General features: G+C 32.1%; 2 protein-coding genes and 1 long non-coding RNA gene across 3 annotated transcripts; all 3 read right to left on the bottom strand.

The window, feature by feature from the left end:
- Positions 1-11,455: 11,455 nt before the first annotated feature.
- On the bottom strand, positions 11,456-14,681 carry LOC143075368 (complement C1q tumor necrosis factor-related protein 3-like). The gene is made up of 4 exons (XM_076250760.1): positions 14,395-14,681; positions 13,798-13,910; positions 12,305-12,520; positions 11,456-11,713 (listed from the first exon to the last, which is right to left on the bottom strand). Exons 1-4 carry the CDS (start codon positions 14,642-14,644, stop codon positions 11,603-11,605), a joined length of 690 nt encoding a protein of 229 aa, XP_076106875.1. The 5' UTR covers positions 14,645-14,681; the 3' UTR covers positions 11,456-11,602.
- An 815-nt stretch (positions 14,682-15,496) lies between these two features.
- Positions 15,497-21,094, bottom strand: LOC143075367 (uncharacterized). Its single transcript, XR_012978295.1, has 4 exons — positions 20,850-21,094; positions 19,900-20,000; positions 17,177-17,389; positions 15,497-15,625 (listed from the first exon to the last, which is right to left on the bottom strand). It is a non-coding gene; the product is annotated as an uncharacterized LOC143075367 (long non-coding RNA).
- Positions 21,095-59,760: 38,666 nt separating this feature from the next.
- LOC143075366 (complement C1q tumor necrosis factor-related protein 3-like) lies at positions 59,761-64,916 on the bottom strand. Its single transcript, XM_076250758.1, has 4 exons — positions 64,683-64,916; positions 64,011-64,111; positions 60,788-61,003; positions 59,761-59,889 (listed from the first exon to the last, which is right to left on the bottom strand). The coding sequence occupies exons 1-4, from the start codon at positions 64,867-64,869 to the stop codon at positions 59,779-59,781; spliced, it is 615 nt and encodes a 204-aa protein (XP_076106873.1). The 5' UTR covers positions 64,870-64,916; the 3' UTR covers positions 59,761-59,778.
- Between the last annotated feature and the right edge of the window lie 7,173 nt (positions 64,917-72,089).

Raw genomic sequence — 72,089 nt, 5'->3', positions numbered from 1 at the left:
TTACACCACTGTCCCAGGTTAGGTGGATGGTTGTTTAACCCCACCTCATTCTGTATGTATGTGCATGTACCAAGTCAGGAGCCTGTTATTCAGTAGTTGGCGTTTGTTTATGTGTTACAAATTTGTTTCTCGTCAATTTTTTGTAAATAAATTATACCATTTTTTCATTCGTTTGAATTGTTTACAGTTGTCATTTCGGAGCTTTTTATAGCTGACTATGTGGTATGGGCTTTCAACATTGTTTAAGGCCGTATGGTAACCTGTAGTTATTAATTTCTGTGTCATTTTGGTCTCTTGTGAAGAGTTGTCTTTTTTGAAAAGTGTTCAGGACCCGAAGTTCAAAAAAAGTTTTGCGAAAAACGACTTAGGTACTATACATGTATTCATGGTGTAGAAAGTCCTTAGTATTCCCTTGCATGAATCCTTTGAAATTGCTATTGTGATTTTCTTTATAGAATGTTGCTTTTCAAAAGGAAGCTATCAAATCAAGGGTTTTAACTGAAAAGGTTAAATTAATCACTGCATTAGTTTTACGGACGACATCGTGAGTTGGTTGACGGTTATACGGAATATCCGTTTCAAACCAGGTTTTATCCAACATTTTCTACATTTGAAAATGCTTGTACCAAGTCAGGAATATGACAGTTCTTGTCCCTTCGTTTTTTATGTGTTGTGTCGTTTGAGATTGCCATGTGAATAGGGACTTACCGATTGGATTTTCCTCTGAGTTCAGTATTTTGTGATTTTGCTATATCAAAGATGATATCCGATATGTTCCGTATATCAATGCCTTCCTCCTTTTTCCGAATGTGACCTTCCGAATTAAACTTATTACCAAATGTGTACTAACTTAAGAAGCACGACGGGTGTCACCTGAAAAGCAGGATCTTCTTTTGCTTCCGGAGCACCGGATAGAACCCTCCGTAAATAACAATAGTTTTTCTACCCATTTGTAAAAATGGCTTTTCAAAACAAATCCAATTAAAGCTTTGTTCTAAAAATTGAAAAGAAATTATTACCATTACCAAAAATAATATTTCCAAATTAAAAACAAATATACTTCTTTTTAGGGGGAAGGTTTAAGGAGTATTTTGTTGAAGGAATATTTACAATTCTATGCACGACTATTGGCTGTTTTCTGACAGTTGCATATACATTGAGAACAAGAAAACAGGACAGCGTACAAGACTCTAGACAAAAAACGTCTACATTAACTAATGCAGGACTGTTCTTTTCTATAATTGGAGGTAAGATATTTTCGAAGAATAAACAGTTTAAATTTCAGTTTCAATTCAAATATATGTCTTTTTTCCCATTTACCAAACTGCAAAAAAAAAAAAAAAAAAAAAAAAACCACGTATGAGTATGTCTTTCTGCAGCTACTCTGTACTTTAATTGTCCAGTTTACAAATATAGAGGTTCTTCAGTAAGATGCAGGTACTGACCTTCAAAAGAGCAATACATTCGATGTCGAACGTATTGGTTCATACAGCTGATTTGTTCTAAATTGGTTAATGATTGTTTCATTGGCAATTATATCCCATCTCATAATTTTCATTAGAACAATTGTTCTTCTTCATATCGGAAGATAACATGAAAAATCGGCATTACTGACTTGAAAAAAGTAAGGAAAATATTGACTTATAAAAATATAAAAGGACTGCCGCTTCAATCTTTTGAAAAGCCATACACATTGACTCGTTAAGATATTGCATTTTAGTATAAGAGTAACCTAAACACCACTTAGTTCATTCATCCTTGTAGACGACAGTTTTTTTCTAGTAACCTTTTGTGCTTACTAAAATCAAACGAAAATAATGTTGCTTACTTTGTTTACTGTTGTTCCATGGCTGAATAAATCGAGACACATAATTTGTACATTCTTACAACATAAATATGAAAATCCGAAATAGCTGATAATGTATAAAAGCGATTTGCTATACATAAAATCTTATTTCTTACATTTACTTAATTGAAAACTCGATCAATTATTTCGTTAATATTGAAGTTACCCATAAAACTATTTAAATAATTGGTTTCTTATTCTAGGAGTCTGCGGATTTATTATAGCAATTGAGTTCATCTTATTAAGTGATATTTTCGAAAGTAATGAGGAAACCCTCAGTCATATGTTTGAAAGATACAACATGAGTGTGGCAAAAAGGTTTCCATACTCGTTAGTGATCATTTCTGCTGGTTTAATACTACAAGCCATATCAATCATCCGTCACATAAATTTGAGAAAAGCTCCAAATATTGGAATCATACTTCGAGCACCTTTCAGTGGACCTACTTGTAATATTGAAGAACATGAACCTATTGCCTAATCTACATCTTAGACAGTTAACTTAATATATCAATCATACGTCATATAAATTTGAGAAAAGCTCCAAATATTAGAATCGTACTTCGTGCACCTGTCAATGGACCTACTTGTAATATTGAAGAACATGAACCAATTGTCTCATCTACATCGTAGACTAAGTTGACTAACATGTGACTAACATGTGACTTTTGCCGTTCCATGATGTCATCAACAGGAATATGAACTGTAAAGAAATGTTATTCTTGTCTTTTTATCCTGCCATGTGGTTTCTATCTACACAGATACAGCCTAACATATATCGCTAAGCTGTATCTGTATACTTTACAGAAATGGCTCTAAAGCCCCGCCCACTACTGCACTACGTTTGTGTATTGCTTTTGACGAGTGTTGTATGAACCTTCGTGACCTCATAATTTGTATTGCAGTCGCATTTCAATGCCATATTTTTGACTTTATGCGAATTCAAGATTACTTTTATACGTTCTGTTTGTTTTTAAACAATTCTTGAAAGCAATAAGAATTAAACCAATTTTCTGATAACATACAAACGTGAACAGCAGTATTGTGCACGATGACAATCATCGATTTCAAAACTTGAATGTTTACATGTGTAAAAAAATCAACCATGTCAATTTCAGCATTCATGTCAAGTGAATGTCAAGTTTGTCTTTCAAAACAAAACTATATATAGAATTAATTGTAGGATAAAGACAATAACTGTTTAGTGTCTTTGAATATCAGCTGTATTTGTAATCGGCTCGAAACGGGAGTAATAGCTCGGTAAAGCACGCATTACACCTGTTTCTAAACCGCGTACAAATGCAGCTAATATCTAAAGACACCAACCAGTTATTGTCTATTGCTTTAATATATGTAATATTCTTATATATCTTAGCGTCTTGCACCTGTATATACGAATATCTATTTATTTTTATTCTATCAAATAAGACTCATCTGTCAATTTTACTGTATGCAAAATTAAAAAAATTAATGACATTCTGATAAAATTGAGAATGGAAATGGGGAATGTGCCAAAGAGACAACAACCCGACCATAGAAAAAAACAACAGCAGAAGGTCACCAACAGGTCTTCAATGTAGCGAGAAATTCCCGCACCCGGAGGCGTCCTTCAACTGGCCCCTAAACAAATATATACTAGTTCAGGGATAATGAACGCCATACTAATTTCCAAATTGTACACAAGAAACTAAAATTAAAATAATACAAGACTAACAAAGGCCAGAGGCTCCTGACTTGGGACAGGCGCAAAAATGCGGAGGGGTTAAACATGTTTGTGAGATCTCAACCCCCCCTATACCTCTAGCCAATGTAGAAAAGTAAACGCATAACAATACGCACATTAACATTCAGTTCAAGAGAAGTCCGAGTCTGATGTCAGAAGATGTAACCAAAGAAAATAAACAAAATGACAATAATACATAAATAACAACAGACTACTAGCAGTTAACTGACATGCCAGCTCCAGACTTCAATTAAACTGACTGAAAGATTATGATTTCATCATATGAACATCAGGCACAATCCTTCCCGTTAGGGGTTTAGTATCATACCATCATAACATATATGAGAAGAACATATCCCGTGTCATGCCAACAACTGGTTTTTGAATAAATGTGTTTAGTTCCGATGCAAAGACCCTATAAGTCAATCAATATTAACGCCAAAATATGCAATCTTTAATGACCTGACAACAGTATCGTAACTATATCCCTTCTTAATAAGTATATTCAAAGGTTTTGTTAGTTTTTGAGGTGAATACTGACACCTTTGTGCTTTATAAAGAATATTTCCATAAAAAATGGATGTGAAATACCTGAACGTATAAGAAGTCTGCATGTTGAGCTATATTTACGAATGATGTCCTTATACCGATGATAAAATTTAGTAAATGTTTTGACTAGTTTGTGATATCGAAAACCCTGGTGTAATAATTTTTCAGTAATACATAAATTTCTCTCGTTAAAATCTAAAACATTGTTACATACACGAGCGAATCGTACAAGTTGAGATATATAAACACCGTAAGATGGTGACAAGGGAACGTCACCATCTAAAAATGGATAATTAACGATAGGAAATGAAAAATCATCTCTTTTATCATAAATTTTAGTATTCAGCTTTCCGTTAATGATATAGATATCAAGATCAAGGAAAGGGCAGTGGTCATTGTTAGTATTAGCTTTATTTAAAGTAAGTTCAACAGGATAAATGTCTTTAATATACATACTGAAGTCGTCATTATTGAGAGCCAAAATATCATCCAAATATCTAAAAGTATTATTAAATTTGTTTATCAGATGTTGTTTCGATGGGTCTTTGCTTATTTTTGTCATAAATTGTAACTCATAGCAATACAAAAACAGGTCCGCAATAAGTGGTGCACAGTTAGTCCCCATTGGAATTCCGATAATCAGACGATATACGGAATCCCCAAAGCGAACAAAAATGTTATCTAGTAAAAATTCAAGGGCATATATAGTATCAAAGCATGTCCAATTGACATAGTTTTTTTGTTTATTGCTACTAAAAAATGACCTAAAGAGTTTGAACATATCTATTCACATTCTGACTTTTTAAATGCTCATTTAATTAGGTGTGTGAATTTTTTCTTAATGAGAATGTGAGGCAATGTGGTGTACAGGGTAGAAAAATCAAAACTTTGAACAGATTTAAAATCACCAATATGAGCATGCAATTTATCAAGTACTTCCAACGAGTTCTTGACACTCCAAAAGTAATTAATTCCCCTATTATCGAAGGCCTTATTTGAACAATTTATTATCAGGTTTTTAATTGTACCAAGTGTGCTGGTAAGAAGAATAGAGAATTTAGTAGTGAAACAATGGCTTGAAGACGAAATAAATCTATATTTGTAAGGTGTTTTGTGTAGCTTCGTTTGAGTGTAACAATTTGACACTAAATTTTACACCTATCTTAAAAAATTAGAGATAATGCAAATTGCATAAAAATAGAAAATGAAAATATTTTATGCGGTCCTTTAAATAAGTCTGTGGTGTGAATGAATTTATAGTTATAATGGATCCTTAATGCGCTTCAACCTTGGACTAGTTTGGCTTTATAAATATTTTGATATGAGCGTCACTGATGAGTCTTATGTAGACGAAACGCTCGTCTGGCGTACTTAACTATAATCCTGGTACCTTTGATAACTATAATCAACATATGGTAAAACGTACGCGTATGCATGCATTGTTGTTTTAAGAGCCTTATTTAAATGATAGATTGCAATAATGTAACACACGCTATATACTACTGTTGCGTCAAAATAAATAATAAAATATTATGGAATGTCTTTTTTGTTCTACGAACATAGGTCACGAGCATCATTTATACAGAGTGCTAGCTATGATCTTTCCATTTGTTTTTATAAAAGATTAGAGATTTTGAATCATGAACTCATATACAATATTCTTTCATTACCATCCTACTCAAACGCGTCTTAGCTTACCACAGCGAAGACATTATGTATCTGTATGGTTGCTTCCTCATCCGTAGTGACATCAAGATGAAAGAGTAACACAATTTATTATAAAAGTATATAGCACGTCATTTACGAAATTTCATGTATAAATCAACGAAATGTGCAACATAACTAATGTATTTGTAACTTGTACATTTGTAAATATAAAAACGAAGGTGTGGTATGATTACCAATGAAACGACTCTCCACAAGAGATCAACATGACACAGCAATTTACAACTATAGGTCACAGTTTGGCCTTCAACAATGAACAAAGCTCATACCGCATAGTCAGCTATAAAAGGCCCCGAAACGACAATGTAAAACAATTCAAACGAGAAAACTAGCGGCCTTATTTGTATAATTTTTTCTTTAACGAAAAACAAATATGTAACACATAAACAAACGACAATCACTGGATTGCAGGTAAAGTCTCTTACATTGATACACATATTGTTGAAAGCTGAACTACTTTGAATTTAATCATTTTGCAATGTACTTAGGAACGAAATATTTGATAATAACTGCAATATTCCCGACTTTGTACAGGACATTGTAAGAAAAAAACATTTAAGGAATGACTGTAATATTTTTTCTGTCTATGAAGAAATAACATAAAAAATTTGATGCACACTGAATAACGCGCGTAGCGGGTTATTTTACAGTGTGCATCACATTATTTATGTTATTTATGTTCTTTCTCAAATTTATATGACGTATGATTGATATATTAAGTTAACCGTCTACGATGTAGATTAGACAATAGGATAAAGACAATAACTGTTTAGTGTCTTTGAATATCAGCTGTATTTGTAATCGGCTCGAAACGGGAGTAATAGCTCGTTAAAGCTCGCATTACACCTGTTTCTAAGCCGCGTACAAATGCAGCTAATATCTAAAGACACTAAACAGTTATTGTCTTTTGCTTTAATATATGTAATATTCTTATATATCTTAGCGTCTTGCACCTGTATATACGAATATCTATTTATTTTTATTCTTTCAAATAAGACTCATCTGTCAATTTTACTGTATGCAAAATTAAAAAAATTAATGACATTCTGATATAATTGAAAAAGTTTGAGTGTAACAATTTGACACTTAATTTTACACATATCTTAAAACATTAAAGATAATGCAAATTGCATAAAGATAGAAAATGAAAATATTTCATGCGGTCCTTTGAATAAGTCTGTGGTGTGAATGAATTTATACTTATAATGGATCATTAATGCTCTTCAACTTTGTACAATTTAGGCTTTATAAATATTTTGATATGAGCGTCACTAATGAGTCTTATGTAGACGAAACGCGCGTCTGGCGTACTTAAATTTAATCCTGGTACCTTTGATAACTATAATCAACATATGGTAAAACGTACGCGTATGCATGCATTGTTGTTTTAAGAGCCTTATTTAAATGATAGATTGTAATAATGTAACACACGCTATATACTACTGTTGCGTCAAAATAAATAATAAAATATTATGGAATGTCTTTTTTGTTCTACGAACATAGGTCACGAGCATCATTTATACAGTTTGCTAGCTATGATCTTTCCATTTGTTTTTATAAAAGATTAGAGATTTTGAATCATGAACTCATATACAATATTCTTCATTACCATCCTACTCAAACGCGTCTTAGCTTACCACAGCGAAGACATTATGTATCTGTATGGTTGCTTCCTCATCCGTAGTGACATCACGATGGAAGAGTAACACAATTTATTATAAAGGTATATAGCACGTCATTTACGAAATTTCATGTATAAATCAACGAAATGTGCAACATATCTAATATATTTGTAACTTATACATTTGTAAATATAAAAAAGAAGGTGTGGTATGATTGCTAATGAAACGACTCTCCACAAGAGATCAACATGACACAGCAATTTACATCTATAGGTCACCGTTTGGCCTTCAACAATGAGCAAAGCCCATACCGCATAGTCAGCTATAAAAGGCCCCGAAATGACAATGTAAAACCATAACTAACGGCCTTATTTGTATAACATTTTTTTAACGAAAAACAAATATGTAACACATAAACAAACGACAACCACTGAATTGCAGGTAAAGTCTCTTACATTGAGACACATATTGTTGAAAGCTGAAGTACTTTGAATTTAATCATTTTGCAATGTACTTAGGAACGAAATATTTGATAATAACTGCAATATTCCCGACTTTGTACAGGACATTGTAAGAAAAAAAAACATAGTGAGATGAACCCGGCCAAAGATCGCGCTTAGTGACAATGTTACAGATACTGTTAAAAGGACAATATTACATGAGAGGAATACAGTACAAATAAATGCAAGAACACTCACATAAATACATAAATAAATGATATAATAGTACATTTCGAAATTTTTACTAGAGAAAAACAAGGAACATCTAAATCTAATTTACGACAGTTCACAAAAAACAGCATATTAGAATTGTGAGCTGTCCGTCACACGGATGTATCAACGCCTCAAATAGATACAGATATAATGCAAAGTTTACTTAAATTAACTAAAAAAACATGGATAACAATTCAAAAACTTTACTACTGGGTGTAGACTTCAAACAATTTAATGAGATATATAATCTCATCTATGTTTACAGTGATCACATCTGGTTTAAAAAAATGACCTTGTGTTTATTAGCAGATAATTGCGTTTATATAGTATTCACAATAGTCCGGAGACCCCATACAATACAGTCGGCTGTAACAGACCCCATTATAAAAAATATGAAACAACTTTTAATTACAAAGTTGTTAAATAAATCATATATTTAGAATTGTATTATTTACTAGTATGAGGCTTTACTTCATTAAATGTTGATTCCTATTAAAGTTCTTTTTGAATTGAATTGAGTTGACAACTACTAAACATCAGCTTTCTGACTTAGGACTGGTGGAAAATGCAGTGGATTTACATGTTTTAAAAGGTACCAACCTTCACCCTTATCCGAATCAAACATCACAACAACAAAGCAAGACACATGCATACTCTTGCGATCAACTAAGTACCAGAATAAAATATATATCTATGACGACCGAGACTATTTGAATTTTGAAATTATCAATTTCTCCCACAAAAGTAGCCCTATAAAAACATCACCTGCATATGGCATGTATATTCACCAGTAATTTGTAAAACGTTGCCAGCGTCTTATTAGAAAGTTGATGAACCGTGAGTTTGTCAAATAACGTTTCGTCCTCTTTTATAAATTCATCGGAAGGTACCGTGTTAGTATCATTCTAAGTACATGTTACATTACTCTTTTATTTGTCTTTTGAAATATACTTTTACAGTTTAGTCTGTTTTGGATATATCCATTTGATGTTGCTATGTACAAGACGTTGTGTTGTTGTGCTATAGTATTTTTTGGTTTTCTAGTCCTTCATTTTTGCTAATGTGCATTGCCTATGTTTAACTAAGTGTTTTTGTTACATATGACTTTGTTCTGTACTTACACGTGCCCTCGTTTGCTTTTGTGCAATGGTATTTTTTTGTATTTTTGTCTTTCATTTTTGCTAATGTGCTTTGACTATATGACGATTTGTTTTGTATACACATCGTTGTACAGAGACGTGCAAAAAAAGTATTCGGTCAAAATGGCGTCGTGTTTACGTTCTTACAGGTGACTGACTATTTAATGGCCTTGCCCAACGTCAATAACGTCACTGAATATTACTGTACTAATCTTATAGCGTTGTGCATCACATGGGCTACCGCCGGCATGTGACGTTTGTTGTCGTCTGCCATAATGGTTTTGTTAAAACAAGTCGAATAACAAGATTGGTACAAAAAGGTCAGGAACTGTCAACGGATGTCAAAATCATGATTGTAGAAATTTTCCAGAATGGATTTTCTCGGCGACAAATCGCTGACATACTTAGAATCCCCAAGTCAACAGATATTGACAACGTTCGAAAACTTATAGATACAGGTTTTGTAGAGAATAAACCAAGAAGTGGCCGACCATTGTTTGTAAAACCACGCGACTACCGCAAGCTCGAATGCATTGTAAAGACAAGTCGGAGGAGTTCTTTATGTGACGTAACAAACAATTTTAATGAGGACAATTGTGTTCCCGTGTCTAAACGTACCATTCGGCACCATTTACATTAACATGGGTATCCCAGGTGTGGAAATGAGAAAACAATCGTGATAAGGAAAGTCAATAAAAAAAGACTTGGTGCCGAGAAAAAAGGAGATGGACGATTAATAACAACTGGAAAAAGGTTATTTTCTCTGATTAGAGTAAAATTATAATTGGACATGATACACGTGTGTACGTATTGCGAAAAAGAGAAGAGGGGTGAAAACTGGACCTGGTTCAACCATGGACTTCACAAACTAAATATCAAGTCATGATTCTAGGTTGTATTTGCTGGAATGGCGCCGGTACACTTTCTCCTGTAGAAGACAATATTTATGCTGTTAAATATCAAGAAATACTTGATGAACATTTGTGGCCAGTGATAACTCGGCATTTTCCGGGAGGAAATTATTTTTTCCAGCATGACAGTGCCCCTGTCCACCGTGCACGGTCCATCCATGAGTTTGTAGCTCGGAATGGAATAAACAGTATGAGCTGGCCTGCACAGTCGCCAGACTTGAATACAATAGAACACATTTGGTTATATGTAAAAAGAAAACTTCAAACACGTACTGGGATGATTAAATCTAAAAATGAATTGTTCCAAGAAATCCATCGTTTTTGGGTCAGTTTAACATCTGACTATATTTAGTGCGGCTAGAAGTCGATTCCGAAAAGGATATTAAATGTTATCAAGCTAAATGGACACTTAAAAAAGTATTAGTATTTTTTGTTGTTGTATTTGATTGATTGATTTTTTTAAAGCGCAAGCATGAACTTTGCAACTTTCATTTTGAAACGTAATCACGCCGCCATTGTGACCGAATACTTTTTGCACGTCTCTATATATAATGGAATTTTATGCGAAAGTAATAAAAGTGAGAGGTTAGGCTAGCTCTAAAACTAGGTTTAATCCACAATTTTCTATTTAAAAAAATGCATGTTACAAGTCAGGAATAGCAAATTTGTTATCCATTCGTTTAGTGTGTTTCAGCTTTTGATTTTGTCATTTGAGAACGGCATTTCTGTTTTGAATTTTCCTCTGAGTTCAGTGTTTTTGTTATTTTACTTTTTATTAATTAATCATAGCTCGCTGGACACATTTGGGCATTTTAAAGTATGGACAATTTTAGGAGCTAAACATGTTTGTGCGGACTAAGGCATTATAACATTACATTTGGGAAAATGAACACGTGCAAGAGAGGGATACGTTTCTGAGTATAGCATATTTATAAACCACATTCAACGGTTGGTACTGTTCAATATTTTGTTTCTATTATTGTCAGACATCTAGTAACTGTTCGTATATTAAGATTGAGACTCTTTGTTGAAAAGTTGTTCGTTATTAGTTTTGATCGTTGTTTGGAAGCTATTTGGGACTCTCACACATGTTTAACATATTTGGGAGCCTTTACCGTTAGTCCTGAAGCATATCATATGGAAAATATATTAAAAAGAATTTCATCAGTGACCATTGAAGTAAGAATTTTCTTTGAATAAAACTAATTATAACAATTAACACGGCTCTTTTCTGAATATTCATATCTATAATTTTTTAATTCTGTTATTTATAACAGTTTTTAACGAGCTTAATATTTAGAAACATTCCTCTTCTATAGCAAAAAAAAAACTATCGAATGGATGCAGTGATCAATTTTTCAGTGTCAACTAGATTTATTCCAAAGGAAACAAGATCCAGCCCGAAAACGTATCATATTTGTTGCCATCCAGTTTTCCATCTCCAGTGTTTCCCGTTCTAACCAATACATGGTCACTTTGGTTCACCTGTATTTGGAAAAATTTAGTAAATTGATAGTTCAATAACTTTTCAATCTTTTTAAAGACTGTTTTTTTCTCCTTTTTTCAAATAAAAGAAAGCATTTATAGACATAATCAGATGTAAAACTAAAACAAAATCATTGTTTAATAGTATTGCATTGCTGTTTCCGTAATCATCAATTTTTTACTCTGTCTGGTGATTAGCCATACGAGAAACCTACTAAGGGCCTTAAATGCCGACCGGCATGAAGAGGATAGGTGAGGTGAGGTGAGATTGCATTGCTGTTTAATTTTGATATGGTGTTTCTGAGGACAAAATGGAGATAAGCATTTGCTTTTGCGACTTTTTGATAAATGTTTTCCTGCAGGTCAGGAACTAAGAAATTATTTATGTTTGCATTAAAGAAGATAATTAAATCATGTTGTATTATTCCCATAAACATACCAGTGCCTTAACTACGGTTTTCCGTATCATATATGACACCATAGGACTTCTCTTATGATCCCGCGAACAATGTAATGCAATAAAAGTTGTTAAATGTCAATAAAGATAATAATATTTTATAACAAGCAGTGATTAAACGTTTCTATTTATACCTTAAGAACAACAGTTTGTGTACCACTACCGTAGTCACCACTGGCCCCTGCGTCCACTAAGGTGTAGGCATAAGGAGTGCCATTAACAATCAATTCTGTAGTTTCCCAGTTTCCATTCCCTACTGATGCTGTCCAAGTAAACACATAAATACCAGTCATGGGAACAGTAAATACACCATCACCAACATTATACGAGGAAGTGGTATCCAGTATAACCTGTAAAACGTTCGTAAGATTATATGTAAAACACGTAACGTTGAGATAATTATATGTATATGTTCGGATCAGTAATGGATATAATATAAAATTAATTTCTCAATGTTTTTTTAAATTGTTTTTGAGTTTTATTTGTGGGAGGGGAGGGGTCTTCGAATCAGTCTGGTTAATCATTTCATCGCTTAGTTAAAAACAAATTATGAAAGACTATATTTAAAAGCAGCAATGAATATGAGTTATATATAAATCAGTACTTTTCCATGAAATGATATAATTTAAAGAAGACTTTTATTTATATAGATTTTCTTTATAATTATACAAACTAATTATAAGGTCCCATAATCATTAGGTATGATTGTATGTCTTTTATGAAGTGTACTTCGAGTGTACATTTATCTACTGAATAATCACGTAGTGCACATTTTTGTTAAGATGCCAGCTCAATCCTACTTCCAGTGTGGGATGTGTTTCCTGTGTTGAATACAATTAGTGGCTTCGGGATGTTTTTGGATCAACAAATGGAAGTTTTAATGACCTTGACTGGCTATACAGCCCTTGCTCTTTGGTCTCATAAACCATTTCAATCGACCGTTTGTGATGATGTCTATGTTCGTAATACATTAATTCATATAGATAACTGATGGTTGACAAGACGCGGTTTCGATCCAATGATAGTGAAAGACGTATGACACACATTATATGCTATGATCCGTTAGTAGGAAAGATATTTATGGATAAATAAAGGCCACAGTAGTATACCACTGTTGGAAATCCATAAATCGATTGAGAAAAAAAACAAGTCCGGGTTACAAACTGAAAGTAAGTGAAACACATCAAATCATGCAAATATAAGAGGAGAACTACGACATAACAGAAACACAACATTAAAATGTATCACACAGAAACGAACTATTTTATAACAATGGCTATTTTCCTGACGACTTGGTAGAGGACATTTTAAGGAAAAAAATGGTGGATTGAACCTGAATTTGAGGCATGCCAAACCTTCCGTTACCTTCACGATGTAAGATCGAAAAAAAAACACCAAAAAACATCTTATTATTTTCACTAAAGTTAGATAAAATATCGTATCTGATTTGATGCATGAAAATGCACTGACCTTTAACAAGGGGTTTCTTGCTTCTTTACACAAGAGAAAATCAACAGTTTTTATTCTATGGATGTAATTAAAACAATTTCAATTGGTTCACACATTTACGTTAATAGTTTTGAACTAATAAGGATAAAAAATATGGACCTGGTTAATATTGACTTACTTTGTCAAATATCACAGCTGCGTGATGGCCTAGTCCAGTTAAATGCTTTGTTAGTTGAGTTGAAAATGCAACTTCAGTTGGGGAATACTGTCTCTTCTGAGGTGACACATGTTCTGTGAAAAATTTAAATAAATTGCTCAAACAAACAAAATTGACAAAATGCAATAAAAAAAAGAGATTAGAATAGTATTTAAACACCAACAAAAATACAAATAATTGGTTAAACAGTTAAACACGATATTGAATTCCATTAACAAGCTATTTCTTCAGAAGAAAATAATGTTTGCATATGTTTACCGGATTTGGAAGCTGTCAATATTACACGAACCATGTCCATCTTGTTATACAATACATTGTTCACTGTTCAAGTTTTACAACTTTGTTCAAAATAAGAGTTTTGGAAATTCAAAATTTTATATAATAAAAAATTCAACATAAACAGCTAAGATTCACATGACTTCATCACCTACTCCCCGAAAGCTTTAAATTGTAGCATTTATATCTACGTTCTATAATTTATTATCGATCACGAACGGTGTGTACCACCAGTCTTAAATATCAGGAGTAAAGTAACAGTTTCATAATGTTTACACAAACCTTTTGTGGATGTACAATGGCTGATTTCTACTTTCATTCTACTTATATCAGCCTGAAGTTCTTTGATTACTGACTGTTGTTTGTCGAGTTGTATTTGTTGTTCAGCATTTACTCTGTTTTGATGAAGAATGATCTTTTCCAGTCTCTCCACACGTTTATCCATTTGTTGGCCATTTTCCAGAGACAGTACTAGAACGTTTTGCAAAAATAATATGGTTGTGAAGTAAAGCGACTTCATTATTGTCATCATTTCACAATACCATTCACGTTTACGGTTCAATCATAAATAGACTTATCTTGAATTAGATAATTTAAGTTATTATCAATACCGATAAGGTTAAGTGATATTGTAAAGACACACGTTTCATCTGATCTTAAGAAAATAGTTAAACCGGGTTGCCGCTGTCCTTTTATCACATAATAAGGTCAGCTTAAATAAGTCATTAATAAACGTACAGGTTTTCGCTTTTTTTCTTCATTTGAACGTTTTTTATTTGTAGAATTCAGATTTTTTTGTATTGAAGTTTTTGTTTCACATTGTTGTGTGCCCAATGGTGACTTCTAAAAGCTTACAATATGCTTTCTTGTAACCTTTTATTGTAGAGTCGATGCATCATTTTGTGTTTAAAAATGCATTCGCCATTATAAAGTACAAATGTAACGGGTAACAGGCTCAAATGTATACATTAAGAAATGAAAAGCCTAATATGCAGTTAATCTAAATAAAAAAAAATTAAAAAAACGACCAATACTTTTTTCACCATATTCTAAAACTATTATGCGTCAAATCATTCCCCAAATGCTAATTAATCAAAATGAAGTTGATAAAATGTCTGATGCTATATTTGAACTAAAAATCAAAGACTTTTCCCTTTTGATTAAAACTAGCACCAACTGTTTTAATACATATGTCTCCCAATTATCCATAGTATCTATAAAAGCTACTCTTTCCCATTTGAGATTTTAGACGTTTTATTATATGAAAAGCGGGACATGATTCCTACGGATTGAAAAAGTAAGATTAAATACATAACATAGTTTTGGCTCGACATCAAAACGCAACGTGCGCGGGTGATACTAATGACGTAAGAAATCAATATCATAAGTATCAAATTTCAATTTAATGATATGGAAACAAAATCCAGCCGGAAAATGTATCATATGTGTTGCCGTCTACGACTCCGTCTCCAATGGTACCCATTCTTATCAATACATGGTCACCTTGGTATACCTATGATAAAAAAGAGCATGCGATTAATATGAGAATTACTTAAACATATATTTATATGTAGAAGTTGGAAATTAAAAAGTCTGATTCCGGTCCCCCTGATGGAAGTTACGAATCAGATCTTCTCTTACATCGTTAGGTTGATTGTCTAGGCACTTTTTTTTATATATATATTGTATTAATATGTGTGCGCATGATAAATTCTAAACTAAAAATAAAAGAAAACAATTTATAATAGGGAATAAGTATAAAATAAAATTATGAAAAGTATTCGTTGATCAAATTTGCATTTAATTTTCGCCATTTTTGGGTTTTTACATGTATTCAAATTTAAAATAATTATAATATATAATCGTTTAAATTAACTTTATGTTAGGCGAAAACTTGTAGTTATTTCTTGCCTCCGAACCAATCCTTAATATTCAGGCATGACATTACACAATGTATGGACGTTTCTGGAAAGCGCATTGATTCAACGTGAAGATATTTTGTATTCTATATATAAAGGAAATACAAATGACACCAAAGAAATATTATCTAGAGTGGAGACATGTTATATATCACTAGGTAAAATGGCGGAATCTTTGATCAATAATCTGTGAAATGTTGGGTTATGTCTATGTGACAGCATCAAACATGTTCACCATTTTTCATGTCCACACAATCGGGAATGTCTCAAAGAGACGACAACGCACCTCAGACCAGAAAACAGCCGAAGGCCCCGTATAGGTCTTCAGCACAACGATAACTAGTATATCTCAAATACTAAAACAGCAATAGCAAAACTGACAATGGGGAAAATGATCAATAGATCAAGCATTGTCTGAAATATTTTTTTGAACCAAATTTAAACTAAATGTTCCTTTAATGGACTTATTTTAGCAAATGTAACAGTGGTTAGTTTATTATAAGGAATACTATTACAAAGAGAAAAGTGAATAATGAATATTTCCGTAACAATATGACCATTATATGTAGGATCTATAAAGAAGTCAACATAACCGATATCGTCAATTTACATATTAGAGAAGTTAATGCTCTAGCTTGACGATTTATATATATATATTTTTTTTTTTTTTTTTTAAACGATTAATATTTTATTGCAGAACGTTATCGAAGGTACTAGGATTATAATTTAGTACGCCAGACGCGTGTTAAGTCTACATAATACTCATCAGTAATGCTCATAAAAAATAGTTATAACGCCAAACAAGTACAAAGTTGGAGAGCATTGAGGATCCAAAATTCCAAAAAGTTGTGCCAAAAAGGGCTATGGTTATGTATTCCTGGGATAAGAAAATCCTTAGTTTTTTAAAAAATTTAAATTTTTGAAACAGAAAATTTATAAAAATGACCACATACTTGATATTGATGTCAACACCGAAGTGCTTCTTTAGATAGAGAGAAACTTTAAATCAAATATATGTTAACCACAATAAAATAACCGGTGCAATGACAAGGCAAACACACAGACATAAACATATATAAGCAATAAACAAATAGTGTATATATATAGTTATATGTAGTATATTTGATTTTCAATGATCTGATTACCTTAATGACAACAGTTTGTGTGCCACTGCCATAATCCTTTTTACCGGTGTCTACTTTAGAATAAGCATATGGAGTGCCATTAACAATCAATTCTGTAGTTTCCCAGTCTGTATCTCCTACTGACACTGTCCACGTAAATACATAAATACCAGTCATTGGAACAACAAATACACCATCGCCAGTATTGTACGAGGAAGTGGTATCCAGTATAACCTATAGAAATGTGTTCGAAAAGAATATTAAAAGTAATAATTGTATATAAGGATAAGTAGGACAGTTACAAATCAAAGAATTTAAAAAGTTCTATTTTTCATTAGATTTGTTTGGTATCATTTAGTGACTAAGATGTGCAAGAAATATTCTAGATACATTGTATTTGTATAAATATGAATTTTAAAAAGTTTACTTGCGGCACAGATTCTTTACCTGCATTTGGATTCAATTAAGATATCGTAAAAAAGCAGAGTTAATCAACGATTTCAAATTACACATCGCCCGAATTTTTTAAACATTTTTGTGACAAATAGACTGTGTGTGATCACTCAGCGCCATGATAAATGAAAAAGACTATTAAATCAACAAAAAATGCTGCCTTACGTGAGCAGGTTGTAACACCTTGTAAAAATGCATTTCAACACTAATTTATTGTAATTGATCCTTATAACGAATGCAATTCAACAAGAATGACAAAAATCCTAACCCACGAGAACAAACCAAATTTTCAAATGGTCCAATTAATAGAACGCCAAAAATCTACAAACTGATCATAGTCTGAAAAGACCACATTTTGTGCTCAACCAGTAAGGTCGAGCACAGGTCGTACTTGACAAGACTCGACATAACCTCGACAGAACTTACCTGTACTCGACATGGTCTCGACCTTGCTCACTAAGTCTTATTTAGTACATTATTATCTTCATAATGATATTTGTATTTTGTTCTCCTACATTGGCTAGAGGTATAGGGGGATTGAGATCTCACAAAACATGTTTAACTCTGCCGCATTCTGCATCTCTGGCCTTTGTTAGTCTTGTATATTTTAAAATTTCGGTTCATTTATATGTTTTAAAGTTTAGTCTGACGTTCATGTTCACAAAACTAGTACACAATTTTATTTAGGGGCCAGCTGAAGACCACCTTCGGTTGCGGGATTTTCTCGCTGCGTTGTCTCAACTGATCTGAATTAACACATCTAACGCAATTGTGTATTGATCTTTTTAAAATTCCAGGTCATTAGATAGTTTGGGTCAGCGCTGTCAAATTAAAGAATTTGATTAAAAAAATTAAAATTTTAATAATTTATTAAGATGAATAAAAGAACCACTGCGTACGGCAAAACAAAACCTGCGAATGTGTATTTCAATATAAAGTTTTTTATTTTATTTCATAAAATGTATCTCACAAATCCGTTAACACTTAAAGTCATATGAAACGAGTGACTGGTGAGAAATAATTTTTATCCAATTCTTGAATCAATGCATGCATATATCATAAACGTAGTCTGATGTGCACGATTTTATCATGTTATACGCAAACACATCGTATAATCGTCAATTTTTTTCTCTCTCTGTCTGTTATGATTTGAAAATATGGCAGTTCATTAATTGTCGTGTTTTGAAGCCGAAGTTTATCGATTGCAACCTTATAGAAAACAACCAACAAAGAAGCGTGGATATTGAGCATGTGTACAATCAGATGATAGTTTATTTCAGTGACAGATCCATGCGTATTGCAATCACCGAATTTTTACGAGCGGGTCAAGCTAAGGTCACTTGCATGCGGACAATATGTCGGGGAATTATTTAGTACATTATTATCTTCATAATGAAGCAAGCAATTAAAAAAGTAACCTTCTTCTAAATGTGGACAAATCAAAGAATTTTCTTCATAAAAAAGTATATGTTCAAAAGTTTAATAATGAAAACTATACATTTTAATTTAAAAAACATATGCATATTTTTTTTAATTTAAGGTTTCATATGACTTTAAACCAACATTTAAAATTACCAATACCTGTTGAACATAAGACATTGATACAAGAAACTTAATCAAGGTAATCTTCATAACTCAAATAATAAACAGCATTCCTTTGCTGTTTGTCGTAAACCTTTCATTTGGTATATATGTTCTTCTTATTTGGTATATATGTTCATTTTTCATTCTTTATTTTTATATGAATAAGGCCGTTAGTTTTCTTGTTTGAATAGTTTTACATTGTCATATCGGGCCCTTTTATAGCTGACTATGGGGTATGAGCTTTGCTGAAGGCTGTACGATGACCTATAGTTGTTAATGTCTGTATCATTTTGGTCACTTTGGGACAGTTGTTTCATTGGCAACTGTCCACATCTCCTTTTTTATAATTATTAATTATACATATACGCGCTTTTGCAGTGGTATTTAACACTTTTTCAATGATCGTTATATCACAATAACTTAACGGCAGTGAAAAACTTGAGCATTGATTTCTTCGAGCAGATCAAGTATTTCCGTACTAACCTTCAACTCGAACACACAAGATAAAATTATATGAATTGGTGTCTAGTGAATGTTAATGCGCTGCACGATAACCTTTACTGATATGATATTCGACATAAGATAATTTGCTATTTATAAATTGAAAGAGTAAGCTAATGTATGTAAACTTTTTTTTTATATTATCTTTCAGATCCATGGTGTATACCTTATGAAAACGTCTCAACTGTGCAAATATATTGATTTACCTTGTTGAATATAACTGCTGCATGTCTGCCTAGTCCGGTTTTGCGGTATGTTAGTTGCGTTGAAAAGGCAACTGCATTTGGAGAATACTGTCTCTTTTGAGCTGGAACATGTCATATGAAAACAAACTAAAATTTAGCTTTCACATAAACAATTTTTTTTTATATTATTCGCATGCAATTGGGTATTTCAACTAAACTGTATAAATCGAAAAATTATACAGGAAAAATGTATGAAATGATAACATGTAATATTAATGTATAAAAAAAGCAATAAACAATTTAAAAAAAACCAACGGTATAAACAACAATAATAAACAAGAGGAAAAGGTAAAAAAAGACCAAATATATAAATATAAAAACCAAATGTAAACTATTATAAAGGACAGATGAGTTTAAATGATTCTGTTTTCCTGTTAGGAGGACCGTCTTATAATATTATTGGTATCTCATTCCAGATCATATTTTACAATTTACCGTATTAGTATAAAAAATATTCTTGATATGAGTATACATTTATGGAATTTCAAATTCTATCTAAAGAAGATTTGGGTGTCTTTTTCTGTGCATCACTTCGTAACGAATAATGAAAGAGGGCATGTTGCAAACACACTTTTATGTTTAAAAATATTTTACTCATTATCATAAGATTTGAGATTAAAAAATTAAAATACCCCAAGACCCATGACCCCTTATTTGTGTTTGACATTTCGGAAGTATAAATTTTATGAAAATGTTAATGAGTTTTTAAAACCAAGACAAAATTCTGTCGTCGAGAATTAAGACACCACAGCTACCTTAAAAAAAGAACTCTTGGTACTACCAAAACATAGTTCAACACATTCCAAACAGCAGTATTTTAAGTAAAATAATAAAGTAATCACACATTTCTAAAATATCGCACTACTCGACATTTAGTAATTATAGTTCCTACTTTATAATTTAATTCAAACCTGGCGATGATCTACATTCGGTAATTTCCACATTCAGTCTACTAATATCAGTTTGAAGTTCCTTGATAACAGACTGTTGTCTGTCGAGTAGTATCTCCAGTCTCTGCAGACGTGTTTCTGTGTGTTTGGAATCTTCCTGCGACAGTACTCGACTTGTTGGCAAAAGCAATATAATCAAAAAGTAAATCGGAGGCATGTTTGTATTCATTTTACATAACCATTCACGTATGGCTCCAATCGAAATAGTCTTATCTTAAGTGAGACAATCATGTGAGGTTGTTTTATTGTCAAAATGTGAAGGTGGTCTGATTTGCCGACGCTACATTGCCATATCAATCGTAATGTGCTAAATATTTGCAAAACTAGCCTTTATCCTCTTCACAAGCTTATTTGTCTTCCTAGACAATCTTAAGTAATTTTAAAAGATTTTCACTGTGTTCATTGTAGTGTGGTTTGTTTGTAGAACTTTTATTTTTTAGCAATTTAAAACTTGTTCGTTTCCCATTGTTGTATGCCCTATGGTGACTGTTCAAAGATCATTTTACTTTTTAGTCACAATTCTTGTCTTTATGTTTCACTATTGTGCCTGGTCTGCATGTCGTTTTGTGCTTCTTTGTATTTTTAGTGATTAGATAATGGAACAATGTTGACTGCTGTATTATAGACATTTTTACCTATGATGTCTGTTTGTTTTCTTAACGCATCGTCGTCAATATAATGGAATTGATTGCGACTGTTATAAAAGAGAGAGGTTTAGCTAGCTATAAAACCAGTTTCAATCCACCATTTTCTACACAAGAAAGTGCATATGCCAAATCAGGAATATGATAATTTGTTATCCATTCGTTTGATGTGTTTGCGCTTTTGATTTTGCCATTTGATCAGGGACTTTCCGTTTTGAATTTTCCTCGGAGTATTTTTGTGATTTTACTTTTTATTGTAGAGTTAATTTCTCATTTGATGTTAAAAACCTTAGCATAAAATAGAAACTTTAGAAAGTCAATGACAGGTTAGCATGTATATATAAATAAAAGAAAAGCCTTAATTACAGTACATATATATATTCAAAATAAAGGTAAAAATATATACAAAACATATATATATATAGTCATTTCACAAAATTTAGACGGATGTTTACTTTATATTGTCCTGTTTTGGTCCATCTGTAAAGAGATAACTTTGATTTCAATTTTATAAATATGAGCTCAGTTTTCTGAGAGTAGCACTGCAATCATTAACTTAAAGTGGAGCAAACTTTACACATATGGCCACTTGATCACTTTGTTAGAATTTTAGCATGTATCGTATATTTACCTATAATCTCATATAACAAAAAAATAATCCTATATATTTATTAAATCCAATGTCTTCGTCATCTATTTTGTTCTAAATTTGGAACATGGAAAATGTTATAATAGATAAATATCACCTTCGTTATCCACTGGTATATGTTATATCTAATTTGTCATAATTAATGTTCAGTCATTGTTATCTTTTATATTCTATATGGTCAATAATTTACTATTATTTTATGTACCATATATATGTAAAAAAAAATGTAAACACTCAGATCAATATAAATATAAAAGAAAATCTGAACATCACAAACAAAAAACCTTTTCAAACCCTAAATAACCATGACATTTATAACTTCTTACTTGAAACAAAGGAAATGCAAACACTTATTGGCTTTTTAAAATGGAAATCGTATTTTACACTAGAAAACACTAATCTAGCATATGAAACATTAAAATTAATTTTTACATTTTTAGATGATAATAGATCTAAAATATTTAGATGGAAAATACTTCATCATATACTTCCTTGTAATCAATTATTAAAACTATGGCATATAGTAGAAACAGATACCTGATTACACTGTAAAGAAATAGAGAATTATGAACACTTCTTCCTCAAATGTTCATATTTTGAATTATTCTAGGAAAAAGTACAACAAATTTTTAAGAAATTAAATATTGGAAGACATGTTATTAATCTGAAAAGCATAGCTTTGGATATAAAATACATGTTAAAGAGTTCTATGAACTAAATTTACTTTTAACTATTATCAGTTACACAATATATAAAGTATACTATATGTCTGACAAAAAAATAAAAGTTATACAACCACTCAAAATATTAAGACAAGAGATCAGAACTTTTATTGAAATAAGAAAATTTTTAGGATATAAAATTGACAGACTATTAAAGCAATATAATGAACTGAATGTCTGACTAGGACATTATGAATGATGACTAGAAAAATAATACCTCACCCAAATACAGGTATTATACTGTAATTTTCTTCAAACATTGCACAGGTATAAATACCTGTTTATGTATATACATGTAAGTATTTGAATTATTGAGATTATACTGTAATTTTTTTTCAAACACTGCACAATTATAACTACCTGTATGTATACATGTAAATTATAGTGTTCATCAATTGTGAGTTGAGATTTGACTGTATTTTTAGACAACAGTTGTTTTATATTTGTTTCCATGGTTATTACTTGTACTATATATTATTCGTCTATTTTTGTTGTTGTCCACTAATATTTTTTTACTAGTTTAATGTTATCCAATATAAGAATCTATTCTGACATTAGAACACTCAGAAAATGAAAATTACCTTCAACTGATAAAATAGCATCCGATTTTACTGTAGTTATATTTTGTAAAACGCATTTGCATTTCAAACGAATATTCACAACAGAAAAAGATAACGGCATATCAATAATCCTTTCAAAACAATTTTTTTGGAAACATTTCCTTGAATAATGCACTAATTAATGTATATTCCATATAGGTATAAGCACTACATGTGTTATCTACCTTCTTTGTAAACAAAGAAACTAGTATAGAAAATCATTCAGGTGTAGACATGAATTATATGCTATTAGTTTTAAGGGGGGGATGTAAACAATACTTATTATGTAACTTCATCTATCGCACCGCAGTCTATAAAATGGACTGAGCCGAAACGTAGAAGTTTTGCCTTGTCTTTTCATAATTAATTCAAATGCAATTCATTGTCTCTTGAATTATAGATCATTTTGATTGGTCTACAAGATTAATTGGTTAACATTATCTCCCGCTGAGCATTGGAATAGAGTAAGTTGTCTCCCTTGTATTGACGTATCAAACTCATTTTAATGTAAAAAGTAAAATAACAAAAATACTGAACTCGAAAGAAAATTAAATATGAAAAGTCATTTATCAAATAACAAAATCAAACGTTCAAACACATCCTACTAAATGAAAATTAGCTGTCATATCCCCACTTTGTACAAGCATTTCCTCGTGTATAATATATTTATAATTACAATACTCAATTCTAATGGAAAATCCCAATGTAATTATGTTAAAGTAGAAAACAAGCATCTTGAGACTGAGATTCAGATCCATTTCAACATTTACATATTAAATTCATTAAAGACATTTTAGGGGTACAGTGCAAAACAACAAATGTAGCCTGTTTAGCTGAGACAAACATAAACCCCTTGTACTTTAAAATTCAGCTTTCAGCTATAAAATTTCTAAACCACATTGTGAACTCACCTAACACTTTAGTCCATAAAATATATGATAATGATATAGAGAAAACAAGTAAATGGGTAAGCCTTGTAAAAGACTGGTTAGATAAATTAGTTTTTGACCATCTAACCTTTAATACTATTAATTTAAAATATCACATAAATACTATCCAACAAAGAATCTTTACTTTAACCAGGCATATCAAATAATGAATTGTTCTATCAATAAATGTGATAAAATAAATTTCTTTCGTCATACTAAAAGAATTAGAAAAAGGCCCCCATATATTGATATATGTAAACTCAAAACTGACCGATAAGTTTTTAGTAAATTCAAACTAGGTACCCATTATACCAACATTGAAAGAAGTAAACGCATTTACTTATCCTGTAACAGACAGGAAATTGAAGATGAATTTCATTTCTTCTCAGTCGGCCCATGCTATACATCACTGAGGGATACCTATATACAAAATATTAATAAAATCTTAATTTCAATTTTATTAAATTTTAGACAGCTATAACACTGAGACATACGACTACACTTTTAATCAGCAGTCTGCCAGTCATTATAAAAATCACCATAATTTTTTTTTTATTGAGAACATCGGTATACTGGTAACTTGTGTTTCTTTTAATATGCAACCTAATTTTTGTTTGTGTTCTTTTTTTTGTTTGTTCATTAACATTAATAATGTGTTAACTGTAGATATTAATACTTAGTAGTCTTTTTTTTTCTTCGCTGTGAATACTACTGTCACTCTATTATAATAATATTTAATTTAACTATTGTCAGTTTATTGTCTTAATTTTGTATGCCATAACCATTTAATGTAAATGTTTTTGTGCTAATAAATATTGTCTATTGTCGATTGTATAAAAATGGTGGATTAAACCCGGTTTAAAAGCTATCTTGAATCAAAGTGAAATATATGAATACTAAGTAGTCCGACACGAATTTGTTATTAAAACAAGAAGCTGTTGAGATTTTGATAAACGTGTATCATCTGGTGACATAATGTGTCTGTGAAAATACAAATGATTTGTACTCAATGTCATATTGTAACTACTACATGTAAATGACCTAACACAAAACCTATTGTATCATTTAATTCAAATCAAACAGAAACGTTATGAATCTGATGTATACTTGAAAGACGTGCCAAGAGGTCATCTTGTATTTCATTTTGTTTTCTCCTGATTAAAAATTTCTGATTTATTCGATGCACGAGCGTTTTAATTTCCATAAATATAATCATTGTAAATACATAAGGACACATTTGATGCACAGTGTATACTTGTTCTCACGAGCAGTCCATGTATTATATTAAATTGAGGATTGAAAATTCCACATACTACATCGTGGAATTGTTCTAAAATGTAATTATCAACACAAAATGTCGACTCCTAGGAAAATGCAAAACGTGGAGGGTAATAAAAATCAAAGCAGCAGCAGTATACCGCTGTTCACAAGTCATAACTCGATTAAGAGAAAACAAATCCGCGGGCCGGCTTACAGAATTGAACTGATGGAAACACATCAACTATAAGAGGAAAACAACGGGACAACGAAAAAACTGAATTGCAACAAAAACAAACGCTAACATACATTGAAAGGGACTATTTTATAAAACAGACAATTCAAACGTTATTAACCAACGAACGAATAAAAAACAACTGTAATATTCTTAACTTGTACGTGCAGGTTCTGAAGAAAAATTAAGAATTGAATGCTTCTTTTTGTAACTTTATTGGGGTGTAAAAGCGTTGACCGAAGTACATTTTGTATGAAGCGCGGAAGCGCTTCATTCTAAAAACGTGCACACGGTCAACGCTTTTACAACTCTATGAAGGTACAAAAAGAAGCATTCAATACTTATAATTACATTTTTTAGCTAGGATCATGAAAACACGAATCTTATCATTTTTTTTTATTGAATTCACCTGTGCACTTTATTGTCGGACCTCGTGTTATCATAATGATAAGTTTTATTGTGTAATGCAATTGCTTAAGGAATAACACGTGATGTGCAGTTAGCCAATCATAATAGCGTATTATAATGAAACATACATCTAATGTAATTATTTATTCATAAAACCTGGTTTTATAGCTAGTTAAGCATTCAACGTGTATGTCAGTTGTTTATAGTTCCATTGTATTGACATAATTTCGGTGAGGAACCAAAACAGGCACAATACGTTAATGTGACAATGGTCGGGATCCTGCAGTTAATCTCTGTAAATATAAATCACAGACTTTGATTTTAAAAAGGTTAAGACATACATACGTTTTTATATAACGAAAAATACGTAGAAGTTGACAGGAAATTTGACAAAAACGTAAACAAATAAATTGCATAGTTAATAGTAAGTTGGCATAGACGCAAATACAAAAAATACTGTAGTTGATAATACATACAATATATAGCAAACACTATCTTGGCAAAGTAAACATTAGTAAAGTAATAAAATAAATACAAGGCTAAAACGAACACAGTAAAAGCATCTTGTGTGAATATCGGACCTAAGAACCAACCTGCACCAGAGACAAAAATAACCAATAGGGGGTGCATTAATACTGAGCTACATCAATAGTTATACGACAAAAGGAAACAGTATAGGACAAAGACAAATAAAAGGAAATGAAGTAACATAAATAGAAGATATTCAACGTTTGCCCTTAATATGTAACTCATCACAATCTTTTTTATTTGTGTATAATATCTTGGTACTTTCCAATTGACTTATTGAGAAAAAGAACGAGACGTTCATTGACAAAACCCTACTAAAAGTATTTCATTAGTGTTTGCTCAGACACTTCTTACGTTTTACAAAGCACGAGTAGCAGCCACATTGATTATCGTTTGAGTTGAGAAATGTATACTCAATACGAGGCGTAAGTTGGTATATTGCAGCTATTAAGGTTTGATTAACTCAGAATTTCAAAATTGAGACGTCTCGTTTGTCATATATTATGTTGCTGAGATGATCGTTGTTGTCATGTTCGAGGGGAATGTTTTGAAATGAGGCAGAGTTCAATCTGTATTTTTGTAATCTTGAGTTCAGCTTAATATAATAACTGGACGAAATAAAAAAAAAACATGGATTATTAATGATCGTTTGAGCAAAGCAAACAAGGTAAAACGTCACAGTTCGTCGAGCGGTATTTTACGATATCTTTATGAAGAAATTCGAATATTTTTGTATCGTTCTATTACTGGTCGTTTTCACTCTCCCTAAGACGATAGTTTAAATTACGTTTGACGAAATAAAACTTCGTAATTTATTTTCCTTCGTCCGTGAATATATGCAACAAAAGGAAGAATGCACAATGAGGCTACTACATTTTTTCAAATGTGAACTTCTTTAGATTTAAATTTTCATCTACTACCGAATAAGACTATTTACCGGATTTGTAATAACATGAGCAACATGACGGGTGACACATATGGCGCAGAATCTGCTTACACTTCCTGAGCACCTGAGATAACCCCTAGTTTTTGGTTGGGTTCGTGTTCAGTCTTTAATAGTACACAAGAAACAACATGGAAAACTACAGATTGAGGATCACGAACCCAACCAAACCTGGGGTTGATCTCAGGTGTTCCGGAAGGATAAGGATATCATGCTTCACAAGTAGCACCCGTCGTGTTGCTCATTTAATAACAACCCCGGTAAATAGTCTCATTCGGTTGGTCTCATTCATGTTAAGGGAATGGGATTGTAGTTACGACGTAAGAATCATATCCGATATCATCTGTGAAACGGTTATTCCATAACGGTCAACCAACTCGTGATGACGTCCGTAAAATTTACGAAGAGATTATTCAACTTCACCATTTGGAACTCTTGGTTTAATAGCTTTCTTGTGAGCAGCAACCCTCTATCAAGGAAATCATGATAGGAAATGCAAGCGCGGGAATATCGTATCAATTGGGATATATATACTCCGTATGCAGGCGCTGCTGGAATGTTGCTACATAGAAATGGAAAGTTACCAATTGGGAAGCTGACATCATCTCGTTTGTCGTAAAGTTTTGTCAATATAAAAAAGAAGATGTGGTATGATTGCCAATGAGACAACTATCTACAAAAGACCAAAATGACACAGACATTAACAACTTTATGTCTCCGTACGGCCTTCAACAATGAACAAAGCCCATATCGCATAGTAAGCTATAAAAGGCCCCGATAAGACAATGTAAAACAATTCAAACGAGAAACTAACGGCCTTATTTATGTAAAAAAAAATGATCGAAAAACAAATATGTAACAAATAAACAAACGACAACCACTGAATTACAGGCTCCTGACTTTGGACAGGCACATACATAAATAATGTGGCAGGGTTAAACATGTTAGCAGGATCCCATCCCTCCTCCTTACCTGGGACAGTGGTATAACAGTACAACATAAGAACGAACTATAAAAATCAATTGAAAAAGGCTTAACTCATTAGATGGACAAAAATACAAGTGGACGTGGCCCGTTACTTATACATCCCGACACAAAAAGAACAAATCTGAGAGTACTCGCAGTTATCTGACAGCTAGTTCAAAGCCACTAACAACTAATAAAAAAATCATGCATCTAAGACTAAACTATCAATCCGTACACATCCAACATCCAATGGATTTAGTGTAAAGACGTCATAAACATCAAGAAAAAAACATGACCTTGTGCAATGCCAGATTGTAGATCCATGAATATGTATATGCATATAGCATACTAGTAATATTTAGTTAGCTTTTAATTTACTGATAACAAAATCAATATTTATACCAATAAAAACAATATCCAATGATCTTATTACAGTGTTGAATAGGTAACCTTTTACAATAAGTTTATTTAAAGGAGCGACAAGTTTACCTGGATCATTTCTTAATTTCCGGGCATGGTTAACAACATTTTCGTAAAAATGAGGATGTGCTATCCCGTTTGAAATAAGTTTTCTACTATCTATATTCACGTCTGATGTAACTGAAGTATAATTAAAAATTAAACTTCTGCTGGTTTTTTTTGTATGTGTATGAAATTATAGGTGGTTCTATATTATCAAAATAGGGAGGTATAAAGTTTTGAACGGTAGAGTCATTAATTATACTAGATAAGTTGACAAAATCAATACCTCTGCTAATATATTTAATTTTCAAAAAAATGACGTTTATGATCTTCAGGTTTGTCGATACGCGGGAACAGCCTATGGTGGCAAAAAGCTGTAATTATACGAGAATATTCATTCAGTGGGCTGAAGAATGAGATGGTGTCACACTCTTTTAAAATATCGTGTCATTTACTAATGGGTATTTGACCCAGTTTACCTAATAATTGATGCCTACCATTAATTTTAAATATAGATAGGAGATTATCAAGTGTATAATTTATACGATGTTTAACTTTCGATTGATACTTTTCCCATGAGACCTATTATTTCGTTGTTTTTTTTATCAATAATATTCATGATAGAGGAAGTAGTAGATATGTTCCCTTGTCCAAGTATATTGTCATTGAGACCCAGGAGATAAGCTGTTTGAAGTCAGCTTTATTATTATAAAGAAATAAGTCGGCAAGAATAGGGGCATAACTTGTTTCCATTGGAATTCCGACAGTTTATTGAAAAACACGTCCTCCAAACGTAACAAATGTGTTTTCAATCAAGAAATCAAGCATCTTGATAATGTCAGTTTCAGATATTTTTTGGTTTGAATCAGTGTGATCCTTCACAATGTAGGATTTATCCCTCCCTAAGACAAGATACTTGTATCTACGTTGGCCATTCTTTTTCATTAAACAAAGCAATACCACTCTTTCAATTTGTCTTTTAGTTTAGAATGGGGAATGTAAAGTGTAGAAAAGTAAAATGTTTTAATACTTTTGCAAGATGAAAGAGTCTTAGATTGTATGTACTCTCAAAGATCTTTTTTAGTATCCACATCTTATTCACACCACCTCTAGAATTGGCAGTTTCAAGATAACTTTGAATCCCAGCTTTGAATGCTGATTGAATAGATGTTAATAATTAAGAAAGAGGTTTCGTGGCGCACTATGAAGATCCAGCAATATCCCGTTGTTTGTAAAGACACTTATGTGGCTTAGGTATCCAATACAGTCATGGAAGATCCAGTTCTTCATCTTTGGTTGAAATTCCAAAGGAACATCTAGAACAGACCTATGATTACCCAGGATGTCCTCTTTGGTAAGTGTTATGAGGGTATATGTTGAGTTTCCAAGTGAATTGGCAATACCCAATTCATTTATAAAGCAGTTTATGTAATGAGTTTTACAGACAAAAACGATGTTGTTTGAGGCTTTATCTGTGGGGACAACAACATATTTGTAACATTTGGGTCTTAAAAGATTGACGTAGCATGGGTATTGATAGACCCATTCAGTTCCTAATTGTGAATGGTATCTGCGACCTCAGAGCCTTAATTCATTCGGAAAGAGTATATATGTCTTTTCCTCGCGGTTAATCCTTGCCTGGCATAATCCTCGACTTAATCCATTAATATTTTGAAGTTGTATTTCCAATTGATGGATTTAGGCTCATGATATTTCGAACCTTTGGATAACACATACAGTATTTATTTGATAATTGTTACAAAAGAACTAATTTAATCTGTCGTTTTTCATATACTAGATATATACCTACAAGATAACTTGAAAATAATCTCTCTTTGTTTAGCAGATTTACACCTTATATTTCTGTATTAAGATAGATAATAAAGTGAAAGAAAAATTGTGAGCCAAATATAAAATTAAATTTCCAAAATGTCTGAAATATTGAACATAAAAATAAGGATATTCCTATATGTGAATTAGGAACTAGCATCAGTGCAATCAGGAGGGTTAGACTTGAAGTCGTAAATATTGAGATCCTGCAAAACGTGTTTGTAATTGAAAATTTTAGTTGCAATTGGTTTGGTATAGGTATAAGAAGTGATTGACAGTACAGACTGATCTTTGAAATAAGGAGGTATTTTCGACAGAACTTTATAATGAAGGATATTGCCTAAGTTGACACCAACGAGACCTTTGTTGGCAAAGGAAAATTTAAGGAAAGATCTTTTCATCTTTTCCAATGCGAACTGGTTTGAAAAGTCTATGTTTTGCAATTTCCGAAATGATAGCTGCAAGTGTGTATTGGTTTGAATGAGGGTTTGTAACAGTGGTTTCCAAACATAAATTGAACAGAAAATGAAGTTTTGAAAGTGGAAAGTGGCAATGAATAAAGTTTCGTGTGAATGTGATGAATACCTAACGGCTTTAGAATAAATGGCAGCAAGTCATTCATAGAGACATCATGCAGAGTAGTTGATGTTTAATGACGATGACCATGACTGCGTCTACGTCGAGGAGTAGAGTTGAAAATATTCATCAAATTCACTTAGCTACACGAAATATAACAAAGAAGATGTGGTATGATTGCCAATGAGACAACTGTCAACAAGAGACCAAAATGACACAGACATTAACAATTATAGGTCACCGTACGGTCTTCAACAATGAGCAAAGCCCATACCGCATAGTCAGCTATAAAAAGGCCCCGACATGACAATGTTAAACAATGCAAACGAGAAAACTAACGGCCTTATTTGTAAAAAAAATAATGAAAAATAAATATGTAACACAAAAACAAACGACAACCACTGAATAACAGGCTCCTGACTTGGGACAGGCACTTGCATAAATAATGTGGCGGGGTTAAAAACTAGATAGAATACCTATACCATCCATTTTATTTCATTGCAACCATATGGTGTCGCAGTTCCCAATTGTCGAATCCAGTAGTCCTCTTTTTGTCTACGGAGAGGCGTTGTAAGATGAGGATTGTTAATCATGTGATATATTGTTTCGATAATGCGACGATTGAATGATCAGGCTGGCTAAAATACTTGTGAAGAATGTCGTTGTCATTAAGGTTAATGTCTGATCTATGGCAGCACATTTGTTTGTTTAGCCTTCCATTCGTTTCACCGACGTATACCAAACCGCAAAGGTTACACTCTTATCCGTAGACGACATTTATAGATTTACAATTCCGATCATCGTAACTTCTGGTAAAATAAGACTTCTTAGTTAAATTGCTAGTGAATCGAGCATCTGTTATTAAATTTTCACAAGATTTGTCGGCTTTGGCTTCACATTTCAAAATGCAACAGTGTTGTTCAGAGACATATCAAAGTCTAATACGTATAGGGAGAAATGAACATGTGTATGTGTACTAGTGGTATTGTTTTTAGTATGGTGATCCGAATGAGTCAATGTTTTGGATAATAGTCATGTCTGGTGATGAGGGGACACCTGCCGTATTGACACATGATGTCAGACGACACCGTGTCCATGGTGACGTCTGTTTCGAACCTTTTTATACTGAACTTTGATGACTGATTTATATCTATTAAGATAACTTCCCTTTAGTTTTTTTTTTTTTTTAAATTTCTGATATAATATTGAGAAGTTATTGAACTTTTTGAAAAAAACACGGGCCTATCATGCGCTCATGGCGCAACTGTTTATTTTAGATTCCTGACAATAACTGTTTATTTGAAAGGATCTCTAAAAAAAATGTACTACAAGGTTTCATACTACAAAGAGAAGGCTGAATTGAGTTTGGGGTGATTGCTCCAAAAGGGGGAGTAAACAAATTTGGGGTCCCTTTTTTTTCTTCAAACTTTTTCATAGCAAAAATGTTTTGAAAAGTAATTGCAATAGATTTTTAAGATATTTAACCACATTTATTTTGTCAGAAACCTTTTTTATGTCAATAATTTGATTATGTGCAATTTAAATTTAGACAGTTTTAATCTTGAATATTGCGTCAAATTTGCCCCAACTGTTCAGGGTTCGACATCTGCGAGCATATCAGACTATGCTCAGAGAAGCCTTTTTGTTCCTTTTTCCAAAAATTATACATTTTCAGATATTGTATCATATTATGTTTAGAGTGCATTAGTGCTCATATACATTAAGTGTTATTCTGAGAATCACAACGATCGAGTTGGCTTATCTTATCTATTTAATGTGATTTTTTAATGCAATATAAGTTTTGGATCGATTAAGGCTCTGGCATTGGTTTCCTCATTCACAAATGTTTAGTTTATAATCATAATGATGTGTAAGAATTAAGTGTATCATAATTGTTTGCTTTTCTGTATAAGTTTATGAGACAGCATTGTATTATTTTCTTTATTATTTAAGGATTGACTGTAATATTCTTTCTGTCTATTGGAAAATAACATAAATATATGGTGCACACTGAATAACCCGTGTAGCGTCTTATTTTAAAGTGTGCACCACATTTTTTAATGTTATTTCGAATAGACAGAAAAAATATTAGTCATTCATTACAATTTAATTCAAAATTTCATTCAAAGCCGGGGTAATTCATGAAAAAACGTTGATAACTTCAAGGTCACATGACAAAATAATGTCTATGAGCTGACAGACAAAACACTGTCAGCCAACCAGAAGACGCGCTACATCCAAATTAAATTATTTACAAATATCAATGAGGAAACCAAATTTGAATTATCATTCAATTTGCATGTTTCTAGTTTTTCATATCGTCTTGGGACATAATTCTATCGCTGTGATCTTTTGTTATTCTATACATATTTGTATCATTCGCAAATTAAATCATGTAAATAGACCTACAGTGTCCATCAGCGTTTACACGGTCGGGTAGATCGTTAAGATTTGTCTTTGTAAATTATTACTTTTACTGTTTAGTCTAATTTTGACGTGGCTCGGTACTTACACATTTCGTCATTGTTTTATTGTACTATGGTAATATTTTTTATTCATGTCATTCGTTTTTGTTAAAATTAACTGAAGACCGGCAAAATAGCAAAAACTATATATATATACTTTTTACTTATTTTATTATTTTATTTAATGAATATATATATATATATATATAAATTGCATTTTTTGCCGCAGCCGGCATAATGGCTTAAAGTACAGTGGCGGATCTAGAAATTTTGGGCCCACTCCGGTCATACTTCAGCGATTTCCTATATATACCCCCCCTTTTCCTAAATTCTCAGTGGTTCTCCGTATAATCAACGTTTTTATTTACATATAAGGGGGCTTCATATTATTGTTACTTTTTGTGTGTAAGTATTCCCTTATTCCTATGCATATTTATTATAATATATTAGCCTTGTATGGTTCTTTTCTAATTATATGCTAGTAATTCACAAACGAAATTAACGACAGACTGACTTTAATCATTAGGAAAGTTTTAATATATAAAAGATTTGCGTTATTTTGCAAAGGTTTGCATTATAATGCAAGCTTTGCGTTATTTCGCAAATATTTTCGTTATAACTGAAGGGTTTTGCATCATTTCACAAAGGTTGGCGTTATGGGCAGAAATATTTAAAAAAAAAAATTGTGTGGCTCCGATACGCTTCCGTTGACATATATCTAGTTTTTGAACACATATACATTAAATGATTTTCACAAAAGATTATTTTTGTCAAGTTTACACAAGTATTCCCCATTCTAAACTAAAAGAAAACTTGAAAGAGTTGGTTTGTGTCATAAAAAAAATGGCCAACGTAGATAGAAGTATCTTGTCTTTGGGAGGGATAAATCTTTCTTTGTTTTTCAACAAACTATCGGCTTTTCCATGGGGACCAATTGTACATATTTTCATACAGGAACTTTTTAGGAAGAAAGAAAAGAAGTTGGCAATATCCTTTCACTTTACTTTCTGCTATATAGGATGATGTTCTCTCAGTAAACAATTCAAAATCTGATGACTATGTTGTTCTCTTTTGTAAAATTATTTCTTATAAAATTGTAACACGGTGTGACTGATGTACCCATATTTCGGCTATTTTATTTATTACATCTGTTTAGTTCACGCATCGTTGTAAATATAACGAAATTGTATGAGACTGTCGTACAAAGTGGGAGGTTTAGCGCTAAAACACCAGGTTAAATCCACCATTTCCTACATTTAAAAATGCCTGTACCAAGTCAGAAATATGACAGTTGTTGTCATTTTGGTTTTTATATGTTTTGTCATTTGATTTTGCCATGTGAATAGGGACTTTCCGATTTAATTTTCCTCGCAGTTCAGTATTTTTGTGATTTTACCTTTTGCACGCATCTATCCCATCGAACTAAAGATAAAGGACATTACAGATACAGCTGAGTCTGTCTCATATATTGACGTTCATCGAGAAATTGACAATGAGGATCGGCTGAAAACAAAACTCTACGAATAAAGGGATGATTTCAGCCTCCCAATTGTGAACTTTCTATTTCTATGCAGCAACATTCCAACAGCCCTTGCATACGGAGTAGATATCTTCCAATTGATACGATATTCCGGGGAATGTATTTCCTATCATGATTTCTTTGATAGAAAGTTGCTGCTCACAAGGAAGCTATTTATCAAAGATTTTAAATTGAACGGACACGATCACGAGCTGGTTGGCCGTTATGAAATATTCGTTTTGAAGATGATATGGTATATGTGTCGTAACTACAATCCGTTCCCTTTTCACGAATTTGACCTACCGAATTAGACAATTTGCCGAGTTTGTAATAACATGAATAACACGACAGTAGCCCATGTGAAGCAGTATCTGCGTACCCTCCCAGGAGCACCTGATATAAACCCCAGTTTTTGGTTGGGTTTGTGTTGCTTAGTCTTTAGTTTACTATGTTTTGTCTTGTGTACTCTTATGTGTCTGTGGCGTTGTCAGTTTATCTTCGATCTATGAATTTGAATGTCTCTTAGAATCTTTCGCCCTTTTAATACTGAAAGTAAGTTGAAGAAGAGACTCCGTCATCGGGTGTGTTTAAGCTCGGGATTTCGGGATTGACCCATTTCGGGATCCGTGAATTCTTTTTTTTATGAATTTCTGGATGTCGGGATTTAATTTATTTAAATTCGGGACCTCGGGATTTCGTGTTTTAAGCCTGTAAATTTCGGGATCAGCACCCTTGCTACCCCCGTATAACCATCTTATAGCCTTATTATCAAAACAGAAAACCCTTCAACAAATAAGACGATAAAGGAACAAGATAAACAAAATCTGTTGATTTGTAAGACAAAAATAGTTTTTGGAAACACTAAAACAGTATTATAGACGACAATTTTAAATGAATAAGCTAATCATCATCTAAACATTATCTAGTGCAATGCACAACGTGATGGGAGAGGTTCAAAAGTGGTCAATATTAACAAAACTATTATTTTTTAATTTACCTATGTACGTGAATGTATTTAATGCATTTCGTTTCAGATATATATTATCTTATTGACACTCTTCCCCTGTCTAGTTTATTACTACCTTTGTAACACCTTTGTTCAAAATGCGTATACGAGTTAATATTGTGTGCCGTAGATAAAACTTATTCACTGTGTCTAAACCACACCGGCAAAATTTGTTCGGACTCGATGGTATCTAACATCCGGCACAATGACGGAACATTAATAGAGAGAAGAAAGCTAGGTTTCTCCTTATTTTCTTATTTTTTTATGATATCGAAGAATATATATACATATACAACTATTTTCTATTGTGATATGCAATATTGTCTACAACCGTTCTATATTAACGGAGAAATAAGTAAAAATGCACGTCAAAATGACGAATTGAGTGAACCTTGCCTCAAAATTGTTTAATTTCTCGTTAAATTGTTCACATTGTACGGAAAGAAAGGTACGGGAAGATAGATACTGACACGGTGATTGCAAAACTAGTCATTATGAACATCTCAATACTCAGTATTTCTGAGTATGGAACGAAACACTTAAAACACATTGTCTTACTTATATCAGTAAATGTCATGATGATAGGTCAAAATGTAAAAATATATGGAAATCATTTTCCGTAAGAAGTCACAATAGGGCATTGTGATAACAACAATTGTCGACTTTTTTCTGGAAGATGTGACATTCATTTGGTTAACAAACTGTTGTTTGACTATATTTGTGTTCGAGGTTATTACAGGCTTAATATTCAGCACCCCTCGGCTAGCTTCAAATATCCTTGTTTTTGTTTGGTTTCATAAATTTAGTATTCATAAAATGCTCCGATAACAGTATAGTTTTTGTACCCATTTGTAAAAATGACTCTCGCAAGATTTTGCACATCTTTCATATTTTGTCTCTTTGTCTTATTTTGCCATTTTGAATTGTTTAATTTTCAACTACCAATATCGAACATAATGTGCAAATACGTAACTCAATTGCAAGCCTTGAATCTTTGACCGCTTTTTACAGGTGCGTCTTACCCCTGGCTTTGTTACCCACTTTCTGCTTCAGACGAAATTTGCAATATGAAAGAACACACTTCGATTTTTGTTTTTGTACTTTACTAGTTAGTTATATTATTTCATCACAAATGTGTGTTGGTCGAAGAGTATGTCTTAGGTTTTCTTCTTCAACCCTGAAAAAAACATACAATTGAGGGTATCAAAACTGTTTCGAACCTACAGTGAACTGAAAAGGTGTTACATTTTTGAATTTAGATTTTTCAGAGCGAAGAAGATTTTAAAAATCTAATAAAGCTTCATTCTAAAATTGAAAAGAAAATATTACTATTATAAAAAAAAAAAACGAAAAAATTCCAAATTAATAGTTAAGTTACTTTTTTTTAGTTGGAAGGATATGGATTAGAGTGAAAGGTGTAGAAGGATCATTTGCAGTTCTATTCACGGCTATTGGCTGTGGTTATATAGTTTTACTGGTTAGAAGAAAACAGTGCCAAATAGACGACATACCATCAAAAAGGGCTGAAATAAAACATAGTGGAGTGTTTCTTTCTATATTTGGAGGTAATATATTTTCACAGTTAAACAGAGTTTTGATTTCAGTTTCAATTCAAATATGCGTCTTTTAGTTTCCATTGACCAAACAAAAACACATATGCTTATGTCTTTTGGTTATTTTGCTGATTGACTAAATAAAAATATTAAGGTTCTTCAATTAGATCAGATATAAGAGAAAACATACGACACAACAGACACACAACCTTCAAATGTAACACACTGAAAAACGAACTATGATATAACAATGGCCATTTTCCTGAATTGGTACAGAACACTTTAAGAAGAAAAAAAAATGGTGGGTTGAACCTGGTTTTGTGAAATGCCAAACCTCCCGCTTTAATGGCAATATTAAATATAACATTTAAATGACAACATTACAAGACAGGACTACAATACAAATGGGAGAAAATAAAGGACAGAGAAATAGTTATCAAAGGTAACAGGATTATAATTTAGTACCCCAGACGCGCGTTTCGACTACATAGGACTCATCAGTGACGCTCATATCAAAATTTTTATAAAGCGAAACAAGTACAAAGTTGAAGAGCATTGAGGATCCAAAATTCAAAAAAATTGTGCCAAATACGGCTAAGGTATTCTATGCCTGGGATAAGAAAATCCTTAGTTTTTCGAAAAATTCATAGTTTTGTTATTAAAGGAGAAACACACTAATAATAGCTTACAAAAGGTATCAGCTTTAAACTTTAACACACCAGTGACGCTCATGTGAATAAAGTTCGAAAGCCAAAACAAGTACAAAGTTTAAAGGCACTGAGGACCAAAAGTTCCAAAAAGTTGTGAACAATACGGATGTTTTCTGCCTGGGATAAAAACATCCTTATTTTTGGAATAATTCATACTTTTGCCAACAGTGAATTTTATAAGATGACTTTATAATAGATATACATGATAAAACCGAAGTGGTCACTAACTACGTAATATAATCGGATATATTATATGCAGTAACTTAAACCAGCACGTCAGCCGAGTTAGCAGAAAGTCGTCAACGCACTTCTCAAAAATAAGATACTTATTAATTAGTTATTACTAGTTAGTTTGAACAAAGACACATTAAATGGATCAACCAATTCGTGATGTTGTCGGTAATTCGGAGTGTCATTTTTAATCTGTCCTCCTCAGTTTATGCGTTAAGAGCACACTTGTATATGAAGTCCGTATAGTTTGAACATGCTCGAGAATAACGTATCAACTGAGACATGTAAACACCAAATGTTCGAATGTTGAATGTTGAATGTTGAACAGGAATGCTACGAAAAAAATTGAATGTTGAATTTTGAAAATAAATACTTCGAAAAGAATGAAAACTCAATCGATTCAAGTTTGTAAACGATTCTCTGAAGATACTCAATTTGCAGAGAATTCAGACTTAAAATGGCAACCACTATCTTGACATACGCATAACACTATCTAAATAATTGTTTTCCTTATTTTAGGAGTATGCGGATTAATTCTTGAGATTGAGGTCATCATACTTAATATGCTTTTCAACAGTGAGGAGACCCTCAGTTGTATGTTTCAAAGATACAACATGATAATAGAGACACGGTTTTCTTACTCGGTAGTGATCATGTAGGTTAGTTTGTTACTACAATTCATATCAATAATCCTTTTGATAAATGAAAAAAAAGATGATGATGATGATGATATTTGAAACGTTCTACGTGTACCTGTGAAATTACAAGCAATATTGAAGAACGTGAACCTACTGTATCACCTACACCGTTAACTATAAAGTAAATATATACGTTTGACTTTTACTATTTTTCATGATGTCAACAACAAGAAGCTGAACGCAACTGTAACAAATGGAGGGTTGTCTCATTGGCACTCATACCACATCTTCCTATATCTTTTTACTTTTTACTTTTTAATTTCAAACAATTACAACATATACATGACATACATACAATATAATACATATAAGATAAATACACCATGTCATTATTCATGTTATTATAAATACATCTTAATTGGAAATAGTTTACATTTTCTATTGAAAAGATAGAGAAAAATAATCTATTCACAAATATATAAATTGGGTTCTAAATATTTAACACAAGAGATAATGCAAATTGCATATAGAAGGAAATGAAAATGATATATGTGGTCCATTGAATAAGACTTTGGTAAAAATGAATGTATACTTGTAATTAACATATGGTAATACGTATGCATGTAATTTTATTTTTTCATAGAGCCATATTTGAATAATAGATAGCAATAATGTTACACCAACTATATACTACTGTAGCGTCAGCCAAATTAAATACTAACATATTATGGAAGGTCTTTTTAGTAAACTTATCTAGGTCACGAGCTTTATTTATACAGTTTCCTATTCCCATGCTTTCAATTTTTGTTTTTATAAAAAAGCTAAGAGATTTTGAGTCATTCATATAAAATAATGGTTCATTATCATTATGGTCATAGGCGTCTTACCACATACAGTACAGCATATAATTTATGTATCTGTTTGGTTGCCTCCTCATCCGTAGTCACATTCAAGTTTGATGAGTAATCAGATTTTAACTATGGTACATAGCACGTCGTTTACGAACTATTATGCATAAATTCAAGAGACGTGAAGCATATCTAATGTATTTGTAACTTATACATTTGCAAAGTCTCTAACAATGAGACCCATACTGATGAAAGCTCCACTACATGGAATTATCATTTTGTAACTATTGTGTCACTTTTAAATATTGCAATGAAGTCATAATACTTTTGATATACAATGTATTTCGTTTGATATTATCTGCATTCCCATATTCTGTTTATTCAAAAACGGTTGTTAAAAAGTTAAATTTTTTGTTCATGTGGCTGTTGAAAGCTCCACGTTGGATTGGTCTGTCCGAAATCTCTGCTTGATCAGAATTAGTTACTACTAGAGCTCCATCTGCCTCTACATCAACCCCTTCCATCACGCCCACGTGTTCTAGATGACTGTATTGTTTCCGAGAAATCTATGTATTTATCAGAAATAGAAGGAATGGAATTGTATTGATATGGAACACAAAGTTGACGTTATTTCTGATAAAGTAGTAAGATTGCGGTATGAACGTGGTATAATCGTGGTAATAACGTACTATAATCGCAGTAAAAGCGTGGTAAGATCGTGTTGCAATCGGATAATTTGTGGTATGGTCGTAGTGAGAACGTAATGAGCGTAGAAAGATCTTGATAAGCGTAGTGAGGTCGCAGAATAAGCGCGGTGAGAACGTGGTATAATCGTAGCGGGATCATAGTAGAAGCGTATTGAGGATGTAGTAGCATCTTGAAAGCAACGCAAATTAACATTTTCATACCGCTCATACGGCAACCTCACTACGATCTAAATTTATTTTAGATCGCGGTGATCGTAGTGCGATCGTAGTCTAGTGGGAATGGGGCTTAAGGGCATACGATACAATTTTGATCCTGTATTTACAAGTTGATGAAAATTTGCATATAGGCTATTTTTTACCTGATTAAATCAAATATGTAATAAAAAATATACCTTCATGTGCTACTTTTTTTAGTTAAATGAGGTCGATATTTTGTATATTTGCTCAAAATTCGGATTTGTGGCTGTATTTTCCCTTTCGAAAGAAAGACATAACTTTTTTGTTTTAAAAGATAAACACAAATTGTTTTTTTGTTAAATAATTTGTAATTTCTGTATTTTATAAGTATTTTAAAAATTTATGCATTTTTTGTTCAGAAATAACTTATATTTATCAAATGGTCATGAATTGAGGAAAAACGTAATTTTTTGCTGTATATTTATCAAAATTAAAAAAAATGCACTATTTACAGTTTTATCAAATTTGGTCCACATAATCTCCTTGAAAATTGAAACAAAATGTCAGTTTAAAAAATGGGGGTCCATGCACTCGTTTTCAAATTAAATCAGTTTGAATGATATAAATCAGTCGTAAAATGCATCTTTTCCCGATATGTCACAGTTTGACGTCGCGAAAATAACATTTTACGTTAGCAAAGTCATTACCTCCCCTGTAACTGTATCGTTTGTCCTTAAGGAAGCTCGCATGTACAAAAAATTCAGAAAAAAATAAACATTTATTCATTACACTAGTAGATATTACTTTATAATATGGTACAAAAATCACACAGACAAATCGATTTGGGTTGGCCTTAGATGACTTTAATTTTTTATATTTTTGAAAAAGCTCCAAATCATCTCTCTTTGGTGCAAAAATGTCATTTTTGACGTTTAACTAAAAATATCTTTTTTAACTCATCGGTGACCTATATTTTTTATTAGTGTAATAAACAAGTTGTACATAAACTAAATAAATGTAAAATTTAAGCGATTTCTGTAATTTAGTTCTTTTTTTATTTCGATACTATCAATATTTCTCCTGGTAGTTCAACAGAAAAAAAGGACATTAACAAAAATGTATGCTTCTTTCGAAGGCAGATTGTGAGCTTAAAAGAACGATGGCCCCATATTTTTTTTTATATTTCTATTAGGTATAAGATAAAGTATAATCATAGAAGAAAATAGCAAAATCCTATATTAGAACAAATTGATTTAGACCCGCCAGCCCCCTTAAGGTCATAAAATGGCCCCCTCTTCTAGCTTAAATGTCAAAGTAGGATTTATAGACCAATTTCACAATGAATCATAGCTAATACAGTTACTAGATAGGAATTAAACCCTTTAATGAAAATGTACGTTCCTGCGTTTTATTTATGACGTCACAAATGGTACTTGAGTCGATTTTTAACAAAAAGAACAATGAAAATTGGTAAATTTCCATCGATAATTGGAAACATTGAGCGCTTTCGTTGACGAAAACGATCTTTTAAAAGAATGTTTGTAAAGACATTTTATATGTCTACCTAAAATATTTAGTTTGTTGACGCATGCGCTCTATGTTTCCTGGTTCTAAATTTGGCCGATTTTGTAAAATTTTGCCAAAATCCCCTTATATTGACCTATTTTGGATGTAAAAATCAGCGCTTGAGAATAGAATTTTGACAAAAAAGTTTTATATAACTTTCACACATGTCGAAAAGTCAACTTAACACATTTTTATTCTTATTACAATGAACTTTATAATCGGGCCAAATATGGCCTTTACAGAACTTACTCCTTTGCTGTTCTAAACGATCACTAGTGAATTTCTGTTGTTTCTTATTTGTAATAAAATTAACGGTACCAATTTTCTTGCACCAGATGCGCATTTCGACAATGCATGTCTCTTCAGTGATGCTCGTGGCCAAAATATTTGAAATCCAAAGCTTATATAAAAGATGAAGAGCTATAATCCAAAAGTTCCAAAAAGTATAGCCAAATCCGTTAAAGGAATCAGAGCTTTGCATGAGGGAGATACATTCCTTAATTTATAATAATTTCTATCATTTTGTAACAGTAAATTTTAATAACACAAAAAATCCGTTGTTTCATGCCAGTACCGAAGTACTGGCTACTGGGGTGGTGATACCCTCGGGGACTAATAGTCCACCAGCAGAGGCATCGACCCAGTGGTAGTAATAAAATTAACGGTACCAATTTTCTTGCACCAGATGCGCATTTCGACAATACATGTCTCTTCAGTGATGCTCGTGGCCAAAATATTTGAAATCCAAATCTTATATAAAAGATGAAGAGCTATAATCCAAAAGGTCCATAAAGTATAGCCAAATCCGTTAAAGGAATCAGAGCTTGTAATTTTGCCTTTCTATTCTTTTTATGTCGTATATTATTTTCTTGATTAAATCCATGCCTCCGTAAGTACTGGTGTTTTAGAAAATTTTCATTTATTTCAGAATTGATTTGTTTGTATGAATAGACATGAAAAGAATTTTCTCAATCTATTGCTGAAATTTACCCCAAGGAACTTACTTTAAATAAATCAAAGGAGTAGGGGCATTAAGGACTGGTTTTGGCCCAAGAAAATAAAATGTTTGATAACTTTTTCAAATTAGAACATAATCTTTAGAAATGCATAGGGTCAAGAAATATAAATGAAAAACATTAAGATTCTTATGTGATGACGTCACAATTACGTCATAATATATACTGGTTTCACAAAAACGATGAAAATTCTGAATTTATGCAGTTTTCTATCTTTATTTCTGTTGTGGAAACATCGTGCGCAGCCAAGAAACAACAAAATAATTTAACTGAAGCTTTATCATTACTATTGACAAAATTTCACCAAATATAAAGTTGTTTCTTGGGTGCGCACATACTTTTCCAATCGAAAATATACTTAAAAATTTGATGAAAAACAAGGAAAATCACAAAATTTTACAAAATATGCAAATTAAGGCATGATTTGTTGCCATGGTAACTTGTTTAATGTCCAAAATTATTTTGTTTTTCTGAATACCTTCTACCTGAGATACTTTTCAGTAATTTTAAATATGTATGATAACTTTTAAATTTGCAGTAATTTTTGGGCCAAATAAGGGCCTTATTGCCCCTAATAACTGTTCTTTTCTAAATTTAGATATGTCGGTTTGAAAAGGGAAACTCCACACTAAAACTAACGACAAATTTTGTTCCCAATTGTTAATTTTCCATTGTTAGATGGTGATGTTCCTTTGACACCATCTTACGGTGTTTATTTTTCACAGCTCGTTCGCTTAAAACCTTTACTAAATTTTTCCATAGATATAAAGATTTGGTTTTGAAGTTTGGTTGTACCTGTAGAATACCTATTTCAAACAGGATAGCTCATTCTCATTTCTACGGTAATGTTGTAAACTGTGCCCGGAAATTTAGAAATAATTGCTCCTTTATATAAACTTATTTTAAAAGGTTCTATGCAGCAATTGGAAGACAAAAAAATGAACTAGAAAAAAGAAAAGAAGAAAGTTATTTTAGTGGACTGGAATCTAAGAATTTCACCAGTTAGATTATCGCAAAGGTTGAAAAAGAAAATGGGGATATTGTAACTAACCAAAAAGAAATACTCAAACAGGTTAAAATATTTATAAAAAATTTGTACAAAAACAGAGATTTTGAGTGTTGTAAACCTCAAGATATTGAAAATAGTCTACAAAATGTAAATGTGTAAAAGTTATCTTTAGATGAACAAGATAAACTAGAAGGTGAAATATCAGTTAATGAAGCTGGTGAAACTTCAAAAAGAATGAAAAGCAATAAAACGCCCTGGATCAGATGGTTTTCAAAGTGAATTTTTAAAATTTTCTTGTCTGACTTGAAATATTTTGTTGTAAGATCCTTGAATGCAGGTTATGATAAAGGGGAAATTTCTGTTACTCAAAATAGGGGATAATAACATGTCATCCAAAGGGTAACAAACTCAGACATTTAAAAAAAAACTGGCGCCCAATATCTTTGCTAAATACTGTATATAAGATTGGCTCTGGGGTTATAGCAAGAAGAATTAGAACAGTTTATACTAAACATATTGATACTGTACGTTCAGACAGGTTTTATGACTGGAAGATATATTGGGGAAAATCTAAGATTGATCCATGATATCATGGAATATACAGAAGATAATGATTTACCAGGCCTTTTATTGTAGATAGATTTGGAAAGAGCCTTTAATTCCATTTCATGGGAATTTCGTTTAAATGTATTGATTTTTTTTTTAATTTTGGAGATTCTAAAAACATTATTTCAGCAGTCACTGAATCTTTCAGATTTGTTCACTGTTGAACGGGGTTGCAGGCAATGTGATCCATTAGCGCCTTATCTTTTCATTCTTTGTGCAGACATTTTAGCGTTAAAAATAAGAAATAACAAAAACAAAAATGGAATCAAAGTCCTTCATGTTGAACATAAACTCTCACAGTTTGCTGACGATACATCACTAATTTTAGATGGTAGTGAAGAATCTTTAAATGAGGCATTATTGGAACTAAATTGGTTTGCTCAAATTTCTGGTTTGAGAATGAATCTTTCCAAAACTCATGTAATTTGGATTGCAAATAAAAAGTACACCACAGATACACTTTGTACAAATCAAAATCTTACTTGGGGAAGCACATCCTTTAAATTATTGGAAGTTAATTTTGATGTTGATTTAGATAAACTAGTTAAAATCAAATATGAGACAATTTCGTAAAAATAATAAGACTAGTCACAATGGTCTAGACGTAACATTACTGTTATTGGTCTCAATTCTGTTGTGAAGACACTTATGTTGCCAATTTTAAATCATTTGATATTGTCACTACCTAATCCAAGTGAAGATATTATTAAACAGATAAATGAACTTATGTATAATTTTATTTGGAACTCACCAGTTCATAGAGTGAAAAAAGTTGTAATACAAAATAAAAATAATACTGAAAAATTATATCTACATTTTTGTAAGCGCATTTTGGGGATGCGATCCTCTACGCCAAATTTTATGGTCTATGGAGAACTTGGAAGATTTCCACTTGAACTGCAGATCAAGTTAAAAATGGTATGTTTTTGGCACAAGCTTGCAACAAATGATAAAAAATTATCGGGTAAACTGTATAAGTTACTTTGGTACATGCATGAACATGAAGGTTATAATTTCAAATGGTTTAACCATGTAAAATCTGTGTTTAATGAATGTGGCTTTTGTGAAATATATAATATTGCGGGGCAAGTTGATTATCATTATATTAAAACTAATGTAAGGCAGCGTCTCCAGGACCAGTTTATTCAAAAATGGTTCTCTTTTATAAACAACTCATCAAGGGGAGAATTTTCTTTACACTTTAAGGAAGAGTTTTGTTTAGAACCATATCTGTTAAAATTAAGACGGGTCATAGAGTAAATATATCTTAATTAAGGATATGTAATACAAAGTTAATTCCAATTGAAACAGGAAGATGGAAAAATGAACCACGAAATGAGAGAATTTGTCCACTTAGTAAAGCTGGTCTTGGGGATGTGTACCACTATATATGTATATGTACCAATTGTGAAGTTAAAGATTTAAGGGGGAAGTTCATACCTCCATATTATTTAAAATACCCAAATGTTAAAAAAGTACTGGGCATGCTTAAACATTGTAATAGTAATGTATTGTCTAAGCTGTCAATTTTTATTCAAAAGGTAGAAAAGATGCTTATCTGATTTAAAATTGCAATAAACAAAGATTTATTTCTGAAGATGTATAATTTAAAATTGTATACTGTATGTATTATGAACTGTGTTGTAATTTATATTGTGAATAATATGTTCCTGTTACGCAGTCTTCTGCAGCTGAGTTTTATTTAAAAAACTATAAACAAAAAGATTATTGTGATGATGGCTTAAAAATTATTAATTACATGCTTTTATAAGTGCTTTGAAATGAACTTGGATCAGAAGAATTTTAAAAAATGATTGTTAATCGCGAAACATATTTCTGTCATATGTTGATGAAGATAGATTCTTTAGTTTTGGTAATAGCTATGTAAAGCAACTACAGCAAAGTATTTAAGAATACATTTTTGAAAGACGTACTGGGTGCTTGGCAAATGGTAATTGAAAGACTGTGAACATTTTCTTTCCAGTCCAATTTGGATGAATAATCTTTTCCAAATTGACAACAAAAAAGACTGTCATAGTAAGGCTATTCTACATGTAAATGATATTGTTGGGGGGAATGGTACCTTTCTAATTTTTTTTATCAATTTCAGGTGTTACGTCATACTCCGAAAATTACGGATCTGTTCCGTCATTATGTCGATTATTTTGATGTCTGCCAAACGGCAACGGCGGCAAAGCCAAACAAACTTTTCTATGGTGTTCAACCATCCACAGGGTGAGTTTTTTTGTTAAACTGTAGTTTATAACCTTTATTTCTATGTCCGATATACGTATTTAAAGTCTAAGGTCAGTCCTTTTGAATTTAATTGTGATTTCAAACGATACTCATGAGTCATATCTCACGTCACAATTATTTTGTATTTTACCTGTTAAATTGAGCATTCAGATGTTTATATGATGGTTATTTTGATTCCTGCATTTTCTACATTAGAAAATGCCTGTACCAAGTCAGGAATATGACAGTTGTTATCCATTCGTTTGATGTGCTTGGACTTTTGATTTTGCCTTTCGATTTTTGATTTTCCTTTTTGAATTTTCCTCGGAGTTCAGTATTTTTGTGTTTTTACTTTTTATTACACACAAGTCTCAGTCAATTTAAGCTTCTTAATTCGTGATTTTTGATTTTAGTCCGTCAGTTTGTCAAAATATAGTTTGTATGGAACGCCATTAGAGCCATTTATTTCGGCGTAAGCAGTATCTGTATGGAACGCTTTTTGTGTCATAATTTTGTTATTCAAGATGTTATGTTATGGCATTTTTGATAATTTTTTGTTGTGTTCATAAGATTGACATATTTGTGAATGTATGGAGATTATTGAAACACTTTAGTTTCTGAATCTTACTAAGATACAGTTTCGACCCAATGGTAGTGTTGGACGTGCATTGTATGCAATGATCCGTTTGCAGAAAATGTTGTTATGGCCATGGATGACCGTCACCAGGTAAGCTCGGGATACCTATGTAACACCTATGTAATATTATGTTCACCTACTAGTATGTAAGATGACTATATCGTACCTGATATAATTAAATGCACGAAATACAAGAAGTTTATTACTTCTTTAAACAAAAAAAGCAACAGTTGTTATTGAAAAGATGAGAATATAAGAAATAAAATTGGTAAACACATTTACGTTAATTGTTTTAAACTATCATTGATTAGATGTACAGTTTCATTTTTATTTACTTTATCTGACAAAAAACCGCCAAGCATTGGGGTACATAGGTCTCCCAATTGATGTGATATTCCGGGGCTTGTATTTCCGTGATAGAGGGTTGCACATGAGATCAGCCCCAGTTTTTTAAGGGATTCGTGTAGCTTAGTCTTAGCTTTCTATGTTGTGTCTTGTGAAGTATTATTTGTTTGTTTGTCTTTTCTTGTTTAAGCCATGGCGTTGTCAGTTCATTTTCGAACTATAAGTTTGAATGTCCCTTTGGTATTTTTCGCCCCTCTTATATAAACATTACATCTACACATTTAAATGTTGGGATCTCGTTTTTTGTGTCGCTATTCTGTCTTCCACATACAGAATTTACGTAATTATATTGACCAAGATCATGTGAAAAAGAAAACAAATCTATGAACTGCATGAATTATTTTGAGTCGAATATAGTAAGTTTTTCCGATTAAAACTTTTACGCCATTTCAGTAAAATTTGGCGTTTTTGGTGCACAAATCGCCCCGTAACGTCATCGAACTATAGTGGTTGTGATTTATTGAGTATTGTTTTATAGCTCTATTCATATGACGTAATTGATAACCCAATTCACCAAATAGTTTGTGGATTTCATTCATTGTTTATTAAAATACAGTCACAATTTCTTCCAATTGGACTGTCGTCGTCATCTGTTAACAGCTAATTTTCACAGTTTCCCTCTTTTTCTATTCTCACGTCTTTCAACATAAGAACACAATGTGTATTCTTTCGATACCTTCTATAGCCACTTTTACATGATGAGATTTATAGCAAATACCTAAGTTTGCTGGTTTAAAACGCTATATTGACATCAGTTCATGTTAACGATACTTTTGATACATGTACCTTTCCTTAAATTCTCCAGGCATTGATTCATTAACAAAATTCAATATTTAACACAATTTCAACAACAGTCTAATTTCCCGCGATATAGTGGGTGTGTTCTAGAATAAAATATTGAAAACAACACGTAAATTAATTTTAAACGTCCAAAGCACTTTTCTGGATTTACCTTCATCATGTCGAAGTAACTGACAAACAGCATATGAGATTTATGCCGCTCGAAAAGACTGCCAGCCAAGTTTGCCTTACTAAAAAGGGTGACCTGAGGTGACTGTGTGTCTCATTTGAACCTCACCGTTCCTTTTGTGCGTGTGGACAAAGAATTTGTTCCCATCTTGATTCAAAATCCTATCAATGTTTTTAGAACAACCAGACACTTTTTATATTCTAAATATTTATTATACTTTCCTCCTGATTTTTTTTCTTCTAGAAATCAAAGATCAAAATAAATGTATAGATCTTAATTATGCATGTCTGTGTGAGATCTATTTCATAAGACCAATGATTTAGAAATTAGGGACCCTTTTTAAATATACTTTTCTATTTTTCCCGGAGTAGATAATTATTTTCTTTTATTCTTTGGGAAATTATTCGATTTGTTTTTATGTTAAATTAAAAATTATTAATGGTAGCATCGCAAATAGACTGAACTCCGAGGAAAATTCGGAACGGAAAGTCCCTAGTCAATTGGCAAATCAAATGATAAAACACATCAAACGAATGGACAACTACTGTCATATTCCTGACTTGGTACAGGCATTTTCAAATGGTGGATTAGGCCTGGTTTTATTGCGTTAAACCTATCACTAGTCTGGTATGACAGTCAACTGATAAAATGCATGGCAGATTACAGGTAAAGCAGTAATTGTCCATATGACATTCGCGTGTACCCCGAGATGTGTAATATTGCAACAGATGGCAGTACAAAATTTTTCTTTTGTCAAATAAAGGATTAGTATAGAAAACCTATACAAATCCTTGAAAGAATTAGGAAACAATAATCCTTCGCGATTTAAAAAAAAAACAAATTTTGGTACAAAACTTATTTATTTATTATATTAAGGTGGTACCTAACACTACAGGGAGATAACTCTGTAAAGTCAGCTAAACGTTTTAATTACGTTGTGTTGTAAAAGGAATATTGAGCTTCTCAATGATCAAAATTGGTGTTTGTCAAACTGCTATACAACCAGTGTGATTTTTCTGACAAAACGGTTGGTAAAAATTTTTTGAAATTTTTATATTTTTGTTAAAGGGTTAAAGTAAGTACTTTGACAAAATTTTATGAAAATTAAACGAGCAAAATCAATTTTAGTGCAAGTGTTGGGTACCACCTTAATATTTAATATTGTGCATGTAGAATGAAAAATGTATACAGTATGATTGTTTTTAATAATTGAGCAATTATTTATAAGATTTAGGAATAAACAATTGTAATTATTTTTTTTATTGGTGTATACCAACATACTCACTTTTGTATAGGTTAGTACTTTAAATTTCACAGCCATATTTGTATTTATAAAAAAATTCATATACCTAAATTTTGAATTATCTTTTATTTACATACCCAACTTTGCTTTTTGCTGTAGTAAGTGTAACTTGAAACAGCAGTATATTATGTGAAGAGAAATAAAGATAAAATTGTTTCATGTGAATTGGTCATGATTTGTAAGACACAACTCAAACTGTTCTGAATCTGTCAAGCCATACTGAAAAAATAAGAATGTCTATAATATATCGAGAAATTTAAAACAGTATTCAAATGTACAGAATTTGTCCAAAAAATTTAACATCATATTCAGATTGCCAAGAATTTGTCAAGTAAATTTTACCCGACAAATTTAATATAAATCAGAATTTGTCAAGAAAAATTAAGACACAAGTCATACTTTTGAAGAATGTCGAGTAATTGTTCCAGCAAATTAAAAATTTAAGAATTAATATGGAGCTTTTACGTTAGACTGCGACGAAACACATAATTTTAATATGTTCTTTGCAATCTGTTTTGAAAATTGTCAGTACTGCCTTGAATACGTCTTTGAAATTTTCCTGTTAACCAATACACCTCCTTTCTCGCATAACAATTATTGTTCATATAAACATTTATAAAACTTCAAAATGGTATATAAGTAGAAAAAAAAAACGCACGAGCGCGGTGTGAAGACTATTTGACATGTTTATGGTTATACACAGCTTGGGTTCGTGTTTCCGAAACTGCTTTCATATACTGATGCATTATGTTGATAGTTGTGATAAGTGTGTCAGTTCTTCTTCCATAGAAAATTGAATATCAAATAACTCTTTTTCCGTGGTACACATGTGCTCCTAGAACGTTGGAAAGAACTCAGAGAAGAAGATGACAACCTACAACATAGAGGATATAAACTTTTCGCAGTGTTTCTAGTTTGTAGTAATTCATTAAATATTCGAGTCAAGTTCTGTCTGTGTGATACGTCTGCTCCAAGAATATGGGAAATAACTAAGAGAAGACAACATAGAACTCTCTTATGACTCAAAACTGACTCAATGGTGCGAGTTTGTATAAAAAAAATTAAAAGATGCGAGTTCTGTCTCTGTTTGACACCAATGCTCCAAGAAAAAAAAACTTTCTAAGAGAAGCAGAAACCAATCTAATGATTAAATTCATTTCTTTGAGTTTCTTATATTTCTCTTTTTTGATTGGTGCAAAATTGATAAAGTGATAAAATTTGTATTAATTAGTGAGAGTGTTTGAGTGGTGCGAGTTGGTCTAGGGCCGAGTTGTCATACATTCAAGACAAATTGATTAAAGAACCATTTCCGCCCTCACAAAACTTAGGCGATTAAGGAACAAGATACGGAACTTATTTGGGGTTCAATTACTTCATGTTATTAACATATAATACTTCAGACGATCGTCATCTCGACGACAAACCGGGTAAAAAATTGAGTTCTACAAATTTAGTAGTACATATTAGAGTTTAAACAATACTTTATTAAATTCAAATGACTCAATCATTCAAATGTATAAAAGCTTCTATTTTAGCATTGTATCATTTTTTTAAAGTTTGCATAGCCAATAGCCATGTTCAACCCACCATTTTGTCTTCAAATATCTTATACTAAGTCAGTAATATTGCAGTTGTTATCAAATAGTTCGTTTTTTTGAATGTTGGCGTTTGTTTATGTTTCACTTCAGTGTTCTTGTTGTTCCTTTGTTTTCCTTTTATAGTTGTTGTGTTCCCCTCGAATTAGTTTGTGACCCGGATTTGTTTTCTCTCAGTCTATTTATGACTTTTAAATACCAGTATGCTACTTTTGCCTTTGTTTATATGATATATATAACGATCAAGTGATCGAACGTCTAAATATGACACAAGTCGCAACTTTCATGAGTATAGTAAAAGAGAGGACAAAGAGATCAAAGGGATATTCAAACTGAGAACTCGAAAACATTGATTTCTGCATGCATTCTACTTATTTCAGTTTGGAGTTCTTTGATTATGGATTTCTGTCGAGTTGTAATTGTTGTTCAGCTTTTAGTCTGTTGTGGTGAAGAGTGATCTTTCCCAATGTCTCCTCACGTTTGTCCTGGTGTTTGTCATACTGAGACAGTATTTGAATTGTTAGCAAAATTAGTATAATGTAATATAATCGTGACTAAAATCTGAATCATTGTTGTAACCATTTAACAAACGTGTATTGTTCAAAACAAAATAGTTTGATCTTGAATGACACCATTGACGTAATATCATTATCGATAGTTCGAGGTAAAGTTATAAGTCGAGGTCACTTTCATGCTGATTTGAATGAACATAATATTTTTAAAAAGCGATATACGCTTCACAAGATCAGATCACCATATGACAGTCCTTAGCAAATGTCAGGGATTTTTGCTGTTCTTATTTTGCTATTCTTTGATAAATTCTTGATGTTTAGAATTTTACTTGTCCATTGCAAGTGCATCTTGATGAATTCCCTAAGCTCAGTCTACTTTCTATTCCCATGTTTGTATACAGTAGATGTATAACCTTGGGATGTTATGGCATTAAATAATTCGTTGACAGGTTCGCGTGAACATATTAAGAAATATTTTAGCAAGCACTGCAGTTAATATATATTCGAAATAATGGTGAACAACATAAAAAAAACTATGTTTTTTACAAAATTCTTAAGAATGTTCACGTAGTCGTTGTTTTGATCCTTCTTCAAATAGATGAGATCTATTTCAAGATCAAATGAAATTGAGTGAAAGTCGCATTCAAGTATCTTTTTAAATAAAGGGATGAATATAAATAAACTCATCATAGATACCAGGATTAAAATTTTATATTTACGCCAGACGCGCGTTTCGTATACAAAAGACTCATCAATGACTCTCGAATCCAAAAATGTTTAAAAGGCCAAATAGGGTACGAAGTTGAAGAGCATTGAGGACCAAACATTCCTAAAAGTTTTGCCAAATACAGCTAAGGAAATCTATTCGTGAGGTAGAAAAACCTTAGTTTTTTTCTAAAATTCAAAGTTTTGCTAACAGTTAAGGTGGTATCTTACACTACAGGGAGATAACTCTGTGAAGTCAGCTAAACGTTTTAATTACGTTGTGTTATAAAGGGAATATTAAGCTTCTCAATGATCAAAATTGGTGTTTGCCAAACTGCTATATAACCAGTGTAATTTTTCTGACAATATGGTTGGTTCAAAAATTTTCATTTTTTTTATATTTTTGTTCCAGGATCAAAGTAAATACGTTGTCAAAATTTTATGAAAATTAAACGAGCCAAATTAATTTTAGTGTAAGTGTTAGATACCACCTTAATTTATAATTATGAACATATCAATGATAACTCAAGTCAACACAGAAGTGCTGACTACTATGCAATGTTCACCAACTTTGTATTCCATTTGTACTTTTTGTTTTTATATTTTGGTATTGATGATGAGTTTATGCAGTATGTGTACATGATCACTTAAAGTTGCATAAAAACATATATTTCCCCAATATCAATTGCATTCATAATGCTACTTCAGTTTAAATGCACATCAATTCCATGGTAAGTAGACTAGAAAATTTATTGTCCCTTCAACTATTGCCCTGGGGCATAGCCGATGGCAATAGTTGTATCCGCAAATACAATTAACTTACTAAGTCACGAATAACCAATAAGTAAATAAAGGCAACAGTAGTATACCGCTGTTCGAGTGAAAACAAATCAGGGTTACAAACTAAAACTGAGGGAAACAAATCAACTTTAAGAGGGAAAAAACACAAAACAACAATAACACTGAAGTGCAACAAAAAACAAAAAAATACAATGCACTACACACAGAAACGAACAATAACATAACACGTTACATATAGCTATAGATGGTAGCATATATAGGGGAACCTGACTGGTTTTTTTTTTTTTTTGTAGATCTGTAAAAATTAATGATACCAGGTAATTTGCTATGACAAATCCTTACAAAATATACGACGAAGTGGACAGATTTTTTTATGGCAATTAAGAAGTTATCAAATGTACCAGGATTATAATTTAATACGCCAGACGCGCGTTTCGTCTACATAAGACTCATCAGTTACGCTCAATTAAAAAATAGTTATAAAGCCGAACAAATAAGAAGTTGAAGAGCATTGAGGACCCAAAATTCGAAAAAAAGTTGTGCCAAATACGGCTAAGGATAAAAAATCCGTAGTATTTTGAGTAATTTTAACAGGAGATTTATAAATTTTAAATGACTTTATATTCTGGTAATACCCTCGGGGACGAAACGTCCACCAGCAGTGGCATCGACCCAGTGGTGTAAAAGTTATCAAAGGTACCAGGATATAATTTAATACACCAGAAGCGCGTTTCGTCTACATTAGACTCATCAGTGACGTTCAGTTCAAACACGTTATAAAGTCGAACAAGTAAGAGGTTGAAGAGCATTGAGAACCCAAAGTTCCAAAAAAATTGCGTCAAATACGGCTAAGGTTATCTATTCTTGGGATAATTTCCTTAGTATTTTGAGAAATTAAGAATCTATATGATGTTCTTGGTTTGAGGTGAACTGGAATACCTTACGAACGAAGTTCAGAATTGCCGCCTGTACCAAGACAGGAATATGACAGTTGTTGTCCATTCGTTTGATGTATTTTATCATTTAATTTTGCCATATGATTAGGGACTTTCCCTTTGAATTTTCCTCATAGTTCAGTATTTGTGTGATTTTACTTTTTACTTAATATAAACACTAAATGCTACTGCTACGTCACAAACAGACGTAGCCTTTAGATACAACCATCAAAACGCGACGTTGAGACTCCCGCGTTTATATTAACATTATTCCATCCGGTAGCTTGCGGTTATATAGTTTTACTGAGATCCAATAGTTGGAAACTATTGATCGGTCAAATAGTTCAACGATTGTTGTTTGAAAAATAGTGTGTATTTATTTTAGATAGAATAAGATAACTGAGGTATAGTACATATATAACTATGCTAGATGACAGCATATATAGGGGAACTTGACTGGTTTTTTTTTGTAGATACTAGTATTGAAAAAAATATTGATATAAGGTGATTTTTCATAACAAATCCTTACAAAATTTACGACGAAGTAGACAGATTTTGCCATGGCAATTAAAAATCTATATGATGTACTTGGTTAAGTTGCACTAGAATACCTTACGAAACAAGTTCAGAATCAAATGGTTCAGAGGAGTGGATCAGAACAGTTTGTGATATACCTAACAATTTACGAAATTAGGGGACAGTTATGACACCCAGGGACTACTCATATGGTGTACTACGTTATATACTAGTACATAATACGTTTTGGCATGGCAACTACAAATATCAATGGTTTATGAGTAGGACAGGGATGGGTTAACGTGTTAGGCAAATAAATATGAATAAAGGGAGGATGCATGTACCTTTTGGTGAAGCTAGTGATGTCAACTCGGAATAAAAATATACTAATCGAGTTTTGTACTTGTTAGATATACCGAGTGACACCCGAGCACTCGCTCGAAAAAACATTTAATAAATGACAAACAAAATTGTACCATTTTTACATCTTGTGGATCGTTGTCTTATGGAAATAAAACCCTTAACAGTATTACTTAGGACTAGATAACAGTCTTAGTAATGTTGTACCATAAATAAATGCTCATTTAGACGTGACTCTGTACTTATTTATCCAGTCATTGTGTTATTGTTCTTTGATAATTATTTTATTATTGCTTTTCATTTTGTGTGTTTCCTTGATACATATAACGTGGCTCTGTACATACATCTCGTCATTAAGTTATCATGATATTGAAAATTTTTGTCTTCTTGTCTTTCATTTTTGCGTATTTGCTCTGTCTATATGCCTTTTTGTGATTTTTTGTAACATATACGTTTGTATGTTTGTTTTTATAGTGATTAAGATTATAACACAATGTTGTTTGCTTTGTTCCTTTTTTTTTGACAATTATATATATTAATAAAATTGAGAATGAAAATGGGGAATGTGTCAAAGAGACAACAACCTGACCATAGAGCAGACAACAGCCGAAGACCACCAATGGGTCTTCAATGCAGCGAGAAACTCTAGCACCCGGAGGGGTCCTTCAGCTGGCCCCTAAACAATTATGTTACTATTTCAGTGATAATGGACGTCATAATAAACTCCGAACTATACACTAGAAACTAAAATTAAAAGTCATACAAGACTAACAAAGGCCACAGGCTCCTGACTTGGGACTGGCGCGAGATGCAGAGGGGTTAAACATCTTTTTTGAAATATCAACCCTCCCCTATACCTCTAGCCAATGTAGAAAAATATGCATAGTAAAACTCAGTTTAAGTAAAATCCGAGTCCAATGTCAGAATAGGTAACTAAAGAAAATAAACAAAATGACAATAATACATAAATTAACAACGGACTACTAGCAGCTACTGACATGCCAAGTCCATACATCAATAAAACTGATTGAAAGATTATGGCTTCATCATATGAATATCAAGCACAATGCCTCCCGTTAGTGGGTTGAGTATTATTCCTTTATAAAATATATGAGAAGAACATAACCCGTGTCATTAAGTTTGTTTGTTTTGATCATACATCGTTGTCAAAGTAATGGAATTTGATGCACATGTCATACAAGTCAGAGTTTTAGCAAGCTATAAAACCAGGTTTAATCTTCTATTTTCCACATCAGGAATATGACAGTTGTTAGCCATTCATTTGATGTGTTTGAGCTTATGATTATGCCATTTGATTTGGGACTTGAAGTTTTGAATTTTCCTCAGAGTGCAGTATTTTAGTGATTTTAATTTTTACTACAGGCACAAATAATTCAAACTGGCACAGAAAAATGTTTTTACTCAAACATAAGTATTTATGGATCGAACAATGATTAGCAAAGGGATGACAATTAAACGAGTTGATTTCTCGACTCAGATACGTATATAAAAGTTCTGTTTGCTGGAAGGACTTTATTGAACACGATAAGCTAAAAGTTTAAGCCGAGCAAAGTTACTCTAGTTCATAGCTTACATCAGTTCGAGAGAATTTTAAATGAGACTTTAACGCAAACATTCTCAGTTTAGATTAATTTTGTTTAATATTTAATTTCCGGGCGCTCCTGCTAGAAAGAAGGAAACGTCATTGTTACAGATACCGATTAATTGAGTATCCTTTTGGTATACGATACTCTGTACTACCGAGCAATACTCGAGTACTCGTTAACATCCCTTGTTTAAACCCTTGGTAAATAGGAAAGGTCTAAACAAGACAGGTAAGATGAAATGTAAATAAGGTGATGATATTGATCATTTTATGATAACTTATAACTTTTATATCAAGAGGCTTGGAATGACGCTAACGGGCTTTCCTTTAAAAAAATGGAAAATGTCTTAACATAGAAAGCTTTCATAAATACAGTTTTGTGCTCGACATTTAGAAAATTACTTTTTTCCCTTATGAGTCAAATGTCTCAAAAGAAAGTTGGTGAAACAGGATTAAGTCAAAGAAAGTCTCGTCTATATTTTTTAAATCACCGGAAGGTTCAATAACCGTATCAATTTCACAAGTAATAGATGAAAGTCATGAGGTAAAGATTCTAGGTATTGACGTTGTTTATCATTGTTTTGCATTGTTATTTTTTGTTTTCCCTTGTACATGTTTAACCTTAACTGATAAGTACATTTCTGTGTACTACACTTTATCCTGCCATTGTGTTATTGTCAATTTATTATTCGTAATTCATTTTTGCCTATTTGCTTTGTCTTTTAAAAGTAAGTATGGTATTGTGTTGTCTTTGTTTGAATAATAATTAAGACTATATTACTATACTGAGGGCTGTATCCCAATTTTTGAAATTTGTACCGGTTATGTCTGCTGCTTTTGCTCATATATTTCTGTCAATATAATTAAATTAAATGCGACTGCATTTCAAGTGAGACGTTAACCCAGCTATAATATATGTATAGTTCACCATTTTCAATATAAGATATGAATGTACCACGTTAGGAATATGACAGTTGCTTTCCATTTGTTCGGTGTATCAGTGCTTTTGATCTTGCTATTTTTTAAATGCATTGTTGTTTTGAATTTTCCTTGGAGTTCGGTATTTTTGCTATTTTTACTTTCCAATGTATTTCTTGCGCAGAAATCTATTTCTACGTGGATTAATTACATCTGTCTTGCTTAAAAGTACAAATTTGTGAAAGTTTTCTTGAGTTTTTTTTCCGCAGTTTGCTTACGTGTATGAACTGTTTCAACCAATAGACATATTTCCTATGGTGTGAAAAACGTTGAGACAGTTGATAAAATCTAACATGTACAAGACACAATGCACATAGCCATGAGCATCTGACAGTTAAAGCATATTTACATACACACTGTGAAAACAGTGAACTCAATGAAAACTTATGTTTAAACGAAGGATTATCCCATCCAACATATATATACTTGAATTAATAACGGAATACAGGTGACATTGAGTATACAGATGACATGAAAATTATAAAAATGTAGAATGAATACATTAACCAATATAATAATTGTCAAATTTCAATTTATTCCATTGGAAACAAAATCCAGCCCGAATATGTATCAAATGTGTTGCCGTCCACGACTCCGTTTCCTATATTCCCCGTTCTGATCCATACGTGGTCCCTTTTGTTTACCTATTTCAAAAGAGTATATAAAATAAATACTCAACACCATGTGTTGTACTTTTAGTAGCATATTAATTTTATCATGATAATAACCTATCACTGTGAAACTAGTTATAAAAGAGTAGTTGTCTGCAATTTACTGCAAATTATGTTGTAAAAAAACGACATTTATACATTTATGTTGATGAATCGAATTCCCGGATACAAAATGTAATCAAGATTCCCTAATGGACATTCAGGTGAACTTCGTTAGTACTTGACCAAAAGGTGTGACACATGATTATCTTTCAGGCAACAGCTAGACTAAAGTGATTGCAAAAACTCACATATTCCTTTGAGGTAAAGTGGGATTTTTAGAGCTTCTTCGTGTATTTATTCATGTATTGTATATAACCGAAAACTTACTTATACCCCAAATTTTAAATATTTTTTCCGATACCATTATTGAAACTATCCGACTTCAAAGTATATATAGCGATGCCATATACACATGATACATGCATTTTACTAATATTAAAATATCTTAAATTTGAAAAGATGATTTGACTACATAAGAAAAAAAGTATTGGTAACTTTTGGTAGTTTGTGCACTTCAACTTCGTACTTGGCCTTTTTAAATTTGTGGCTGCTTTGAGGACCCATTAGTGGCCTTCAGCTGTTATCTGCTCTTTGGTAGGGTTGTTGTCTCTTTGATATATTACTCATTTCCATTCTCATTGTTTTGTTGTATTGATTTATTACAAAACTTTCTAACACACTAAAAAAACAAACATAAATAATTGCGTTTTTCGCCTAATAGTTTCAGTTATTTTTTGCGCCATTTTGGCGAAATTCTGTATATGTCACATGCAACTTTACAATCAGTTATATTGTATATAAGTTATCTTTACCAAAAATGTGTCATTACCTTTAGGACAACAATTTGTGTACCACTACCGTAGTCACTACCAGTTCCTGAGTCCACTTTGGTGTATGCATAAGGAATGCCGTTTACGACCAATTCTGTATTTTGCCAATCATCCATTCCTACCGATACCGTCCAAGTAAATACGTAAATACCAGTAATGGGAACTACAAATACACCATCGCCATTATTGTACGAAGACGTTGTATCCAGTATAACCTATATATAATGTATTCAAAAGGGATGTTAAAAGTAATAATTGTATTTATGAATATTAACATCAGCTACAATTAAAGCATTTAAACATTTTTTGTTTTAATTGTTTTGTATCAATGATGTGGCGGTTAGACATACAAGAATTTTTTTTTATCGTCATATAAGTCTAATTGCTGCTCAGCATTTTAGTTATACAAATGATCTTAGTAGGCCTTTTGTTGTTTCATATTTGTTTCTATTCCTCTTACCAGTTGCATTTTATCATTCTTTATAGATATCATTGAGCAAACTTGGTCAGTGATCATGAGAGTAGAACAAATGCTTCTATATCTCATACGTTTTTCTACGAATTGTGCTGTTATTTAACGTACAAGTTAGGTAGTTATCCACTGTAGTAAAATTAGGGTGTATCTTAAAACAGCAGAAGTAATCAACGATTTCAAAACTCACAACGCCCTTAAATCTGCCTGCCCAAATGAATCAGAAAAAATATGTTTATAATTGTGACAGAGGGACCATACTTGATCACTTGGCACCTTGAGAAATGAACTAAACGTTAAACTCAATACAAATAGCAGCCTAACGTGTCAATATGATAACTTTACGCGGTAGGTGGTAAAACTCAGTTAAAATGCCAGATGGTACTTATTTATAATACGTGCATGATATCTACTAATTTTCATTAAGAACTCACATGTAAAATTAAGTCGAAGTAAATGAAGCGTAAAGTTAAGATCAGTGACTTTATCTTACCCGCAGATGCATCATTTCATCTTGTAAAACGATTGTAAGTATTTATCTTAACTAATACCTATAACGTATCAAAGTGAACTAAGTGTTTATAAATGTAGGTCTGATTATCATTTTACTCTTCCATCAGGTAATCTAAATGTTAGTCTCTTAGCATCTGTTAACTGAATTGGAGCGTAAAATTTTTCGAACTCAATTCAAGAATTATTACCAGTTCCTCCAAGATGTATCTGGTTATAACTGCCCACCTAGTGACATTAACGCGTCGTTTATAAGACAATTGGTACCGTTAATTTTATTATAGACATTTATGTTGTTTCACAAATGCAATTCGTCAGATCGATATTCTAATTTTGAAAATATAACGTAATCTTTGGCACATTTATATTATTATATAAATCTGTTATTATATAAATCTGTTATTATATAAATCTGAAATTTATATAAAGTGTATAATATGAATCATCCTAATACAGATGCCTTTATGACTCAATGAACAGTGTCGTTTTGGACTGATAGATGCCTAGTCATAAACTGGACCATGGTATCAAAATGGCATGACATCCTCAGAACAAATTTCAATTTTCAAATCACAACTTAACAATACCTAGATATAGGAAGATGTGGTGTGAGTGCCAATGAGACAACTCTCCATCCAAATAACAATTTAAAAAAGTAAACCATTATAGGTCTTCAACACGGAGCCTTGGCTCACACCGAACAACAAGCTATAAAGGGTCCCAAAATTACTAGTGTAAAACCATTCAAACGGGAAAATATATATATATAGGATGATATATTTGAACTATTAAGATTTCCCAATTCTACAAAAAAAAACTTATTTATATCAACTCACTCATTAATCACAAATAAAAAATCATCACTGTCTGTTAAAGATTAGACTTTTATATTAGATAATTTCCAAATGCAAACACAAATAATAAATTTGACAATATTCCTTTTTCGTTGATTAGAAATAAGCGAGTTTTTCAGTGATCCATAGCCTTCAATGATGATATTGTAATAGCACCAAAGACGTATGTTATGAGTTCAGTGCGCAGAAGATGTATTTCTGGACTAACCTTCAAAACATACACACGTGACAAAATTACATGAATATCAGATTAATGTTTATCTGGTGAATACTATTAATGCACTGAATAAACCAGCCCTTAACTGATATAAATATTTTACATGATAATAGGGGTGTTGACAATTGTTGGTGATGAAATCGTATATCTGCTATATACAACAGTTCATCTCAAAGCTTTTAAAAACAATACCACTTTACCAATCAGAATGTAATCTTTTGCTGTATTTTTGAGAAATTATGTTACTAATACTTTGAATCCATGTATTAAAATTGAATCAATTGATGATTTGAAAGGGAGAACTTTCTGTATAAAGTCAATACGTGTGTTCCATTTTGACGTCCACACTTTATATTGCTTTAGATACAAAAATAAAAGATTTGAAAACAATACCAATACATATTTTGGAAGTTAAGGCAAAACTTCTTGTTGACAAATTTGTATTCGTTATCACAGAAAAAGAATTTAAAATATATGTAATTTCTTCCCTATCAAGTTTATCCTATTACTTATTATGCGTGGTCACTGTTAATAAAAAAATGCAATCTTATTGAATTGAGTTATTGTTCGTTTATCTTTTTCATACTTGTATATTGTATAATCAGAATGTAACAAAAAGATTAACAGTCGATGTCTTATCTATTTATTTTTTCTTAATTTACAACACATTGTATTTGAGAATTTTGTCTTTTTTAAACTAAATTATATTGCTTTTACATACATACACACGTATACATTAATTCAGAATACATTTGAGCTGGATATCATTCATTTATCAATTATTAATGAAACTGTATCGTATGCCCTAAAACATGTCATTTTATGAAGAGCAAGGCCGAAAAATATTCTACGCACGCCTACGCCAGATGAATTTATTGTTAACCAAAACACATATTTTAGTTTCATTAGAATGTTATAATTACAATAAAGTCAAAATATGTTCGATCTGTCTATTGTTGGACATCAACATACAGTATATACAATTGCTTTTCTGTTAATTTCGTATACCTCACATATGGTGCTAGGCACTATAGATAAGGTCTGATAAATAAACCGATATTGGTATTGGAATGTTTGTTAACTTTTTTGGTGTGAAACCATTAACAATCTTAAAGTTACAATTTGTATAACCAATACAAACGTCAACTGTGCAAAAAATATTGATTTACCTTGTCAAATATAACTGCTGCATGATGGCCTAGTCCAGTTAAATGGGTTGCTAGTTGCGTTGAAAATGCCACTGCAGTTGGAGGATTTTGTCTTTTCTTATCTGGAACATGCCATATGAATCAAACTTAAATTTGGCGTTTATGCGTATTATACACAATTTGGTATTTTAACTTACCTGTTTAATCATGATAACATGATAAATCGAAAACTGTTTGGTGTAACAATATCTTAGTTCCATTCAATATACAACAGAGACAGGTAAAACTTGATATTTACGATTAAACTACTGAAAAGTGTCATTAGGTGTTTCTAAAAATTCTTGCAAAAATTCCCATCAAAACAAGTACAGATAATTATATTGAAGTTCCAACCTTTTTTTAAAAAATTCAAACAAATAAGACCCGATACCCATATTTGTATTTAATATTTCGGAAAGTATGAAGAGCAATTATCTCATTAAATGTAAACTAGTAAAAAAATTCGTCAAAAATTCAAAAGTACCCGAAGAATATTTTTTAACGTTCATGTCTCTAAACAGTATCGTTAGATTCAATTTCATTATTTTCGAACACTGTATTTTAGGTAAAATGATTGAGTAATTACACGTTTTTGGAATATCCAGCTATTCGAAAACGAGCAATAAAGTTACTGCTTTATTATTTAATCCAAACCTTTCATCGATTTACATTCGCTAATTTCAATTTGAAGTTCCTTGTTTATAGCCTGTTGTCTGTCAAGTAGTATCTCCAGTCTCTGTAGACGTGTTTCTGTGTGTTTGGAATCTTCCTGGGACAGAACTGGTCCTATTTGCAACAGTAGAATAATCGTAAAATAGATCTGGAGCATTTTTGTATTCATTTACATTACCATTCACGTACGGCTCAGAACGAAATGGTCTTATCTTGGATGAGACAATCAGGTAAGGTTCTTATATAATCAAAAAGACAAGGTTGTCTGATTTGATGACTCTACACTTTCATATCAATCTTGATATGCTAAATATTTGCAAAACTAGTCTATATTCTCTTCACAAGCTTATATTTGCCATCCTAGCAAAATCTTACGTCAATGTTACAGGTTTTTGTTGTGTTCATTGTAGTGTTCTTTTGTAGTATTTATATTTTCAGAATTTCATAAGTGTATTGCACATTCGCGGTTGTATGTTGTATGGTGACTAAATAAAAATATTTTTATTTTCTAGTCACATTTTATTGCAAACTTGATGTATCATTTGATGTTTAAAACCTTAGCATAAAATAGAAATTTCAATGAAAGGTCGAGTGTGTATGTTTATATTATGAAATGATACGCCGTAAATACAGTTCATGTATTTTCAAAATAATGGTAAAAACAAGTAAAAACATATATACTCTTTTTACAAAATTTAAAAGGAATGTTTATTTTATATTGCTAGAATTTGATCCATCGTCATCTCCCGCTGAGCCATTGAAAAGAGTAAGTTGTCTCCCTTGTATTAACCTATCACAATAATGAAAAGTAAAATAACAAATATGTCAAACTCGAAGGAAAATTCAAAATGGAAAGTTCTTTATCAAATCACAAAATCAAACGTCCAAACACATCAAACGAATAAAAAATATCCTGACTAAGTACAGACATTTCCTTATGCATAACAATGGAGGAATAAACTTGGTTGTATAACTGGCTGAAATCATATTGAAGTCTTGTATAAATCTGTGATTAAAACAAGAAGCTGTAAAGTTTTTTGATAAACGTGTATCACCTGTCGACAGAACGTGTCTATGAAAATACGAATGACTTTATAAAAAACGAATTATAATTTGAACTTAATTAATGTCATCTTGTAAACTATATATAGCTACTACATGTGAAGGACTAATTATACTTAACAGTTATCAAAGGTACCAGGATAATAATTTAGTACGCCAGACGCGCGTTTCGTCTACATAAGACTCATCAGCCTATTGAATCATTTAATTCCAATCCGACAGACATGTTATGAATCCAGGGGCGGATCCAGGATTTTTGAAAGGGGGTGGCGAAGTTTTTCAAGATCGCCGAAAAAAAATTTGGGACCTTTTTGGGGATAAAAACATAAAATAAGTGTATTTTGCACTTTTTAAACGGTTCCTTGGGTGGGGAATGCATAATTTATAGTTGCTGTAAAGTGTAAGGTTGGACATTTTCGATGCTGTATTCTCTCTAAAAGTCTATTGTCTATCATAAAATGATAATATGGATCCAAAGCCATGTACTGATAAATTTGATGTGGGACTTGTCAGCAAAAAATAGACGCGGAAAATTCTCGCCGTTTTGTTGTGAGTCAAATTATCATAACCTCACAGATTTCTTGTTGTAAACAAGATATACGCCGGGTATTCAGAAATATTTACAATATGACCGACATCAGTTAAAAAAGACAAACACGCATTTTTTCCCAAATGTTTGGTCGATATGTTTCACCCAACAAAATTAAGGGAAGTGAGGGGTTCCAAATCATCCAAAGGCTACGAATGAGTTTGAAATGACAACTAAATTTATGAATGACGGTCGACAAATAGAGACATAAAGGCCACACTAAGCAGGCAGGTTTCAGTCTGGTCTTGAAAAAAAGTATTTAATATATCAGTTCGGCGAAACAGACATTCCGGTCAGACATGCAAACCCCTGTCACCAAAAAGAATATGCTCGTTTGTATTAATCATGTTCATTTAATGCTAAATAATTCTATTGGAAATGTTCGTTTCTAATAGCCAAAACAGTGGAGAAGAGTATTGTTTTCAATCCAGATACGGCCAGAATTTTTGTTAAAGGCAAAAAATCAGAGTCAATTTGTTTCTCTCAAATATCTCGGACTGTCTCCTCAAATCAAATGGTTCGTACCTTAAGACTTTGAATATATCTAGAGCTTATTACTGACTGACATTATTCAGCTTTGATATTTTAAAATAGACTGGGGCGTTTGGGGTTAAACATGTTTTCGTAGGTAAATAATAATGCCGTGAAACTTTTCATGAGAGTTGTATAGTCTATAAAGTATTACTTTCTGTTGGGTGGAATAGTGAAATAGAAGTCAATACGTTCTTGCTCAATCCTGTGTCGCTTTGAAGGTGTCATGATTGTCATCCTCAGCCTAAGCAATGTGTTCCTATAATTTGAATTTCAAAATGACGGTTTTTTTCGACGCACTGGTCACTCCACCATAGCGAACCACAATTATATACTTTGACAATCAATAAATACAAGAGAAAAATATCATTATAAGTAAAGAAATTTCGCAAAAAAACTATATACTAAAAATCACGGGAAATGGCAAAGTTTACGAAGTCTAGTCTGATGAATCATTTTACAAACAAAAAAAAAACAACAACACTAGAATCTGATGTATATACATGAAAGATGTGTCAAGAAGTCATCATGTATTTCATTTTGTTTTCTCCTGATTACACGAGCGTTTTAATTTCCATAAACATAGCTAAATCATAAGGACACATTTGATAAACAGTGTATTCTTTTATCACGAGCAGTACATATGTTAAATTGAGGATTGAAAATTCCACATACTACATCGTGTTTTGTTTTTCTATCAACTAAGAATGCTGACTCCAAGGAAACTTCAAAAAGTGGAGGGTAATAAAATAAAAACAGCAGTAGTATACCGCTGTTCACAAGTAAAAAATCGATAAACAGAAGACAAATCAAACTTACAAACTAAAACAGAGGGAAACACATTAACTAAAAAAGGAAAACAACCGAACAACACAAACACTGAATTGCGACAAAAACAAACACCAGCATACATAGAAACAGACTACATATGTTTAATAAAACTGACAATTGAAACGTGAAAAACCAACGGTACGAATAGAAACAAATTCGGGATCCAGGAGTCAATTCTGTGTAAATATAAATCGCAGACATACAACTGACTGTAAGAGAAAGGCGTGTAGTAGCTGGTAGGAAATTTGATAAAGACGAAAACCAAAACAAAAACGAACACAGTAAAAATATATTTTTTTTCAAATCGGACTTCAGAACCAACATACACCAGGAACACCCCAAAACAAAACAACCAACAGGGTGTGCATTAATACTGAGCTACATCAATAGTGATACGACAAAAGCAAACATTATAGGACAAAGACAGATAAAGGAAATGAAGTTACATAAATAGAAGATATTCAACTTTTGCCCTTAATATGTAACTCATTACAATCTTTTTTATTTGTGTATAATATCTTTGTACTTTCCAATAGACTTATTGAGAAAAAGAACGAGACGTTCTTTGACAAAACCCTATTTCATTAGTGTTTTGCTCAGACACTTCTGACGTTTTACAAAGCACGAGTAGCAGCCACACGCTCTTGATTATCGTTTGAGTTGAGAAATTTATACTCAATACGAGGATAAAGTTGGTATATTAAGGTTTAATTAACTCCGAATTTCAAAATTGAGATCGTCTCGTTTGTCACATATTCTGTTGTTGAGATGATCGCTGTTGTCACGTTCGAGGAGAATGTTTAGAAATGAGGCAGAGCTAAATCTGTGTTTTTTTGTAATCTCGAGTTCAGGTTGATATAATAACTGAACGAAATAAAAAAAAAAGGTTGGATTATTAATGATCGTTAATATGTTAATGGAAAGAACATAATCATCAATATACCATACTACTATTGGCGTCTTTGACAAGTTACTATTGATTGGTTTAATTCGTGGTGTGACACCTTCACAGTTATTTTCATCTATATACCACAACAACATTAATCATTTAGGAAGTTTAAATATAATGAAAGAATTGCGAGTTCCATTTTTTGTAAATAAAGATAAAATAAAATTCAATGAAACTGCTACATTTCAGTAATCTGTTTCAGGAAAATTAGTCAAACGTTATGTGAATTCTAAGTTATTAAAGGAAGATATGTATATATTATCGGGTTTTCTACACATTGATATCGAACAATATCAGTCGCGAGCCACAATGTGAAGCTTGTTTGGCGAGTGAGCAAAGCAAACGAGCTAAAACGTCACAGTGCGTCGAGCGGCTGATATTTTACTATATATATTCTAATGTGTGCAAGGGACTATTTAGATTTAAATTTTCATCTAATACCGAATTAGACTATTTACCGGATTTGTAATAACATGAGCAACATGACGGGTGCCACATGTGGTACAGGATCTGCTTACACGTCCTGAGCACCTGAGATCACCCCTAGATTTTGGTGGGGTTCCTGTTGCTCAGTCTTTATTTTTCTATGTTGTTTCTTGTGTACTACTATTTGTCTGTTTGTCTTTTTCATTTTTATCCATGGCGTTGTCAGTTTATTTTCGATTTATGAGTTTAACTGTTCCTCTGCTATCTTTTGCCCCTCTTTTATTATTTATTTATCTACAAAAAAACACTTAATATTTACTTATTCTTTTGCTAACTTTATAAAAAATAAAAGTCCTTTATTTTTTGTGATGCTATTAATGAATTTACAACAAAAAAATACTATAAAGAAAAGTCGAAAGAGTTTGTTCATGCTTATATATATAGAAATAAGATAGTCTAGACCTCTAACTTTCAATATGTAGCATGACTCTCTATCCCTTTCTTTACAATGTTAACATTTTCAAGAACTTTGTATTCATCGTGATATTCACTACATTACATTTTCAAGAATTTTGTCTTCAGATGATCATGATATTCACTGCATTTAATTTTCTAACGTAGGTAACCAAAAAGCTGTTGCGGTTATTTTTTTCAACTTTATGAGTTGTTATGAGTGGCTTTAAAGTAGCAACTAGCGTAATGTTTGCGATTTGATGATGTTAATAAAACTGCATTAATAAAACATGTATAAGGTGTGTGCAACAAAGTTTTATTTAATGTTACTCCTCTACCAAACGTTGTGATCTTTAAATCTGCATTCGCTCACCGTCAATTAATCTACACATACTCTCCACCTTTGTTTTAAGCAAATTTTGGTATGAACGATACAAGATAAACAGTTGAAATCAACTACTAGTAACTGAAACTGCAGGAGTTTTACTAAGAGTTGAGTTCCAGTGTATGATACTGAGGGTTCCTCTTCATAACTCATAATCTACTCCTAAGATAAACGTTAACATCTCGCAGTCCGACTCCGGGTATTTCTGCTTTGTAATCAGTTATTTCTTTCCAATATTTATTAAATCGATATCTATAAGCAGGAATGGGCATTTTATCTAGCCGTTTATTCCATTTACAGGGAAAGCGACTTTTGTTTTCGTTTGATTCAACTGAAACCTGTGGTTAAGCACCTTGTCGTTATTAGTTCCTCTACTAACCTTTTATCACACATTTTTATCGTTACATGTACATAACTAATCCATGTTTCCGGTTCGTCTGAACTATAATATTGTTAGTCCTAGCTTTTAGTCTCTCTGAGTAACTGAGATCTTTAATTTCAGACATCGTAGAGTTTAATTACACATCTTGTACTCCTTCTATCTTTGAGGTTTCTTTTCGAATGAAGTGACCAAAGTAAACTTGCATAGTCCATGTTTTTTCGACTAAAACTGTAAATGAGACAATATCTGAAAAAGTCTAATTTCCTGGTTCCATCTTTCACCGGCAATTAGTTTTTCAACCATATTTTTGGAAAATCTTTAGTACACAAGAACCAACATCGAAAACTAAAGATTGAGGAACACGAACCCAACCAAAACCTGGGGTTGATCTCAGGTGATCCGGAAGGGTAAGGAGATCATGCTCCACATGTAGCATCCGTCGTGTTGCTCATTTAATAACAAGCCCGGTAAGTAGTCTTATTCGGGTTGGTCACATTCATGTTAAGGGAAAGGTATTGTAGTTACGACGTAAGAAATATATCCGATATCATAACGGTTATTCCATAACGGTCAACCAACTCGTGATGACGTCCGTAAAATTTACGAAGAGATTATTCAACTTCACCATTTGGAAATCTTGGTTTAATAGCTTTCTCGTGAGCATCAACCCTCTATCAGGGAAATCATGATAGGAAATGTAAGCGCGGGAATATCGTATCAATTGGGATATATATACTCCGTATGCAGGCGCTGCTGGAATGTTGCTACATAGAAATGGAAAGTTACCAATTGGGAAGCTGAAATCATCTCGTTTGTCGTGAAGTTTTGTTTTCAATCGACCATAATCGTCAATGTTTAGATGGCGGTCTAGATATGAGGAAGACTTACTAGATCTGTTGTATCCTTTATCTCTAGTTCGCTAGTTCGATCGGATAGATTTTGAATTATTCAATGAGAGAACATCATCTATATAACAGAAAGTAAAGTTAAAGGATATTGCTAACTTCTTTTTTTCATCCTAAAATGTTCCTGTATGAAGTCAGCTTTATAATAATAAAGAAATAAGTCGGCAAGAATAGGGGCACAAATTGTTCCCATTGGAATTCCGACAGTTTGTTGAAAAACACGTCCTCCAAACGTAACAAATATGTTTTCAATCAAGAAATCAAGCATCTTGATAATTAATATCAGTTTCAGAGATTTTTTTGTTTGAATCAGTGTGATCCTTCACAATGTAGGATTTATCCCTCCTTAAGACAAGATACTTGTATCTACGTTGGCCATTCTTTTTCATGGAACAAAGCAATATCAACTCTTTTAATTTGTCTTTTAGTTTGGAATGGGGTATGTAAAGTGTAGAAAAGTCAAATGTTTTAATACTATTGCAAGATGAAAGAGTCTTAGATTGTATGTCCTCTCAAAGATCTTTGTAATTTTTTAGCATCCACATCTTATTCACATCACCTCTAGCATAGGCAGTTTCATAATAACTTTGACGCCCAGTTTTGAATGCTGATAAAATAGATGTTAATAATTTAGAAGGAGGTTTCGTGGCGCATTTGGAAGATCCAGCAATATACCGTTGTTTGTAAGGACACTTAATGTGGCTTAGGTATCCAATACAGTGATGGAAGATCCAGTTCTTCATCTTTGTTTGAAATTCCAAATGAACATCTAGAACAGACCTATGATTACCCAGGATTTCCTCTTTGGTAAGTGTTATGTGGGTATATGTTGAGTTTCCAAGTTAATTGTCAATACCCTATTCATTTATGAAGCAG

The sequence above is a fragment of the Mytilus galloprovincialis genome, chromosome 5, assembly GCF_965363235.1.
Source record: "Mytilus galloprovincialis chromosome 5, xbMytGall1.hap1.1, whole genome shotgun sequence".
NCBI lineage: Eukaryota > Metazoa > Mollusca > Bivalvia > Mytilida > Mytilidae > Mytilus > Mytilus galloprovincialis.
The sequence above is the reverse complement of the archived record's forward strand: the minus strand, read 5'-3'. Positions and strand labels throughout refer to the sequence as shown.

Coding starts and splice junctions, on each gene's coding strand:
- LOC143075368 (XM_076250760.1), bottom strand. CDS start 14,644: ATGATGACAATAATGAAGTCGCTTTACTTCACAACCATATTATTTTTG. Junction 13,911..14,394: donor CCATTGTACATCCACAAAAG/GTTTGTGTAAAC, acceptor AATTTTTCACAG/AACATGTGTCACCTCAGAAG. Junction 12,521..13,797: donor CAGCTGTGATATTTGACAAA/GTAAGTCAATAT, acceptor AACGTTTTACAG/GTTATACTGGATACCACTTC.
- LOC143075366 (XM_076250758.1), bottom strand. CDS start 64,869: ATGAATACAAAAATGCTCCAGATCTATTTTACGATTATTCTACTGTTG. Junction 61,004..64,010: donor CAGCAGTTATATTTGACAAG/GTAAATCAATAT, acceptor CATTATATATAG/GTTATACTGGATACAACGTC. Junction 59,890..60,787: donor CACAAATTGTTGTCCTAAAG/GTAATGACACAT, acceptor CTTTTGAAATAG/GTAAACAAAAGGGACCACGT.